The 72089-nt window shown below is 35.2% G+C and overlaps 3 protein-coding genes across 10 annotated transcripts; 1 reads left to right on the top strand and 2 right to left on the bottom strand.

Annotated features, from left to right (window-relative positions):
• Positions 1–41986: 41986 nt before the first annotated feature.
• Positions 41987–45158, bottom strand: LOC148572248 (uncharacterized). The gene is made up of 5 exons (XM_088507418.1): positions 44759–45158; positions 44241–44662; positions 43745–43982; positions 43339–43373; positions 41987–43249 (listed from the first exon to the last, which is right to left on the bottom strand). The coding sequence occupies exons 1-5, from the start codon at positions 45156–45158 to the stop codon at positions 41987–41989; spliced, it is 2358 nt and encodes a 785-aa protein (XP_088363544.1).
• A 17075-nt stretch (positions 45159–62233) lies between these two features.
• LOC107630847 (protein BASIC PENTACYSTEINE4-like) lies at positions 62234–65257 on the top strand. Of its 8 annotated transcripts, none has more exons than XM_016334107.3 (4): positions 62250–62369; positions 63548–63691; positions 63776–64602; positions 65067–65257. In XM_016334107.3, the coding sequence occupies exons 2-4, from the start codon at positions 63626–63628 to the stop codon at positions 65119–65121; spliced, it is 948 nt and encodes a 315-aa protein (XP_016189593.1). In that variant the 5' UTR covers positions 62250–62369; positions 63548–63625; the 3' UTR covers positions 65122–65257. The 8 variants fall into 8 exon arrangements, with proteins under 8 accessions (XP_020974880.1, XP_016189593.1, XP_016189596.2 ...); XM_088509327.1 differs by having other exon boundaries at positions 62267–62420; positions 63794–64602; XM_016334106.3 differs by having other exon boundaries at positions 62267–62420.
• Positions 65013–66187, bottom strand: LOC107630848 (CASP-like protein 1F2). Its single transcript, XM_016334113.3, has 3 exons — positions 65831–66187; positions 65621–65750; positions 65013–65506 (listed from the first exon to the last, which is right to left on the bottom strand). Exons 1-3 carry the CDS (start codon positions 66145–66147, stop codon positions 65285–65287), a joined length of 669 nt encoding a protein of 222 aa, XP_016189599.1. The 5' UTR covers positions 66148–66187; the 3' UTR covers positions 65013–65284.
• Positions 66188–72089: the final 5902 nt, after the last annotated feature.

The following is a 72089-nucleotide window of genomic DNA, read 5'->3' as shown; positions in this document are numbered from 1 at the left end:
AATTATAGAGTTTGGATAAAAACCTTCATTTATTTCAAATCCAATTAATCAAAATTGTCTTTAATTATTTTCAATAAAATAAGTTCTGAAATTAAGACTATAAATAAATATATATTTGTGATTAATTCAAAATAGGACTTTTCAAAAGTTTTGGCTCTTACAGAACTGATGTCAGGAGAAGTACCAATCTCGATTACGCCTTATCGAAGGAACTTAAGGTTCAGGTGGAAGAGCTAATGGATAAGAATTTTATCCGTCCAAGTGTTTCTCCGTGGGGAGCACCGATTTTGTTGGTGAAGAAGAAGGATGGTAGCATGCGCTTATGTGTGGACTACAGACAATTAAATATGGTGACGGTTAAAAACAAATATCCTTTGTCGAGAATTGATGACCAGATGGATCAGTTGCAAGGAACTGGAGATTTCTCAAAAATTGACTTGAGGTCTTGTTACTGCTAGATAAGGGTGAAAGAGGAGGATATCCCTAAGATTACTTTCAGAAATTGTTATGGTCATTACAAGTACACTGTGATGTCTTTTGGGTTGACAAATGCCCCTGTTGTGTTTATGGATTATATGAACAGAGTGTTCCGTCCTTTCTTAGATAAGTTTATCGTGGTATTCATTGATGATATTCTGATATACTCTACGACTGTTGAAGAGCACGCAGAGCACTTGCGAACAGTATTATAGATTCTGAAGGAAAGGAAGCTTTATGCAAAGCTTTCCAAGTGTGAATTCTGAAAGGAAGAGGTGACGTTCTTGGGGCATGTGCTGAGCCAAAATGGAATAGCTGTAGATCCTACTAAGATTGAGGCAGTGATAGAATGGGGGATGGTCTATGTCTATGACAAAAGTGAGGAGTTTCTTGGGATTAGCTGTTTATTATCAGAGGTTCATTAAAGGATTCTCATAAATTACATTGCTTATGACCAAGCTAACTCATAAGGATGCACCGTTTGTATAGACGTTAGACTGTGAGGAAATTTTCGAAACTCTGAAGGAGAGGATGACTACAGCACCTATACTTGTGTTGCTTGAACCCCATGAGCCATTTGAGGTTTATTGTGATACTTCGTTAAAGGGTTTAAGGTGTGTGCTAATGTAATACCGGAATGTTGTGACTTATGCTTCACGACAGTTGAGGGCGCACAAAGTAAATTATCTGACTCACGACCTGGAACTTACTACGGTTGTATTTGTGTTGAAGGTGTGGAGACACTACCTGTTTGGAGTAAAATTCTAAGTCTTCTCTGTTCATAAGAATTTGAAATACCTCTTTGATTAGAATAAACTTAATATGTGTCAAAGAGGTGGATGGAGTTGCTGAAAGATTATACTTCGAGCTGAGTTATCACACGGGGAAGGCTAATGTGGTGGCAGATGCGTTGAGCCAAAAATATCTAAGTATCGCTTGGATGATGATTAAAGAAGAATAGTTGTTTAGTAGGTTTGTGAATTTGAATTTGGGTGTTAGAGAGGTGGCTGGGAGTGTATGCTTGAATCAACTGCATAATCTAGCAACTTCAAGGGTGAGATTTAGAAAGGTCAGTAGGATGACCAGGAGTTAAGAAGATGCTACAAGTCATTGGACAGAAGAAGCAAGGAGAGGTTACCCAGAAAGAGTTTGGAGACACAAGGAAAGAATCTGTGTGCCAAATGTGGGAGATCTGAGACAGAAAGTGTTAACAGAAGCTCATAAGAGCAGGTTCTCGATTCATCCTTGAATAACCAAAATGCATCATGACTTGAAGGCGATATTCTGGTGGCCCGGAATGAAAAATGATGTAGCGGAACACGTATCTATGTGTTTGACATGTTAGAAGGTGAAGATTGAACACCAAAGGTCATCTCGGACGTTGCAACCTCTTGAAATTCCACAATGGAAGTGGGAATGTATCACCATGGACTTTATGTCAGGTTTACCGAGGACTAGAGTAGGACTTGATGCGGTATGGATGATTGTTGATCGACTGACGAAGTCTATTCATTTCTTGCCTATCTGTATGACTTATTCTTTGGAGGAATTGGCGAGGTTATACATTAAGGAGATTGTAAAGTTGCCTAGTGTGCCTATGAGCATAGTGTCGGATAGAGATCCCCGATTCACTTCAAGGTTTTAGGGAGCTTTCCAGAAGGCGTTCGGGACTCAATTGTGCCTAAGCACGTCATCCTCAAACCCATGGTCAATCGGAGAGAACAATACAAACTCTAGAAGATATGTTGAGAGCTTGTGTGCTAGACCAACCAATGAGTTGGGATCGCTATATTCCACTAGTGGAATTTACATACAACAACATTTACCATGCGAGACGGCTGAATAGATTAAGAGGATCTGAGCCAGAATTCTTACCGCTCAGAGTCATAAAAAAAGCTATGCTGATCAAAGGCGGAAGTCTTTAGAGTTTGAAGAGGGTGACCACGTGTTCTTGAAGGTTACTTAGACTCTGGGGGTGGGTAGAGTGATAAAGATGAAGAAGCTGAGTTCCCATTACATTGGTCCGTTTCAAATTCTGAAGAGGAATGGGCCGGTGGCGTATCAGATCGCTTTACTGCCACATCTTTTCGAACCTGCGCGATGTATTACACATTTCACAGCTTTAGAAGTACACTTCTGATGCAACTCATGTGATAGAGCTTGAATCAGTTCAGCTGAAGGAAGATCTAACATTTCAAGTGGCTCCGGTTAGAATTGATGATGTTAGAGGAGCATACGTGGGAGCTTGAATCTGATATGAGGGCGGACTATCCGTAACTTTTTACAGGTAATTAAATTTTAAGGGAAAATTCTTAATTAGGTGGGTAGGATGTAAAAAAATCCGGTTAAATTATAACTAATAAATTAGTTATGAGTGAAGAAGATTAAGAAATTATAATTTATATTTTGGGGAAGTAAAAATAATTAGGATACAAATTAAAACACTTATGTTAAAGGTTTTGGTCTAAAGTTGGGTCAAACGAGCCAAAAATATCAAACGGGTCCATGTTAGACCCAAGGCCCAAACCCAAGGCATTAAACTCTCTCTCAAACACCACACTTCAGCAACTCAACCCTTTTCTCCTTCATCAAAGTGAAGCTCCTTGCCCTAAGAGTGAAAGAGAGAACCAAAAACACTATCCACCTCGTGACAAAAATCCTCATAACTTTCAAATCGTAGCTCCGATTGATGAGCCGTTCGTGGCCACGCGTTCATATCAGAATTCTCTTAAATTCTATTTAAATATTGTGGTAAGAAACTTTGAATTTCTTGCCTAATTTTCTATCCTCTTCAATTTTGCATTTTTGATTTGAGTATTAAGAAAATTTCGAATTTTTTATGTTCAGGGGAGGTTCAACCTTGAGTTCTAATGGAGTCTCAACCTAAGATTGTGTAAGACAAGGTAAGTGATGATGGATAGATACTGGTTTAGAATTTTACAAGTTATAAAACTCGAATTTTGTTGCAATTATAGTCCTAAACCGACAAATAGCCCTATCTAAGTTTAAAAAGATATGTCACAATACAAATCAATAAAACCAGGAGTTTTAAATCGCGGGTCGTTCTCCCAAAGAATTGTAGTGAGTTGTGTATATCATTGGCTATGAGGGAAAAATGAGTTGTGATAGCAATAGACAAAAAATAATTGACAAGAAATTAAAGTGCAAACAAGGAATATAAATGCTAAAGGACCTCTTGGCAAGGGTTGAAAGTTAAGGTTTCCTATCCTAGTCATTGAACACGAACATGGCAATTATGAAGAGTTAATCCCACTTAGTCAACCTCTATACATTGAGAAAAGTCAAATAGGCATAATTGATCTCAATCCACAAATCCTAGCCAACTCACTAATTAGCTTAGTGAAAGACTGGCGTTAGTGAAAACCAAATCAACTAACAATTTTAAATCACCAATCAATATTGGACATCAATGACTCAAGGTTACCTAAGTCCTCAATCCCAAGCCAAGAGTATAAAATTCTACTCTATGATTAAAAGAGGTATTTTATCAAATACTTGGAAGACATAAAATAAAAATATGGTAATTTGCAATAATTAATAAAATCTATATCTACCAAATTCAAGAAAGCAATAATAACAACTAAAGCAAGTATCAATAAACATCAGAACATAAAATTGCATTAAAGAAAAAATAGAATTCAACAAGAGAGTTCATAACTAAAATTAACTAAAATAAAGGAACTAACAAGAAGAACTAAGGGAATTAAGACAACAGAACAAGGAAAAGTAAAGAAAACTAAATTAAAATAAGAATTAAAACCTAAAACTAAGAGGTAAACTAATCTGAAATCCTAAATTATAGAGAGAACAGGGAGATTCTCTCTCTAGAATTCTAACCTAAAAACATGATAAAAAAATTAAACTAAAACTATTCTAACACTACTTCTACACTACTTGCTTGATCCTCCCTTGGTCCATGCTTCCAATGCTTCAGAAATGAATTGGATTGGGCCCAAAATTAGCCTGAAATCATGACCCACGTGTTCTTAAGTGAATCAAATGATTGGGATCATGCGTATGCATCTACCATGCGTACGCGTGAATCGCGAATGATGCGTACACATGACCTATGCATACGCGCAACCATGAAACCTCCAATATTCCATGCATACGCATCTGCCATGCGTACGCACAACAGGGCAGATTTCCAAAACTTTATTTCTTCATGATTCTTCCACTTTTGCATGCTTTTCCTCCATTTCTTCAAGCCATTATTGCCTTCTAAATCTTAAATCACTCAAACAAACATATCAAGGCATCGAATGGGAGAAAAGTGAATTAAAATTGGTAATTCTAAGTATAAAAAGCATGTTTTCCACAATTAAGCACAATTATGAAGATATTGACAAAAACATGCAATTTCAAGGAATGAATGCAAGGTAAGTTGATAAAATTCACTATTTTCAAGCAAAAAATAATCGTAAAATATGGATTTATAAAATTTTCACACTTAAACAAAAGCATGTCCTCATGCTAAGCATTAAGAAAGATAAGATCAAGGGATGTCGCACTTATTAAAAGTAAACTATATATGTCTATTCTATCTATTTCTATCTATCTATCTACTTGTATCTATTTATATCTACTTGGTCAAAATAAATCAATTTTCAAGAAAATATACAAACATAGAGGGCTAAATTAATATAGCAAACAATGTAGTCCCATGAATTAATTTGAGTTCTAAAAGATATACTAACTTGCAAGATAATAAATGATAAAATGTGAAAACATAGAATTGAGCAATCGAACCCCTTACTGGATGTGTATGCTCTCTAATCGCTCAAGTGTATAGGGTTGATTCACTCAATTCTCTTCTAATCTTGTTTTCTAAGATTTGTTCTTCTTCTAACAATCAACAAATATTTAATGTATGCATGGAAGTATCGTGAAGACTTTTCAAGGTTGTAGACTTGTAATAGGGTTAAGGTCAAGGCAAGGATGTATATCGTCAAGTGGACTTCAAATTTGAACCTTTCATTAGCTTAAACATCCACCTAACCTACAACAACTTATTCAACTATAATACAACCTAATTTCCCATTATTCACTTTTCACACACTCATGCATTCTTTTCAATTCACATCACATATGTATTTATTTTTCATACTTTTCTTTTGGGTAACCTTTGTCCCTTTTTATTGTTTTCTTTTTCTTTTTTTATTTTATTTTTTTCTTTTCTTTTCATTTGAAACATAATATATACACAATTTTTTTTCAAAAAATAAATGCATATAGTTTAAGTATTTAATGCATGAATATGTATCCAATTTCCAAAATTGCCAATGAATACCCAAAATACACTTTTATTTTCTACCGATGTTACCAAACTCTCCCACACTTAGATGATATATACTCTCACTAGTCTAAGCTAATCAAAGATCCAAATGAAGGACATTTATTATTTTTCACTTAAAGTTAGTGATGTGCTAAATTGAGAACAAAGCGAGATTAATAAGGTTCAAAATTGGCTGACAAAAGTAGATAAGAAGGTGAGGTTATATGGGTAAGTGAGCTTAATGAAATAACAGCCTCAATTATATAAATACATTCATACACAGAATAATGAACATAAAGAACCAAACAAGTCAAAGATTACAATCATAGAAAGAGAATAACACACAAGAATAAAGATAGTGGTTAATATGATATAACCACACATTAAATCTCAAAACTTACAAGATTGTGTTCTAGCTCTAAAACTATGTTCCACAATATAGTTCAAGCAAGTTCAATAAAAAAAATTAACTCAAATCAATTGGGATGCCAATGTCCTATATAAAAAGAAATTGTCTTGAAAATTTTATTATCTGACTAAGTTTATTCTATATATATGTGTGTGTGTGTGTGTGTGTGTGTGTGTGTGTGTAATTGTGTGTGTGTGTGAATGTGTGTGTGTGTGTGAGCTTAATGAAGGCATATACAAGCCAAAATAAAAGTGTAGTAAACTATAAAGATACTAGTTATGTACAAACCGAACTAATAGAAGTGTAGTAAACTAAAATGTATCCAAAATATCAAAATGACAACAAAATATCTAAAAATCATAATAAAAACTAAAACTGAAGTGTTTGAAATAGAATAAATATCACCGAAATTTGCCAATACGGTTGGACGACCTCCCCACACTTAAAATCAAGTACCGTCCTTGGTGCTCACATGGAATGGAAGGAGTCATCGTCATCTCCACCTTCAGCTGGTGGATCTTGCTCCTCCTCCCCGTTATGCTCAGATGGGGTGCCAACTCTTTAATCATCACATCCCACTCCCGGTTCTGGCGCTTAATGCTCTCGTAGTGTCGCTTGGAGTGCCGCTTGAAGCGAGCTATCTCCTCGAGAAGCCAGTGGACTAGATAGTAGATTGGCTCTAATGATGATGGTGGTGATACTGGTGCTGCTGATGCTGAGGGACCTACATCCCCTATGGATGCTGGCTGACGAAGGCCTCTGCGTCTGGCGGTCGGCTGAAATCTGTACCAGTCGCAATGTGGTATCACTTTCTTGCTCCCAGTGACTGTCGGTCTCTCATCAGTGGTCAGCCAGACAACCTCAGCCTTCATAGCTAACTGGGTGATCAAACATGAGAAGGCCAGGTTGCCAATGCAGTAAGCTCGACCCATATGCTTTCTGATGAGCCTTGGAAGGTACAACTATTTACCCTCCAAGACTCACCAGATCAAGATTGTCATGTCTGCAGTAATCTTTGTCTCATGGGTGTTCGGCATTATGTAATTGGACAGGATCTGCTGCCATATCCTAGCTTCCACTGTCAGGGTGTGAACTGAAATAGCCTTGGGAGCTCATTTGTTAGATCCATATATCTACTGACTCCCAGGCTTCGCAATGATGTCCATCACTTTATCCCAGTTGAAGTTCAACATTTTTCTCTCACTTTCTGCCTCTTCTTAAGCATCCTTGTCAATTGTCTTAGGCAGAAAGTGGAGGATTCTCTTGATTAACTCCTTAGTAACTAAGATCTTCTTGCCCCTCAGGTGAACTGTATTGAGGGACCCCGTGTAGTAATTGGCATAGAACTCACAGACCCACGATGCATTCACAGCCACCAATTTTTGGTCTAAGAATACCCATTCCCGTTGAGAAATTCGATCCTCAGTATATTGGTTCCACTCATTGGGGATTTGCAGCTTCTGCTCAATGTGCATATTATGCTTCCAAAAGTCTAGGAACTTTAGCTCTGAGTATAGGTTAGAGAACTTGAACTCATTAGTAGGAGGTAAACTCTGATTCTCTTTATCTCTCCTACTGATGGTTTTTTCTGTTTGAGCCTCATTTGCTTATTCAACGGCATGTTGGGTTCTCTTTATTATAGCTAACTTTGTGGCCTTATCCTTTCCTTTTCTATCAGACATATTGAAAAAGAACAAAGAAAACGGGCATATGAAATGCATTCTAAAGACACACAAAGAAAAATGATATAACAAGCAGGAACGAATTAAGAAACTAAGGTAAATGACAACATAATTGTGAAGTCAATAGAGAAAATAGAATTGATTGGAAGTGTATGTAATATTTAAAACAAAACCAAGCAGAAATCACACTCCCATCAATCAAAGTCAATTAAAGTTTGTTAACTTGCCTGTTTAACAAAAAAAAAGTAAGAAAACATTGTTTCTATGCACTTAGAGAAAGAAAAAGATTTAGCTGAAAAAGAGAAGTTAGTTATTAAAGAAAAATTAGGGTTACGTGCATAGCAAACATAGTCCTTAACTCGGAAACGTTTTCAACAAGTTGCAAAATAGACAAGTTCATGTTCAACTTCGCAAACAATGTATTATGCTAAAAATGACTGATTTAAGATATGTGTAGCACACATATTCAGCAGTGAAAACTTAACATGTCATTAGAGCATAACCATAGCACTTGATGATGAAACAAGTAAGAAAAAGTTGAAAACGAGGCATATTCATACATCAATGTATTTAACCACTAAGATTGCAAGATTGATGTGAAAAAGAGTAAGATTGATGCCTAATGTAATACAAAAAAATCATTTTATGAACAAATAGAGTGAATGAGTGGTTACATAGGTCAAAATGCACCAACTTTGCAAGCATAGTCAAAAGGAACCTCAAATATGCATAGTTCACAAGTTTTGGCCATGTAGAAACTTAAAAATATTACTTCAATGTAATTAGGTAGAATGAATCAAAAACAAACATTTAGTGAGTCACGGTAAGTGGTGATTGCCATGTGTGAATTGATTATTAAATTAATGAGTTTTGGATGAATTGAGAAGTGTTGTGTGTTGTTGTTGTCAATGGGAGTGTTTGACAGAATGTGCTAAATGAATTAGAATTGAGTTGAATAGGCTTGGAATAGTTGAAAATTGATAATTGAGTGTTGAGAAGGCTTATAAATGGTTTGGAATGTTTGAAATTGAACTGGATTTGGAAATTGGTCAAAATGAGCATTGTGTGAAATTTGGTAAAAACATATTTTTGACCAACTTCAATGGGCCATAACTTAGTATTCAGAGCATGAAATTGAGTGAAACCTATCTTGAATTAAAGCTAGTTAAAAGATCTTCAAAACAGTTTAAGAATGGGTGAAAAATGAATTGTGTACCAAAAGTTACGAGTTTTGTAAAAATTGGGGTTTAGAACTGAATTCTGCAAAAGTTGCAAAAAGTTGGGGTCCTGCGTACGCATGACATGCTTTACAGAACTGAAATTTTTTGTGCGTGTATGCATGCATACGTGATGAACGGATTTTTGCTAGTAAAGAATTCACAATAAATTCTCGTTGCTAGTATAGTTTCTAAACCAATAAAGAATCCTTTCATACAAAAATTTGTTTCTCACTAAAGTAAACCCAATAAATATAAACCAAAGTATTTAAACCTCGGATCATCTCTCAAGGAATTGCAGGGAGGTGTAGTTATTATTGGTTATGGAAAAGTATCTTTTTGGGGTTTTGAATAAGGAACAAGAAAAGTAAATTGCAAGAAAGTAAACTAATAGCTAAGAAAAGCTCTTGGCAAGGTATGAGAACTAGAAGTCCTATCCTACTTATCCTTATCAATTGTGATGAGAATTGTCCATTGCTCCCACTTAGTTAACCTCTAACTATGAAAGAAAGTCAAGTGGATAAATCAATTTAATTCCTCAAGTCCTAGTTAACTCCTAAGGAAAGACTAGCTTTAGAGGGATTTAAATCAACTAGCAACTTTCAATTATCAATCATCAAAGGAATTTGATAACTCAAGAGTCTCTAATTACTCAACCAAAGCCAAAAGGAGAGAAATCTACACTAAAATCTAACCAAGCATTTTATCAAACACTTGGAAGACACAATATAAAAGTATAGAAAAGCAATAAGAGACAATAAAATCTAAACAACCAATTGTAAGCATCAATAGCAAAAATAGAAGAAAGCAATCATAAATATGAAATACCTCAAATTGCATTAAATAGAGAATCAAATCTAACATGAGAATTCATAAACTAAAGTAGCAACACAAAGTAATCAATAAGGTAAATAAATAAACTAGAAAGCTAAGACAAATAAAAGTAGAAGAGAAACTAGATTAAACCTAAGAATCCTAAAACCTAGAGAGAGGAGAGAGCCTCTCTCTCTAGAAAACTACATCTAAAACCTAAAATTATGTGTATGAAAGTTGTGTGAATGAATGAATGATTGATTTCCCCACTCTGCAGCTTCTATTATGTGTTTTTGGGCTTGGAACTGGGCCTAAAACAGTCCAGAAATTGCCTCCAGTGATTTCTGATACGTCCAGCATGTGGCTCTGTCACGCGTACGCGTTGCCCACGCATACGCGTCGATTGAACTTTCGCAAGGTCACGCGTACGCGTGATCCACGCGTGCGCATTGCCTAACAGCATGGAAACTCTGGCAAATTATATATCATTTCGAAGCCCCGAATGTTAGCTTTCCACGCAACTGGAATCGCCTCATTTGGACCTCTGTAGCTCAAGTTATGGTCAATTAAGTACGAAGAGGTCAGGGTTGACAGCTTAACAATTCCTTCAATTTCTTGTATTTCTTCCAATTTTGCATGCTTTCTTTCCATCCTCTAAGCTATTCCTGCCCTATAAACCATGGAAACACTTAACACACATGTCACGGTATCGAATGGTAATAAGAGAGAATTAAAATTAGCAATTTAAGGCCAAAGAAGCATGTTTTCAATCATAGCACAGAATTAGGAAGGAATATGTAAAATATGCGATTTATATGCATAAGTGTGAGAATAATGGATAAAATCCACTCAATTAAGTACAAAATGTACCACGAAATAGTGGTGCATCAAATCTCCCCACACTTAAACATTAGCATGTCCTCATGCTAAGCTCAGGAGAAGCTATAAAGGAGTGAAGAGGAATGGTAAAACTTGTGAAATGAAACCTATCTATACGAATGCAACTAAATGCAAAAATACTTCTACCTACTTAGTTAAAAATAAACAAATTCTCCAAGACAAACATAAATCAGAGTCCACTAATTCAAATCACACAATAAGAGACAAGTAAACTTGTAAGAAGACAACTCATAAAAGCCAGAAACATAGAATCAAGCATTGAACCCTCACTAGAAGTGTATATGCGCTCTAATCGCTCAAGTGTCTAGGGTTAATCCACTCTACTCTTCTCTAGTCATGCTTTCTAAAACTTTGTTCTTCATCTAACCAATCAACAAATATTTAGTGTACAAATGCAAACATCATGAGGTCTTTTCAAGGTTGTAATGGGGCTAAGGTAAGGGTGAAGATATATGTATGGCCAAGTGAGCTATAACATATCAATGCATATGGTTTTTCTGGTTTCACATGAGTATGTACCCCAAATTCCCAATATTCAAGTAAAGTAGAAGCATAACACATTTCCATTAACCCAGGTTCCCACAGTTCCCCACACTTAATTTATACACAATCTCTATCTTAAGCTAACTAAAGATTCAATTGGGTAGTTAATTGTTTTTCACTTAAGGCTAGTGATGTAGTAAAATATAGAACAAATGGGGAATAAAAGGCTCAAAGTGGTAAACAAAGGTAATTGAAATGGTAGGCTATTTGGGATAAGTGATAATGACCTCAATTATATGTATGCATGCAAATACACTAAACAATGGACATATAGAATGGAACAAACCATAGATTGCAATCATAGGGAAGAAAACACACAAGAATAAAAATCATGGTTAAATAATGTAACCATATAATTAAGCTCAAAATCTCACAGGTTGTGTGTTCTTAGCTATAAACCATGTTCCAAATTACAATCTTCAAACAAGTTTAACAAAAAAAATTTTAATTTAAATTAGTGTAATGCTATAAAAAGGGTCTTGAAAAAAGAATTTATCACTCCAACCAGGTAGTGGTAGAAGAACATGCACAAAATCAAACAAACATGCAATCAAACATGCAAATGCAACAACTAATTTAACAAAGAAAATTAAACATTGGTGTTGAAATAGGAAGTAACTAACCCACGGAAGTTGGTATCGACCTCCCCACACTTAAAGATTGCACCGTCCTCGGTGCATGATAAGATGTGCAAGTGGACGGGCTGCTACAACTGATGCTTTTCTCCAAAGATTGTGCAGATGGACTTGTTTGTCGCCTCATTGAAACGTCTTCCGGTTCCCTTCCTGGTGGCCATCCTGAAAGAAGAGAAAATAGAAGAAAAGTAATCCAAAAACAAAGATAGAAAACAAATAAAATATGGTTGGGTTAATACCAAATAATGAGGGTCTCAATTACATGGTAGCTACAACATGCAAGTGAAAAAATAGTAGAAGAAAATGGGATATCAACAGTGCAAAAATTGTAACAATGGGGAAGAGATAGTAGGTAATGAAAGACAATATAGATTCATGTCAATGCAAAAGGAACACAGATATCATAAAAGATTAGCTTTGACAGATAAATAAGATCACCCAACAGTGGAGAATAAGTCACTAAGCACCAAAATAATACCAAAAAAGATACAACAGTTGAATAAGAACATTTAACACCAACGGAGAAAATAATAAACGTAGAAAAGAAAATAAAAACATGAACAAAATTAAAATGCAATGAAGGAAAGTACGCAAATGCAATATGTAAAAGAGAATAACAGAGAATAAGGATGAGAAGTTAAAGAAATGAAGAAGAAGAAAATAAGAAAGGAGGGAGAAAGAAGGAGAAAGGATAGAAGAAAGGGGAAGGGAATGAAAAACGGAATGCGACGCGTACGCATGCATTACGCGTAAGCGTGAAAACTGAATCAGCCATGCGACGCGTACGCGTGGGTGGCCAAACATGAACACTGACGCGTGAGCGTCGGTCACGCGATTCCAGCGCCATGGCATCACAACTCTCTGTTCAAGCACCCTTTTACGCTGATTGGCAAGCCCATGCATATGCGTCGCTGATGCTTACGCGTGGATCGGCGAATACGTAGAGGACGCGTACGCGTGGTGTGTCTTGTGCGCCACGCACCCCTCCCGTGCGTCTCTGATAAACCACTATTTCATGGTTTATCTTGTGCTTAATTGAGTGGATTTTATCAACACTTTACCCACTTATTCATACTATTTGCATGGTTTTACATTTGCCTTCCTAATTATGTGCTTTGATTGAAAACATGTTTTCTATGGTTTTAAATTACCTATTAATCCTCTCTTATTACCATTAGATGCCTTGATATGTGTGTTAAGTGATTTCAGAGATTACAGGGCAGGAATGGCTCAGAGGATAGAAAGGAAGCATGCAAAAGTGGAAGGAACACAAGAAGTTGGAGAAATTGCTAAGCTGTCCAGCCTGACCTCTTCGCACTCAAACGGCTATAACTTTAGCTACAGAGGTCCAAACGACGTGGTTTTAATTGCATTGGAAAGCTAACGTCCGGGGCTTCAATTTGGTATATAATATGTCATAGTTTCCCTGACTCTAGATGACGCGACCGCGTGCTCCATGCGGCCGCATTACAATGACGAAAAATCAGCGTGACAAATTTCTTCTCCAGCGATTTCTGGGCTATTTCTGACCCAGTTCGCGGCCCAGAAAATACAGATTAGAGCCTATAAAGTGGGAGAATGCATCCATTTATAAAGAGGCTCATATAATTCACTTCTCATGATTTAGATTAGTTTTGAGAGAGGTTCTCTCCTCTCTCTCTCTTAGGATTTAGGACTTCTCTTAGTTTTAGGAGTGACTCTCAATCCCAGGTTCTTTATTTTTATTTAATTTATGAACTCTTCCATGTTACATATAATTTTCTTAATTAATGTTATTTGAGGTATTTCAATTCATGATTGCTTTCTTTTATTTACATGATTACTGCTTCCCATCTGAAGACATTTTTATTCCAGTAGATTTACTCTTTTCTTTTTGGTTTTGGTTAAGAAATCAGTAACTCAGGAGTTATCCAATTCAACAGCATAATTGTTAATTGTTATCTTGCTAATTGAGTTAAACTTCAATAATTCCAATCTTTTCTTAGGAAATAAATAGGATTCGAAGATCAAACCAAATTGTCCCTTGACTTTCCTTTGCTTTAGTAAAGGTTAACTAAGTGGAATTAAGATTCAACTTTCATTGTTGTTGATAAGAATAACTAAGTTTGGACTTCCAAATTCTCATACCTTGCCAAAAGTTTGCCTTGCATCTATTTATTTATTTTTAATTACCATTTAAATTATTTGTCATATAACATATTCCCACCTTACTTCCAAAACCCCAATTTACAAACTCATAACCAATAATAAGAACATACCTCCCTGCAATTCCTTGAGAAGACGATCCGAGGTTTGAATACTCGGTTATCAATTTCAAAGGGGTTTGTTACTTGTGACAACCAAAACGTTTGTACGAAGGGATTTCTGTCGGTTTAGAGACTATATCTACAACGCGAATGTTTTTATGAAATTCTTTACTGGCAAAAATCCTATTCGTCAAAATGGCGCCGTTGCCGGGGAATTGCAAATGTGTGCCTTATTATTGGTTATTGTAAATATTTTATTTTTGCTTGTTTATTTGTTTTTATTTTTGTTTTTTCTTAAGTTGAGAGGTTATTGGTTTTTATTTTAAAATTTTTATTTTATCTTATCTTATTTCAAAAATCAAATTTCAAATTTTCAAAATTTAAATAACCTTTTAATTTAAATTTGTTTTTATTTTTTATTTGCTACTATGAACTCTCACCCCTTTGGCTATGAGTCTGGTTACAATTATGTTGCAGGAAGAAGAAATTACAATGAGAACAGGCATCAAGGTTGGAACAATCAAAGATGGGAGGAGTCACAAGGATTTGATCAACCCTCATGGCAACAACCACCTCCAATGGACTATCAACAACCACCACCATGTGCCTATAAACCCTCTCCTCAACATGACTTTGGACCACCATACTCACAAGCCCCTCACCACCAAACACCACCATATGACCCCAACCCACATCCACCATACCAACCACCCTATGAACCAAATGAACCATACATAGAACCACCCCAACCTCCATTGGATAACAATACACTCATCTCTAACATCATTGGTCTCACCTCTACACTCCAAAATCTTATATCCCGCATGAACCAACCCTCTACCTCTAAAATCCAACCCTCAAGCTCTAGTGTACTTCTTTTTCAACCGCATAATGATCTTTTCATCCCATCACCACCCTCCATGGAAGAGCACCCACATCCATCAATCCAAGAGCAAGATGATCCCAATTATGCTATTGATATGGAACAGGAAAGAAGGAATCATCTTCGCGAATCCATACTTCATAAAGAGCTAGAGGAGGCCCTACGGGTAAAGGTAGGAAAGACCCTTGAAGATGCAGGAGTAGTTAAAGGGAGTTGTCATGGAAAGAAAAATATCGAGGATGAGTATGATTTTATACTTAAACAACTGGACAAAGCAGCAATTATTAAAAAGGAAGAAGTGGTTGCAAACTTAAGAGATGCTGTACCTCCATTGGAAAGTCCAGTCACAGAGCCTCCTTCCATGGTGTTTGATGTTGATGTTGATGTTGAGAAGAGTGTACAACCCCCAAGGCATATCACAGTTGAATACTTGGAAGAGGTTGATCAAGAGATGGAGATTCAAGAAGAAGAAGCACAACCTCCCATGCCCTTGGAAAGCAATGAAGAGGAGATTAAAATGGAAGAAAGCTACTAAGAGGAAGAGGTTGAAATTGAAGAAGCTTGCAAAGAGGTGGTAATTATCAGAGAAGAGCACAAGGGAGTGGAGCTTGCAATTTCATTAAAAACACCTCCCCCTAAGTTGCCATCATCCTTCACAACATTCAAGTGGGTAAAATTCATATCCCTTAGCTTTCTAATCCCACTTGAATATGGGCTACTGGAGACGGATGGTCAACTTAGAGCTCTTTGTAGCATTAAGAGTAAGAGGAAGATGGCCAGTGGTAAGAATTATCCTGCAAGGTTCATTATGGTTGGAAGCTTTAAGTTTAAACACAAAGGTTGGTATAAAGCTCAACTGAATGGGTCTAAGAAGCTGTTTGGATGTCTCAGTGAGAATTCCGACTGTTCACCACCCAAGTGGAAAAATGATGATGATCAACAAGAAGATGGGTGCAAAGGCAAGGTCTGGGACCCCGGAATTCAATCTAGAAATCAGCACTCTTGGGGCCTTGTCACTTGCTTTAACTTACTTGAAGGCTTTCTGCGCCTAGTTTGGGACCCCGGAGGCCATTGGAATCACAAACATTGGTGGAGATTCCTAGATGAGTTCAAGCATAAGCCGCCATGACAAGGAGCTCGCCAAATGTCCAACTTAAGGACTTTAACTAAAAGTGCTAGGTGGGAGACAACCCACCATGGTATGATTGTTCCTTTTTCATTTTTATTTAGTTTTATTTGTTTTTGAGTTTCATTTTATTTTATTATATTGAACCTGGAGTTTTGCATCACATTCATATTAACACTGCATTCTGCATTTTTTTAGATTATCAAAAAAAAAAAAACGCACGCAACGCGGCAGCGTCGCTGACGCGTCCGCGTCACCAGTGCAATGGGAAGAAAAGAAAATGAACAGAAAGTTACGCAGGAGCAGGGCTGGAGGCGTGCCAATGGCACAAATTACCCCACGCGACCACGTCGCTGATGCGACCACGTCATATGGGAATAATGGCCTCCCACGCGGCCGCGTGACCAGGATTTCGACGTCAAAAGGGTGCATAGCCGAAAGTTGAGCTGGAATTGGGCTGGACCCGTGCTAGTAGCACAAGCCCTGCCACGCGAACGCGTCACCCACGCGTCCGCGTCATATTGGAAATAAGGCCACCCGCGCGATCGCGTCGACCACGCGACCGCGTCACCCTGGATTTTGGCAATACTGAGTTTTGAACAGAGAGTTGTGCGACCGCGAGGCTACACTCGCGCCACTAGCACAAATCAAGTCACGCAATCGCGTGCCCCATGCGTCCGCGTCACCCAACCTTATCGCGCACCACGCGATCGCGTCGCCAGCGTCGCACAACCTATCCAGATTAGTACCAATTTTCTTATCTTTTCTTTTCTAATCCTAATTTCTTCCTTCTCTCTCCTTTCTCACTTTCTTTTTCTTCTTCTCATCCTTTTTCCCTCTCATTCTATTTTATTTAATTTATTTGCATACTTTCATTCATTGCATTATTTTCATTGGTGTTAGAAATTTATTTGGGTCATTATTTTTATATATTTTTGGATTATTAAAATGATTTGACAGTTATATATTACTTTTTAAAGGGTTGCTTGCATGTTCAATTTAATACTTTCAAATAGCTTATTTATCATGCACGCTATGTGTTTGTGAAAACGTCCGTATGGCATTGTGCACTATTTTTAAGATTTCTTTTAATCTACTATTATAAATGCTTGTTTTTCACAAAACCCTTTCATGTCTTATTGATTAAATATAATTGTTATTACAAACATGTTGATAGTTTGAAAGACTTGGTAATCTAATTTGGACATTGAATGCTTCATCTATGCTACTCATGCCTTTGCCAGCATGCCAATAAACACCTTGCATTCACTTGTCATCATATGTACTAGCTATTTTCCATTGATGACTTTTCACATGTACTCATGAGCGTGTGTTAACGTCATTCTTCTTTATTATGCATTGATTACCACCTTTCCCGCTCTCTTCCTTGCTCTAACCCTTAGCTTTAAAAAGTCACTTTCTTTTTTCCTTTTCAGGATGGCCACCAAGAAGGGTAAAGAGAAAGCTACTCCCAAATTACCGGCAAGGAAAGGAACAAAAAGAGCCCCAGCTGAGGAACCACAACCCCCGTCCACTTGCAAATCTCAGCATGCACCGAGGACGGTGCAATCTTTAAGTGTGGGGAGGTCGATACCGATCTCCATGGGTTAGTATTTCCTTCTCAAACACTAATGTTTTATTTTCCTTGTTAGTTGTTGCATTTGCATGTTTGATTGCATATTTATTTGATTTTGTGCATATTTTACCACTTGGTTGAAGTAATATTTTCTTTTTCAAGAAACCTTTTAAGAGCATTTCACTAATTTGAATAAAATTTAATGTTACACTTGTTTGAAGAAATATTATACTGGAACATGGTTTAGAGCTCGAACACACAAAACCCGTGAGATTGTTGAGCCTATTTGAATTGGTTGCATTTTATCAACCAAAATTTTGTTTTAGTGTGTATTTTTCTCTCTAAAATTTTAATCTTTGTCTTGCTTAATTCTATATTTCTATTATTTGATGTATGCATGCACTTATATGATTGAGGCCTTTGTTTCACTGAGCTTACATACCCATATGGCCTTACCTTTTATTATCCTTTGCAAACTAATGTTGAGCCTATTATACCCCTTGTTCTTTACTTTAGCACATCATTAACTCTAAGCGAAAAACAATAAAGTCCTTAATTTGAATCCTTGGTTAGCTTAGACTAGTGAGAGTGCTTATGATTTAAGTGTGGAGAATTTGGCTTTGGAAACATTTGGTTTGAGAATTGAGTATGTTAGAATTTTCTGAAAATGTGAAAGAAATGTTTAGGACATGTTCATGCATTCAATAAATTAATCATATGCATTGAGAAAAAAAACAATAATATATAAATAAAAAAATGAATGAGAAAAAGAAAAAAAAAGAGCAAATAAGTGAAAGGGGACAAAATGCCCCAAAGTAAGTGGTGAAAGCAATGCATATGAGTTGTACTTGAAATTAGAATGCATGAATATGTGGAAAACATGGTTAATGGACAGTTAGCTTCTGTATTATGATTACATGGATTGTCTAAAGTTAGGTGGAAAGTTTAAGTTAATTAAGGATTCATATTTTAGTCCACTTGGCCAAATACAATCCTACCTTGACCCTAACCCCATTACAATCCTTAAAAGACCTCTTGATATGTGTATATGTGCATTAAATTTTTGTTGATTGTTAGATGAAGAGCAAGCCTTAGAAAGCAAGGTTAGTAGAGAATTGAGAGAATCAAACCTTAAACACTTGAGTGATTAGAGAGTATACACTACCAGTGAGGGTTCGATGCTCAATTCCTTGTTCCCTGCTTTTATGAGCTATTTTCTTCTTGCAAGTCTATTTGTGCTTAATTTTCATGGTTTGAATTAATGAAATCCAGTTCATATTTCTTCTTGAAAGATTTGTTTACTTTCAACTAAGTAGGTAGAAACATTCTGCATATAGTTGCATTCATCTAGATAGGTTGCATTTCATACATTCTATCATTCCTTTTCACTCCTTTATAGCTTCTCTTGAGCTTAGCATGAGGACATGCTAATGTTTAAGTGTGGGAAGGTTGATAAACCACTATTTCATGGTTTATCTTGTGCTTAATTGAGTGGATTTTATCAACTCTTTACCCACTTATTCATACTATTTGCATAGTTTTACATTTGCCTTCCTAATTATGTGCTTTGATTGAAAACATGTTTTCTATGGTTTTAAATTACCTATTAATCCTCTCTTATTACCATTAGATACCTTGATATGTGTGTTAAGTGATTTCAGAGATTACAGGGCAGGAATGACTCAGAGGATAGAAAGGAAGCATGCAAAAGTGGAAGGAACACAAGAAGTTGGAGAAATTGCTAAGCTGTTCAGCCTGACCTCTTCGCACTCAAACGGCTATAACTTTAGCTACAGAGGTCCAAACGACGCGGTTCCAGTTGCGTTGGAAAGCTAACGTCCGGGGCTTCGATTTGATATATAATATGCCATAGTTTCGCTGACACTAGGTGACGCGACCGTGTGCTCCATGCGGCCGCGTCACAATGACGAAAAATCAGCGTGGCAAATTTCTTCTCTAGCGATTTCTGGGCTATTTCTGACCCAGTTCGTGGCCCAGAAAACACAGATTAGAGGCTATAAAGTGGGGGAATGCATCCATTTATAAAGAGGCTGATATAATTCACTTCTTATGATTTAGATTAGTTTTGAGAGAGGTTCTCTCCTCTCTCTCTTAGGATTTAGGACTTCTCTTAGTTTTAGGAGTGACTCTCAATCCCAGGTTCTTTATTTTTATTTAATTTATAAACTCTTCCATGTTACATATAATTTTCTTAATTAATGTTATTTGAGTTATTTCAATTCATGGTTGCTTTCTTTTATTTACATGATTACTGCTTCCCATCTGAAGACATTTTTATTCCAGTAGATTTACTCTTTTCCTTTTAGTTTTGGTTAAGAAATCAGTAACTCAGGAGTTATCCAATTCAACAGCATAATTGTTAATTGTTATCTTGCCAATTGAGTTGAACTTCAATAATCCCAATATTTTCTTAGGAAATAAATAGGATTCGAAGATCAAACCAAATTGTCCCTTGACTTTCCTTTGCTTTAGTAAAGGTTAACTAAGTGGAATTAAGATTCAACTTTCATTGTTGTTGATAAGAATAACTAAGTCTGGACTTCCAAATTCTCATACCTTGCCAAAAGTTTGCCTTGCAGCTATTTATTTATTTTTAATTACCATTTAAATTATTTGTCATATAACATATTCCCACCTTACTTCCAAAACCCCAATTTACAAACTCATAACCAATAATAAGAACATACCTCCCTGCAATTCCTTGAGAAGACGACCCGAGGTTTGAATACTCGGTTATCAATTTCAAAGGGGTTTGTTACTTGTGACAACCAAAACGTTTGTACAAAGGAATTTCTGTCGGTTTAGAGACTATATCTACAACGCGAATGTTTTTATGAAATTCTTTACTGGCAAAAATCCTGTTCATCAGTCTCCATCGCAACTCTCTCTTTATTTGCGCATACACATACGACGCGTGTGCGTCATAGACGCTTGCGCGTCGAATGCTCTTTTTTTTATGCAGAATGCAAGTGATTATGTAGAATTTTATAAATGAACACTGAGAAAATAAAATAAAATAAAAATAATAATAAAAATGAAAGATCGTACCATGGTGGGTTGTCTCCCACCTAGCACTTTTAGTTAAAGTCCTTAAGTTGGACATTTGGTGAGTTCCTTGTCATGGTAGCTTGTGCTTGAACTCATCTTGAAACTTCCACCAATGCTTGAACTTCCAATAAGCTTTAACATCTCCAAATAAATTCACCAAGCCTGGATGAAGTTCTCCACAAGCTTTGAGCTCCCAAAGTTAATCCTCTTGTATGCCCGGATCCCAAATCTTGTTCCTACACCCGTCTTCAAGTTGATCATCATGATTTCATCTGGGTGGTTTAGCCTTAGAATTCTCATTTAAGCACCCAAACATCCTCCTAGACGTAATCAATTGAGAATTATACCGACCCTTGCAATTAGGCCTTGAGCTTCCCACCATAACGAACCTGGGATGGTGTTGCCAACCGCTAACCATCTCCCTTCTACTCTTAAAACCGCAGATAGCTCTAAGTTGTCCGTCCGTTTCAAACAGACCATATTCAAGTGGGAAGGTAGAGTTTAAGGATAAGAATTTTACCCACTTGAATGTTGTGTTGGATGGTAATGGCTTGGGAGAAGGTATCTCCAGTGGCGGCCTTGCCAATGTATGCTTCACTCTCTTGGGATCCTCTTTGATGATCTCCACCTCTTGACAAGCTTTTGCAACATTAACCTCTTTCTCTAGTTCAATGGGAAAGATTTCAATTGTAGGTAAGAACTCATTAATTATTGGACCCATCTCATGATCGACCTCCTCAAAGTCTTTAACCATGATATGCCTTGGAGGTTGAACACCCTCCTCAACATCAAATTCAAATATTTTGGAAGGAGGCTCTATGACTTGAGATTCCCATGGAGGTTTCGCATCTCCTAAGTCCTCAACCACCTCTTCCTCTTCAACTATTATGGCTTCCTCCACTTGTTCCAATACAAAGTCATGTCCCTTATTGTCCATCGAATTTTCTAGTGTCTCCTTCATGCTACGCTCTTCTAATGATTCTCCGCATGTAGCCATGGGAGTGCTTTGAGTATCAAGGCACAGAGAGGCTAAATTATCTACTACTTCGGTCAAGGTAGCTATGAACTCTTATGTCGTCCTTTGCATCTCTCTTTGCCCTTGAAAAAGAACACTTAGAGTATCATTCATTGAAGATTTGGGTGGATATGAGGGTTCATTATTTGGGAGGAAAGGTTCATGATATGAGGGTGGTTCATCAGAACAAGGATATGGCGGTTCAAAACTCTCCATCTTTTCCATTTGTTGCACAACACACTTCAATCCTTGGTTCTCAAGTTGAGATTCTGTAGCCATGAGAGCTTCGTGTGACTTCTGGCTTTCCACTTGCTCCAATTGATGAAGGATTGCATGAAACCGATCCATTGTTTCCTTGAGACGATCCTTTGATTCTTGTTCTGCTCGAATTGCATGATTAGGATCATATGGCTCTTGGGTTGATAGATATGGACATGGTGTATATGGAGGTGGTGGTTCTTGGAAGTAGTTGGATTGGAATTGAGGTGGTTCTATGTATGGTTCATATGGCTCATAAGGTCGTTGGTATGGTGGATAAGGGTTAGAATTATATGAGGGTGTTTGGTAGTAGGGGGCTCGTGAGTATGGTGGTTCAAAGCTATATTGAGGAGGGGGTTCATAGGCATATGGTGGGGCTTGTTGGTAACCACAAGGGGTCCACCATAGTTATTGAATTGACATGCGTCCTGGAATGGCTCTTGTTCATAGTATGTTGGTGGAGGTTGTTGATTGCCACGAATAGGTCCACCATAACCATTGCCTTGGTATGCATCATAGAGTGGTTGTTGCTCATGGCACATTGGAGGATGTCGTTGTCAAAAGGGTTGATCAAATCCTCGTAGCTCCTCCCATCTTTGATTGTTCCAACCTTGATGTATATTCTCATTATGACTTCCATTCTCTACAACATAATTTGAACTAAACCCGTAGCCAGAAGGGTGAGAATTCATAGTAGCAAGTAAAAACAAAACTAATAATAATTAATAAAAATAAACTCCTAAAACTAGAAATAACTAACAAAGAAACGAAAAAGTAAAATTATTTACAATATTCACAATAACCAATAATAAGGCACACGTTTGCAAGTTTCCTGGCGACGACGCCACTTTGATAAGCGGATTTTTGCTAGTAAAGAAATCACAATAAATTCTCGTTGCTAGTATAGTTTCTAAATCAACAAAGAATCCTTTCATACAAAAATTTGTTTGTCACTAAAGCAAATCCAATAAAATTAAACCGAAGTATTTAAACCTCGGGTCATCTCTCAAGGAATTGCAGGGAGGCGTAGTTATTATTGGTTATGGAAAAGTATCTTTTTGGGGTTTTGAATAAGGAACAAGAAAAGTAAATTGCAAGAAAGTAAACTAATAGCTAAGAAAGGCTCTTGGCAAGGTATGAGAACTAGAAGTCCTATCCTAGTTATCCTTATCAATTGTGATGAGAATTGTCCATTTCTCCCACTTAGTTAACCTCTAACTATGAAGGAAAGTCAAGTGGATAAATCAATTTGATTCCTCAAGTCCTAGTCAACTCCTAAGGAAAGACTAGCTTTAGAGGGATCCAAATCAACCAGCAACTTTCAATTATCAGTCAACAAAGGAATTTGATAACTCAAGAGTCTCCAATTACTCAACCAAAGCCAAAAGGAGAGAAATCTATATTAAAATCCAACCAAGCATTTTATCAAACACTTGGAAGGCACAATATAAAAGCATAGAAAAGCGATAAGAGACAATAAAATCCAAACAACCAACTGTAAGCATCAATAGCACAAATAGAAGAAAGCAATCATAAATATGAAATACCTCAAATTGCATTAAATAGAAAATTAAATCTAACATGAGAATTCATAAACTAAAGTAGCAACACAAAGTAATAAATAAGGTAAATAAATAAACTAGAAAGCTAAGACAAATAAAAGTAGAAGAGAAACTAGATTAAACTAAGATAGAAATCTGAAATCGAGAATAGCTAAACCTAAGAATCCTAAAACCTAGAGAGAGGTGAGAACCTCTCTTTCTAGAAAACTACATCTAAAACCTAAAATTATGTGTATGAAAGTTGTGTGAATGAATGAATGATTGATTCTCCCACTCTGCAGCTTCTATTCTGTGTTTTTGGGCTTGGAACTGCGCCAAAAATAGCCCAGAAATTGCCCCCATCAATTTCTGATACGTCCAACACGTGGCTTTGTCACGCGTACGCGTCGCCCACGCGTACGCGTCGATTGAACTTTCACAAGGTCACGCATATGCGTGATCCACGCATGTGCATCGCCTAACAGCATAGTAACTATAACAAATTATATTATTTTGAAGCCCCGGATGTTAGCTTTCCAACGCAACTGGAACCGCCTCATTTGGACCTCCGTAGCTCAAGTTATGGTCAATTAAGTACGAAGAGGTCAGGGTTGACAGCTTAACAATTCCTTCAATTTCTTGTATTCCTTCCACTTTTGCATGCTTTCTTTCCACCCTCTAAGCCATTCTTGTCCTATAAACCCTGGAAACACTTAACACACATATCACGGCATCGAATGGTAATAAGAGAGAATTAAAATTAGTAATTTTAGGCCAAAGAAGCATGTTTTCAATCATAGCATAGAATTAGGAAGGAATATGTAAAACATGCGATTTATATGCATAAGTGTCAGAATAAAATGTACCACAAAATAGTGGTGCATCAATATGCGCAAGGGCAAAATCATGCGTACGCATGACTTGACATTTTCGAAAATCCAGAACTGACTTTTTTTTGTACACGTCCAGCGCGTAGCATACGCACAAGGCATGCATACGCACGACTGTCCTGTTTTTTGGAAATGATGATTTTTAACTCTTTTTGCCTATCCAATATGCTTTTTCACCTTTGTAACCTATGTTTAAGGTCTGATAACTCATTTTTAAGCTCTGAATAAACTGTGGCTAAGTCCAATGATTTAAATTGAATTATACCCGGAATGAACATATAGTTGACTGGAGGAGATGTTGCGAGAATGGTGGTTTTATCCCGCCGTAGTGAGGACAGAGGTTTCATCCCGCTCACGTGTTAATGAAATTGATAAATCGATAATAAAGTGGGGTTAACGGGTTTGATAACTTATGAGATTACTAAAAGACATTGATATTGACTGTTTGTGGCCTAAATGGCTGGATTGGCAAGGTCTGGGTGGTATCCCGCTTGTTCGTGATTGCGGTGTCATTGTGGGATGATGGTTTTGTCTCCCCGACGGTGAGGATGGTGGCGTTGTCCCGCTCACAGATTTGGCAAGTTAAGGATGAATGATTCCCTCTCTTGTCGTGGTATAGATGTGGAGAAGGTGGAAAAAGGCGTTCTCCTTCGTATTGTTTTCTCTCACATTTCTCTCTGGTTGCAAGGTGGAAAGGCACACTCCTTCGATGTGGAAAGGCACACTCCTTCGAAATTCCTCCGAGAGAAGGTTGAAAGGCACACTTCTTCGATGTGAAAAGACACTCACTTTCGTTTGTATTCCTGCTAAGGATGCGTAACCTAGATACCATGTCCGGGTTAGATACCGGATGTGTCGGCTTCTGGCAATTTAACCGACATGTGAGCTCATAGCCAGTAGGACAGACATGCATCATACTGTATTTGTTTGCATTTGCTTTGGTCTGCATAGTTACTTGGCTTGCCTAATTGACATCCTATTAATTGCTAATTATACTACTTATTGTACTTGCTCTTTATGTGTGATTGTCTGCTTCTCTGTTTGATTACTTGTGATTGTGGCCTATTGGATTGGAGTGTGGTGGCATGTAAGTGATGATATTATTTTGGGCTAGAGGCCAAGATTTGATATTATTGTGGTAAGTTGTTAAAGGTTGATATGTACTTTGACTTGTGGTAGATTGTATGTTGATTGATTTTGCTTGGGTCGGAGGCCATAATTGATTATGTGATGGGTCGAAGGCCGCGATTGATTTGTGTTAAAGTTTAGTAAAGTATGAAAAATCAAACTGGTTCAGCATAGACTTAATGAACCTATGCTTGAAACAAGTTGGTCATTCATACAGTTTAAGTAACTTTTAAGATTTTATAATGAAAATATGAATTTGGATTTTGAGTAAGTAACTGTTGGTTTTTGAAAAGATTCATAAGACGAGCGATAATCACTGCGGTTGAAATCCATTATTTTTCTTACACATATCCTCTTATGACAATTCTAAACTTTCTGGTGAGATCGTGTAGTTAGGTTCTTGCCCCCTACAGACTTCTCTTTTCAGGAAGCAGACGAGGAAGCTTATGACGTGACTTCTGCACTTTATGGTTGTATTATCGTAGATGTCTTTTCTATTGCCTTGTTATTGAGATTTATATTTTTGTAAAGAGGGATAGGAGTCATAATTGTAATGATGATTAACTTTTGTAAGTTACTTGTTTAATTTTTGTGTGTGTGAAGTATTGTGATTGGTATTGTATGTATGCATGCTTGTAAAATGAAAGAAAAAGTATTTTCGATTTTTCAAAGAAAAACAATATTACAGTTTCGAGTTAAAGGCTCCTATTTTATTATTATATATGTATAGTAGTCGTCGTAATATCCGCTCTATCAGAGTAGCGCAGCCAAAAGCGTGACATTGGTAGTAAGGATGTTACAATATTAACTAACGAAACAATCTATAAAATTGTGTCTACAAAATAAAAATGAATGCTACCTAGCTCAGATTAGATTTGGCTTGGATTTCCTAAATATTTATTAGTGTCTAAATTAGGAGCTTTGCCCCAACACTCTTGGAATAAGGCGACTACACTCTTCTCAACCTCATGTAAGTCATCAAAGTTGTACTTAATAACTATAGGGTTTTTCTCCCAATACAAGCTAAAAAGAGGTTCATCCTTCTCATCCAGAAAGAAAGGTCAGACACCCTTAACAGATCAAATTTTTAAGAAGTAATTTTTAAAGTCATGAAAAGAGTCATAAAAAAGGGCAAATACCTTCCTCCCTTGAACAGCTCGAGAGGAAACCCAACCCTGTTTCTTAGAGCTAAAGGGTTTAGTAAGAACAAAAAGATAAAAGAAAACTTTAAGAGAAGGAGGACATCTTGTTCACGGTAGAGAAGTTGATAAATTTTCAGAAAACTCCAAGATATAGGGTAGAGTTGGGAAGGAGAGACTCTATAGAGCCTAAGGACCTCGGACTCAAAGTCGATGAAAGGAAGGCTTACCCCAAACTTTGTAAAAAAGCATTCATACACATATGAAATGGCATTCCGACTTATTAAGTTGGTTAAAACAAACCCTCTTTTCAGGATTGGCAAATATGACCTCATATCTACGCTCATCCTTCCGGTTTACACACAAACTATAATGCCTACGAAGGGTCTCAGCATACTCATTATCAATAACGGAAACGACAGAAAGAATAGATACATCTACCCAAGTTAACTCGGACGAGACTTTAGATGACATATTGAGAATTACTGAACGAGACAAAAAAGCTACACCTACAATACAACAAAAGAAGATCATTACAACAAGTCGAAAAGTCGGGTACAACACAAGCATTCAGGCAAATCTGCAAGAGGTCGGGTCGTCTTCAACAACCCCAAAGAACGTTATATTTTTTACAACCTCTTGTACATAAAACAAATACACAACATTACCAAACATGGAAATGGCGCCATCTTCAATAGATAAAATGACACCATTTGGGAGCAACATAGAGAAAAATCCCACACTCAGATTCAAAACAGCAACAACAATTAAAGTTCAAGAAAGAAGCAAATTTTCAAACTTGATTTCCAAACATAACACATCAAATGAACAAAGAATCATCGCTAAAGTGGCAAAATAAATTCAAGGTAAAAGCATATCACAAAGTACGTAAATACAGAAAAGGAATACCAGCCTTGATTAAAAGCGAAACGAAGCGCACACAAGCAGCAAAAACACGAACATTCTTCTCAAAGAAAGCACGAGCAAAGCCTTCAAATTCTCAAGATAAGGAAATCTTGAACGAAAGAATGGTTGCAGTAAAGAAGTTGAAAATATTGAAAAAGGGAGAATGATGAGTGCAAACGTTTCAACAAAGAAGCGAAAAAGAAGAAAGAGAAAGGAGTTTGGGTATTTATAAGATACTAGGGACAAAAGAGTAATTTCATGCATCTCATTTATGGTGCACGGTTACCAATGTAACCATAGAGTAACGTGCGTAGAACTATGAAAAGATGTAATGCCTCAAATTTTAAAACACATCGAGTACCCGATCTAGCACCAACGAAGGCGGTTTGTCCGATCTGATGTTCTAATCCTCAAGAAACGGATCTGATCTACAAATGCTCGAGTCTAACCTCGTAAAGCTCGAACTCAAGTAGGGACACTGTTCATATTCTGGCCCAAAAACATATTCAGATCCAAAATAAATAAAAGTCCACCCAAGAGAGTTAGTCTCATCTACACCTACACCTACCCGAACTCATAGAGGTCGGGCACAACAATGACAACACAATTCTACTTATCTAAATAAGTAACTAACTCTTAAATATCTCTCATTTATCTAGAAGAGAGATCTCAACAACTTTCTTAGAAAAAAGAAACAGTTATCCACCATCAAAGGTGGAGCTACACTAAAAGGTGGGTATCTATTCTATTATAAATACACTGACATCCTTAGGTATATTCCGAGCCGAATCTATTAAAACCTGCTTAAACCATTGCCAACTTAAGTATCGGAGTCCCTTGTAAGTACTATCTCCCACTATTTCATGAGTAACTCGGACGGCAGCACCTTTGTTGAGTTTGGAAAACTTGAAATATGTGATGATCAAACATTTTAAAAATATTATTTACAAAATTGTTAATTTAATTTTAGGTTATTATTAATTTAATCACCAATTGGTTGTTTAACAAGTTTGTTGAAAGTGTGCAGATTTTGTTACTGGGCTGAAAAGAAAGATAAGCCCATTGTGATGACAATATTCATCCTTGTGTAAAATTCTATATGATATGTGGCTGATATATTTAATTGGGTTTCAATATGTTAATTGGGCTAGGAAATTATTGTGCAAGCCCAAATTTAATCTTTGTTGCAAGACCAACAAAGCTTGGTCCGAAATTGAAAAGGAAAAGAAAGGAAATAGAGCATGATGAGTTCGGTTACCTACTCCCACTTTGGAATGGAATTCAAAGTTAATTAAATGGATTTAATTGCATTGGTAATAGGAGAGAGAAACTTTAGAATTGATTTGATAGCATTGATTACTCTCACACGTTACTAAGCATGGGGAGTGGGAAATTAACTCATTTTAATTTCATTCATCAATTACATTGAAAGCTTTTCACTTTTCGCTCTCTTCTCTCTCCTCTTTCTTTCGGTCATGTCTAGCAGGAAAAAAAGATTGAAGCAAGCTATCAGAGGTAGAAGCACAGAAGCTATGAAGAAGAAAGAGGCTAAGGTAATGATGGCCCTTGCAAAAAGAAGATCTATAGTATGGTGTGGCTGAGATCTTTACCACTAAAGGTAAGATGTAGTGAAGAAGTCTCAATATCTCCATACGTATAAATCGAACCAATCTATTTCGGTCAGAGAAGAAGATCCTTGTAGTATGGCTCGTTTCTACTTTTTTTTCATTCATCACAGAAGGTAGCTACTGTAGCTACGTAGAGGAGGAAGCAGAAGTGGAGCAGAAGGAGCTGTCAAAGATAAAGTGTTCATCAAGGGTCAGAAATCCTTCTTGGGGACCAAGTCAAGATGGAAGGCTCAGATTGATGAAGCTTAAAGAAAAAGGATGAGAGAGAGGTAATTGCATGTTGGTTTTGGCTTTTGGTTCCCTCTCTCTTCTCTCTGTCCGAACCGGTTTTGAAGAAGATGGTTGAATCGTTTCAACCTTGGAGGCTTTCCCTTCTATAATAAGGGTGAACAGCCAAGGCTTCAGACAAGGAGAGAAAAGCACAGAGTTCTCATAGCTACCCAAGCTAATAGAAGTTCTTCTCCTTCAATGTGTTTCATTTTGTATTTTCTTTAGTTTTGTATGTCTGAGTCTCATGGTGAAAAAGGCAAACAGTGTGAGGTTTGTTAGAAAAAGCTAGTGAGTGGAAAAAGGCAGAGTGTACAAAATTAAAGAAAAAGCCATAGGTGTCTTAGAGGTCCTCTGTACCATCTATGAGTTGTGTATCATGATTCTGTGGAAATTTCCTTGCAAGTTGGGCTAGCACTTAGCAATTGAAAGCTTGGTAGGTGACCATGTCAAGTTCAGGATTGGGGATAGATTCTGGACTTGTCCCGGATAGGAAGGGTAGTTCCTAGGGAGAATTGGTGTCTGTAATCTGTATGATTATAGTGAAATTCCATCATAGTTGTGATGGAGACTGGATGTAGGCTGCATTGTACTTAGTAGCTGAACCAGGATACTTCTTGGTTTGATTCTCTCTCTCTTCTACTCCATTTCTGATTTTGTTGCATATGAGACAAAATTGAAAAATATCTCCTGACTGGTTACGAGACAAAAAGAAAATTTCTCTTGACTAGTTATGAGACAAAAAGAAGAAAAAACTCCTTAAGTCATTTCAAAGGGCAAAAAGTAACACTCAGCGAAAAGGGGCTAAGATTCAACCCCCCTTTCTCTTAGCCACTAATTACCATCAATTGGTATCAGAGCTTGGTCTCAAAGAGATCAAGCTTTGCAACTTGGAGAAAAGATCCTGATGGCAGATAACAATGGCTCAAACCTGGTGGCCTACACTTTGACAGAAGGACAGTCAAGCAACAGACCTCCTCTTTTTAATGGAAAGAACTACACGTACTGAAAGGAAAGAATGAAGAATTTTGTCCAATCAGTAGATTACAGACTGTGGAAGATAATTCTAGAAGGTCCTCAATTTCCAACCACTACAAGAGTTGATGGTGTGGTCTATCTTAAGAATGAAGCCAGTTGGACTAAAGAAGACCGAAAAAAGGTGGAGCTCAACGCCAAAGCTATCAACTTGCTCAACTGTGCAATCAGTTTCGAGGAATACCGATGGGTATCAAGATGCACAATGGTAAAGAAAATCTGGGACAAACTTCAAATCACTCATGAAGGTACAACCCTAGTAAAGAAGACCAGAATAGACATGCTGAATAGAGAATATAAAATATTCTCAATGAAGGAAGGAGAATCGACAGATGAACTGTTTGAAAGATTCAACATCATCATTAATGGCTTGGATGCTATGGGAATCACGTATCCTGAATCTGTGCTTGTGAGAAAAATTTTGAGAAGTCTCATAAAAGAGTGGAAAACTAAGGCAATAGTAATTTCTGAGAGTAGTGGCCTTGATTCTATGACTTATGATGATTTGAGAGGAAATTTACTTGTTTTTGAAAACACATATTTGAAAAAAGATTCAAAAAGGAAAGGAATAGTCCTCAAATCTGTTACTAACCCTCTGGATGAGGAATCCAATGATAACTCATCTGAAAATGATTTTATTTTGTTTGCTAAGAAATTCAGGAAAATGGTGAAGCTAAAGGAGAAAAACAGAGGAAGCAGCTCAAGGAAAAAGGATCTCAGCAAAGTGATCTGCTGCAACTGCAAAGAGGCTGGGCACTTCAAATCTGATTGTCCAAAACTAAAGAAGGAGGAGAAGCCGAAAAGGGGAAAGAAGAAGGGACTCATGGCTTCTTTGGAAGACTTGGAAAATGACTTTGAGGAAGATGATTAATCAGAAACCAAGTCTCAAACCTACCTCATGGCCGATCATATAGAGCAGGTTTGCTTAGCATCCAAGCGAAAGGACAATATGTGGTATATGGATAGTGGATGATCTAGGCATATGACCGAAAAGGCAACCTTCTTCATTAAGCTTGATGAATATGATGGAGGGTTTGTCACTTTCGGTGATAATAGAAAAGGAAAAATAGTGGCCATTGAAAAAGTTGGTAAAAGTTTCTCTTATTTCATAAATGATGTTCTACTTGTTGATGGTTTGAAACGCAACTTACTAAGCATTAGTCAATTATGTGATCTTGGTTATGAAGTTAATTTTAGAAATTGGATTGCTTAGTTATTTATGAAAAATCTGGTAAAATATTGTTTGAAGCCAAAAGATGTAATAATGTGTATGGATTGACTCTTGAGGATTTAAAAGATAAAAAGGTGACATGCTTTACATCACTTGAATCTGAAAAATGGCTTTGGCATAAGAAATTGGGTCATACAAGCATGTACCGAATTTCTAAGCTTGTTAAAAAAAACTTGGTAAGAGGAATTCCAAACATTAAATTTGATAAAGATATTACTTGTGATACTTGTCAATTAGGAAAACAAGTAAAATGTTCTTTTAAACTAAAATATGGAATTTCTACCAAGAGGCCATTGGAAATGTTGCATATTGATCTTTTTGGTCTAACTAGAACTCAAAGTTTAGGAGGTAAACATTATGGTTTGGTAGTGATGGATGACTACTCTAGATTCGGTTGGGTACTCTTCCTAACTCATAAGAATGATGCTTTCCATGCTTTTTCAACTCTTTGAAAAAGAATTCAAAATGAAAAAGATTTAAAAATTGCCCACTGGAAAAGTGATCACGGAAAAGAATTTGAAAATCAAAATTTTGAAAAATTCTGTGATGATTTTGGAATGCTCATAATTTTTCATGTCCTATAACTTCTCAACAAAATGGGGTAGTTGAAAGAAGGAATAGAAGCCTTCAAGAAATGACTAGGGCTATGCTTTGTGAAAATGAGGTTCTAAAATTTCTATGGGCTGAAGCTGTAAATACAGCTTGTTATATTTTGAATAGGACTATCATTAGAAAAGGGTTAACGAAAACTCCTTATGAGCTATGAAAAGGAACCCCTCCTAATCTTAAGTATTTCCACATTTTTGGATGCAAATGCTTTGTGCTTAACAATAAAGAAAATCTTGGAAAATTTGATCCAAAATCCTATAAAGGAATATTTGTTGGATACTCCATCACTAGCAAAGCATATAGAATTTACCTCAAGGAACATAGAACTATAGAGGAATCTATACACGTGTCCTTTTATGATACTAATTCAATTTCCAGTGTTGTAGTAGAAGATGATGTAGGTTGTGAAGATATTATCAACCAAGAAGCCAGTGAAGAAAATCCTAAAACTGTCTCAAGTGAAGAACCTGTTCGTCTAGAAATGTCTCATCAGGATGGTGGAGACATTTTAATTTTGTCTTCTGAACCAGTCAGAGAATCCGGAACAGACCAGATTGCTGAAGCTCATCAAGGCAGATCCTTACCTCAAAGGCCAAGAGAATGGAAGTTTTTGAAGGGTTATCCCCATGATTTTATCATTGGTGATCCTTCCAAAGGTGTGACGACTAGATCCTCAAGCAAAAAGCAAGTTGAACAAAGCAATGTTGCTTTCTTGTCCCAATTAGAGCCTCTAAATGTTAAGCAAGCCCTTGAAGACCCCTCATGGGTTAAAGCCATGGAAGAGGAGCTTACTCAATTTGAAAAGAATGAGGTTTGGACACTTGTACCCAATCCTAATGGTAAGAAGGTAACCGGTACAAAGTGGATCTTTAAAAATAAATTGGGTGAGAATGGTAATGTTGTTCGTAACAAGGCTAGATTACTGGCCCAAGGTTACGATCAAGAGGAAGGTATCGATTTTGATGAGTCTTTTGCTCCGGTAGCAAGAATGGAAGCAATTAGGTTACTTTTTGCCTATGCTGCCCATAAGGGATTTAGAATGTTCCAAATGGATGTTAAATGTGCTTTCCTTAATGGCTTTATAGATAGAGAAGTATTTATGGCACAATCCCCTGGTTTTGAAAATAAAGAATTTCCAAATTATGTTTTTAAACTTTCAAAAGCTCTTTATGGGCTTAGGCAAGCTCCAAGAGCTTGGTATGAAAGGCTTAGTGCCTTCTTGTTGGAAAATCACTTTCAAAGGGGTACCACCGATATAACTTTATTTATCAAAGAATCTAATGATGATATTCTACTTGTTCAAGTTTATGTGGATGACATAGTGTTTGGTTCGGCCAATGAAACCTTGTGTGAAGAGTTTGGAAAATTTATGACTAATGAGTTTGAAATGAGTTTGATGGGAGAACTAACATTCCTTCTTGGTCTCCAAATTAAACAAACTCCTAGTGGCATTTTTATTCACCAAGAAAAATATGCAAAAGAATTAATCAATAAATTTGGCCTTGAAAATTCCACACCAATGGAAACCCCTATGCATCCAAATACTAAACTTGAAAAGGATGAGAATAGCAAAGATGTGGATAAAACTCGGTATAGAGGAATGATAAGCTCACTTATGTATTTTACTTCCTCTAGGCCGGATATTATTCAAAGTGTAGGTGTATGTTCAAGGTTTCAATCTCACCCAAAAGAATCCCATCTTTCAACCGTCAAATGAATCATTAGATATATTAAGGGAACATGTGATTATGGTTTATGGTATCCTAGATCTAATGAGTTTTGTGCAGTAGGGTTTTGTGATGTAGATTATGCGGGAGATCAGGTGGATAAACGAAGCACATCCAGAATGTGTTGCTTCCTTGGAAGCTCACTAAACATGTGGTCAAGCCATTGTTGCTCTATCTACGGCTGAAGCCGAATACATATCTGCCTCTGCTTGTTGTTCTCAATTAATTTGGTTGAAAACTCAGTTAGAGGATTATAAATTGAAAATCAATAGTATACCTTTGTTCTGTGATAATATGAGTGCAATAAACATCTCTAAAAATCCTGTTCTGTACTCTAGAACTAAGCACATTGAGGTTTGATATCATTTTATTAGAGAACATATGCAAAAAGGTACTATTGATATTCAATTTGTGAAATTCGAAGAGCAACTCGCTGATATATTCACTAAACCTCTGTGTGAAGATAAGTTCTGTTCATTGAGGAACAGCTTGGGTATGCTGGATTTAAGTTCTATTGAAAAATTGTGATTTTATTGATTCTGTTTGTTTTTGTCTCGTAGGTTGGAAGGAAACAAATCTGGGAAGGTAGTGAACAAGCAAGGAAGCAAGGGGAGACTGATCACAAGCATAAAGCCTGCCAAACCCTTTTGACCCATTCCATGACTCTGGCCCGTTTGATTTCTTTATCATTTTTTAAAATTATTTTTTGGAGGTTATCACATCATATCTTTTGGGGGAGTTAATGTCAAATCAAAATCTTTTCCCTTACTCTCTCCCTTGATTCAAGGAAAAGATCTTTTAGTTACTTTTTAAATTTTAAAAGATTTATTTGATGATAACCGCTCCATTAAATGCCCATTATTCTATTAACCATCTCTCCACACAGCATTAAATACAGTTATAACCTCTCTCCACTCTCCAATCCATTTGGCCATCTCTTCACCTTCTCACTATCTTCTTTGTTCTCTATCATGAAAAAGAAGTTGGCACCTAAAAGAAGTAACTGAACCCCATCTTCCAAAAATCCTTCTTCTGCTCTTCAAACCCACACCCATATCCATATACATTCTACTTCATCTTCTTCCCCTTCTTCACAATCAACCAAAGCCATGAGGAGAAAAGTAATTGCTCAGAGAACCTCTTCTCGTAAAAAGGTTGGAAAAGAGAAAGAGCCAATGGTCGAAGAAGAAGAAGCCTCACAATCTTCTCCACCTCCGTCATCCCCAAGGCGATCAACTCCTCATCCATCTGGCCGAAGCTCTCAGCGTTCCAAAGGTTATGTTCTGTACAATACTAGAGAACCACTAAACCTGGATTCTCTAGACTTCAAGAATAAGTTCAATAAGAATCACTCCCATTTTGATCCGGCTAGGTTCAACTCGTGTGCTGCCTACGAGTTCCATGGTCAAGTTCTGGTCAACCGTCAACTATGTGCCTCTCACATAGTGAATCTGGAAACTCTGAGTACAAAAGGAATTGATTTCTCTACTCTGTTTGATAATCTCAAGTGGTCTCCACTGTTCAAAATTCAAAAGCCGGTTTATCCAAACCTAGTTCGCGAGTTCTACGCGAACATGATGTACCACGATGGAGCGATTCATTCTTATGTCAAGAAAGTCCATTTGACTCTGAACAGGGAGACTATCGGCGCTGTCTTAGGGTATACTGATGAAGGAGCCACAACATATATGTCAGGAAAGTGGGAGTCTCAAGTTGGGATTTCTTATCAGATTGCTCTGACTTAAGTCAGTGAAAATTTTTCTGCATTGGATGGGACTGTGTTGACTCACAAAGCTCTCGGGCCTATGAGAGCTCTGCTTCACCGAATTATCAACCACATTCTAATGCCACAAAGCAGTTCTTATCAGAGAGTAATAGTTTGTGATACCCTAGCTCTCTTTGCTATTCTTACTTCTTAATTTATTTCATTTGCTTATTTAATGGTGCGTCACATGTGGGACTGTGTGCGTAGTGACAAGAAGGCAAATCTGCCTTATGGTATTTTTCTCACATGTATCTTTGAACATTTTCATGTTGATTTAATAAATGAGCCGGTAAAAAATAGGGTGTCTACCATCAAAGGAGGCGGAGTTTCTGGAACCGGGAAAGGAAACAAAGGAAAAAGCTCGATGCCAGCCATGTCATTTGATAGTGATCTTAGAAGTTGTCCTTTTAAGCCATCTAAGCTTGCTGAGTCACTCAAGGATGTTGTAAATGAGCTTTCACATATGTCCAAACTGATGGCACGTTCCTACAAAGAAGCTCGTAAGCAGGCTTACCAAAATGAAAAAGCTTGGAACAAATGTAATGAAAGGATTAATCTGCTTCTCCAAAGCTTTGAAAAGGATCTGGCTCCCTCTGACAAAGACAATGAATTTTCTCACTCTTATGTGAATCTGTCTGATGCCTAATTGTTAGGCTCACTGCTGCCCATTTATGTTCGAACAATTTCTAGTTTACTGCTCTTTTGAGTACTGTTTTTTTTGTGTGTTGTTAGTTGATTGTACTTGGATACTCTGGACTCTTTTGTTTTGATTTAAACAAATATTCTACATTTTGGCATGTTATTTTTCATTTGTTTTGCAGGACCCCCATTGATGACAAAAGGGGGAGGAATTAAAAAGAGAAGAGAAACAGGGCTAAAATTTGAATGATTTATTACTAACAGGGCAGAAATCTGAATGATTTATTACTCTTGTGCTCTAATCTTTTCTGATTTTTATGATTTATGCTCTAATTTCTACATTATCATGTTCTGAATTTTTTATGATTTATGCTCTGATTTTTGCATTATCATGTTTTGAATTTTTTGGTGCTCTGATACTTTTTGTAAATTTCTGATCAGATATGTTGAATGAACTTTATGTTACTGGATATTTTTTTATTGAATGTTTTGACAGCAAATAATTTTTAATCGGAATTATTTGTTTTGAGCATGTTGAGTTAAAGTATGCTGAGTCTTGGTTGCAATGTACTCTGTACTCAGGCATACTTTATGTTTATTAGTTGAGCAGAAAAATTGGTTAGAAGATAACAAATCAGGTTTTGTTTATCTTAATACATATGCTCAAAAATCAAAATGTTCAACATTCGTGTGTATCATATGTTGAATACATATTGGAATGAATAAAAAGCTTGTTACAGGTAATGCTTCCACTGATAAAAATGGCACATATCAAGGGGGAGCTATGTGACAAATAGAAAGGGGGAGGATCCCAAAATCTTTAAGGGAGTACTCTTAATCCTTACCCTTTTTCAATTTAATTTTTAAATAATGTTTGTCATCAGGGGAGAGATTGTTGAGTTTGGAAAACTTGAAATATGTGATGATCAAACATTGTTAAAAATATTATTTACAAAATTGTTAATTTAATTTTAGTTTATTATTAATTTAATCACCAATTGGTTGTTTAACAAGTTTGTTAAAAGTGTGCAGATTTTGTTGCTGGGCTGAAAAGAAAGATAAGCCCATTGTGATGACAATATTCAGCCTTGTGCAAAATTCTATATGATATGTGGCTAATATATTTAATTGGGTTTCAATATGTTAATTGGGCCAGAAAATTATTGTGCAAGCTCAAATTTAATCTTTGTTGCAAGACCAACAAAGCTTGGTCCGAAATTGAAAAGGAAAAGAAAGGAAATAGAGCATGATGAGTTCGGTTACCTACTCCCACTTTGGAATGGAATTCAAAGTTAATTAAATAGATTTAATTGTATTGATAATAGGAGAGAGAAACTTTAGAATTGATTTGATAGCATTGATTACTCTCACACGTTACTAAGCATGGGGAGTGGGAAATTAACTCATTTTAATTTCATTCATCAATTACATTAAAAGCTTTTCACTTTTCTCTCTCCTCTTTCTTTCGGTCATGTCTAGCAGGAAAAGAGGATTGAAGCAAGCTATCAAAGGTAGAAGCACAGAAGCTATGAAGAAGAAAGAGGCTAAGGTAATGATGGCACTTGCAAAAAGAAGATCTACAGTATGGTGTGGCTGAGATCTTTACCACTAAAGGTAAGATGTGGTGAAGAAGCCTCAAGATCTCCATACCTAAAAATAGAAGCAATCCATTTCGGTTAGAGAAGAAGATCCCTATAGTATGGCTCGTTTCTACTTTACAGAAGGTAGCTACTGTAGCTACGTGGAAGAGGAAGCAGAAGTGGAGCAGAAGGAGCTGTCAAGGATCAAGTGTTCATCAAGGGTTAGAAATTCTTCTTGGGGACCAAGTCAAGATTGAAGGCTCATATTGATGAAGTTTGAAGAAAAAGGATGAGAAAGAGGTAATTGCATGTTGGTTTTGGCTTTCGGTTCTCTCTCTCTTCTCTCTGTTCAAACCGATTTTGAAGAAGAAGAAGTTGGCTCGGTTGAACTGTTTCAACCTTGGAGGCTTCCCCTTCTATAATAAGGGTGAACAGTCAAGACTTGAGACAAGGAAAAAAAAGCACAGTATTCTCATAGCTACCCAAGCTAACAGAAGTCCTTCTCCTTTAATGTGTTTTATTTTGTATTTTCTTTAGTTTTGTCTGTCTGAGTCTCATGATGAAAAAGGCAAACAGTGTGAGGTTTGTAAGAAAAAGCAGTGAGTGAAAAAAGGCAGAGTGTACAAAATTAAAGAAAAAGCCATAGGTGTCTTAGAGGTCCTCTGTACATCTATGAGTTGTGTATCATGATTCTGTGGGAATCCCCTTGCAAGTTGGGCTAGCACTTAGCAGTTGAAAGCTTGGTAGGTGACCAAGTCAAGTTCAGGATTGGGGATAGATTCTGGACTTGTCCCAGATAGGAAGGGTAGTTCCTAGGGAGAATTGGTGTCTGTAATCTGTATGATTATAGTGAAATTCCATCATAGTTGTGATGGAGAATGGATGTAGGCTGCATCGCACTTAGCAGCTGAACTAGGATACTTCTTGGTGTGATTCTCTCTCTCTCTTCTACTCCATTTCTGATTCTGTTGCTTAGGAGACAAAATTAAAAAAATATCTCCTGACTGGTTACGAGACAAAAAGAAAATATCTCTTGACTAGTTACGAGACAAAAATAAGAAAAATCTCTTGAAATTATTTCAAAGGGCAGAAAGTAACACTCAGCGAAAAGGGGCTAAGATTCAACCCCCTCTCCCCCCCCCCCTTCTCTTAGCCACTGAGTACCATCAACCTTGATACCAATAGAAGTCGGACGCTGTCCTAGAAAGAATTTGAACCTCACATTCAAGTCTAAAAATAGTCCTATTTCAGGTAACTTTCGGAATAATTATGATTATGATAATAATTTTTGATATATTAACCATACGCTTATTCTCAACTAGGTGCTATAAATTTTATTTTTTAGTGTCTGATAAAAGAGGGAACAAAGAGCAACTAAGATGGAGATATCATCTCCTTCCTAATGATCTAATCAATAACACTATAAGGAATTAAAAATTCAGTGTAAGGACGAGAATGACTAGCCGCTGTCTTAGCTAAACAGTCAGCTACCGAGTTCGCTGTTCGTTGAATCAATTGAACTTGAACCACCCAATTTCACTGCAGCATCTCATAAATCTTCAAAAGAAGGTCTGTGTATTCTCTCCGCATCTGGGATGAATCCTTTTTAATCAAGAGATAAGCTTTTAGACAATCTGTTTCGCAAATTACCTCCCTGTGACCACTTTCCCAAGCCAAACAAAGAACCCTCCAAGTTGCGAATATCTCACACCAAATAATAGTTCCTATTGGAATGCTTGCCGAACAACCCAATAACCATTTACCCGTATTGTCCCAAATAGCACACCCAAAACCAGCCAGATGATCTTGTTCCAAAAGACTAGCATCACAATTTAATTTAACAACATTGATTGGGGGAGGACACCACGAATCACATAAAGAGGGATGATGTGTCACTTGATTAGAACGCTTGATTGCAGCATACTCGGCTGTAGAGTGCTCGATAAGCTTGAGAACTTTTTCCTTGCTCCAAATGTCATTTTGATTAAAAATATCATTGTTCCTATCCCTCCAAATCCACCAAAGACCTGCTGCAAATATCCCTTCATTGGTCCGAAGTTTTAGACGAAGCCAACTTTAAAAATCCAAGGCGACATCCCAAGTTTGCATTCCCACCATCAAGCTCTCCCAAATCGAACATATTTTATTACAAAGTCTGATGCACTATTCTACAGATTCTAGTGCTTCATTACATCTAGGGTAAAGATCCGTTACTGTTAAGCGTCTTCGGTAACGAAAGCTGGCAATGGGAATGGCCCCATGCAAGATGAGCCAAATCAATCCCTTGTCCTTCTCAGGTATTCCTAAACGCCAAAACCACAACCAATTCTCATTTGTATCCCATGCAGCCTTTCTATCAAGGAGCCATTCATAACCATCCCTTGTTGAGTAAGTCTTTGAGGCATTAGATCCCCAACACCAGTTCGGATCATAACCTGTCTGCATTATAGGGTTGTAAGTTGTAATATCTAGTTTTAGGGTCTCAGGCAACACAGTATAAAGATGATCAAAATTCCAAATTCCCCCAAACCATATATCACCTAAAGAGAGATCAGTGTCTGAAATATGCACAAAAGGGATCTCTAGAGCTAAAGGCCCCGACGGTCTCCAAGGATGATACCAGAATGATTGAGTTAAAGAACCAATGCACCAAACATAGCCATTTTTAAGCTTACTAGCTGTCTTTGTGATGTTGCGCCATATGCTCGAGGATTGCGTAGGACATTGAAGATCCAGCCCCAAGCTTCCTTGAACATATTTAGCTAGCATAATGCGCACCCATAATTTGTTCCTACCATGGAAGAGTTGCCAAACTAGTTTACCAAGGAGGGCAGTATTAACACATTGAGTGTCGCGAATACCAAGGCCCCCATGCCTCTTGGGCGTGATCACAGTACTCCAATTCAACAAATTTAAGCTCCGCTCATCTGTCTTTCCTTTCCACAAGAAATTACGAATAACAGAATCAATCTTAGAACACGCTTTGTTGGAGAAGAGGGAGACCTGCATTTGATATATAGGTAGAGACGTTGCCACAGATTTTATAAGACATAATCTGCCGGTCCTATTAAGTAGCCGACCCTTCCAGCTAGACAATTTGCTTTTTATTTTCTCCACCGCCTCCAGGCAAGCCGCTCGAGATGCCCGCGGATGGTTGATGTTAACCCCCAAGTACTTGCCTAACTCATTAGCAAATCTGATAGAAGATATACCAGCCAGTACATTTCTATGAGTATTGGACACGCTCTTCGAACAAATAGCTTTGGACTTATCTATGTTCACCTTCATTCCCCATGGTTTACAGAATAAGTTTAGAGAATGCATTACCTAGTGGACTTGTGTCTTGCTTGCTTTACAAAAAAGAAGAAGGTCATCTACGAATATGAGATGGGAGATTCGTGGACCTCCCCGAGAAACAACAACCGGGTCCCAAGCCCCCAACTCCACCTGATTAGATATAAAGCAAGCTAGCATTTTCATACAGAGTACAAACAAATACGATGACATGGGGTCTCCTTGTCGCAACCCTCTATTGGGCTGAAAACTATCCAACCTATTCCCATTCCACAATATCAAAAGATATGACGCCTGAATACAATTCATAATAGGACTTCTAGTAGAGGTAGGAAAGCCGAAACTACTCAAGGTGTAGTTTAAAAAACTCCAATCGACCCGGTCATATGCCTTCTCTAGATCTATCTTAAAAGCAATAGCACCCTTTCTTGATTTCGTTCTCTTCAAGAAATGAAGGACCTCTTACGCCACTATGATGTTGTCAGGAGCTCCTCTACCAGGAATGAAGACTCCCTGATTTGGACATATAATATCAGCCAAGTAGGGTCTTAAACGGGTTACCAACACCTTAGTTACTATCTTGTACACGACGTTGCAGAGACTGATTGGTCGAAAGTCCTTCATTCTGCTTAGGGAGTCAACCTTAGGAATAAGCACAACAAGGGTTTCAAACATAGAAGGATTAATTGTGTCTCCCTGAAACACCCTACGCCCCAGACTCCACACATCTTGACCCACTACATCCCAATATTCTTTAAAAAAGAATGCTTGGAACCCGTCCGATCCTGGAGCTTTGAAAGGACTCATGCTATCCACTGCAGATTTAACCTCCAACATCGACACTGGATTAGTAAAGCTCTCACAAGCTTCACTACTGAGAGAAGGTCTCGGAAAATCACCCATACAATTTACCTCCACCGGGTCGGTTGAGCAAAAAAGATCTTTATAAAAGTTTAGTGCCTCTTGCTGAAGAAGATCCGGATCAGAAGACCAAGATCCATCGCTCACAAAAAGGCCATGAATTTTGTTTGCTTTCCTTCTAATGATGGTCTGCATGTGGAAAAACTTTATATTTTTATCACCATACCTAACCCATTGCTCCCTAGATTTCTGGAACCAGAGCATCTCTTCTTGAAGAAGGACCGAATTAAAATCATCCATGCACTTTTGTTCCTCTTCTTTGACAACTGCATCATCACAAAATTTTAATCTTTTTTGGAGGCCATTAAGCTTGCTTTCTAGAGCTCTTTTCTTGATAAAAATGTTCCCAAAGACACGAGAATTGAAGTTCAGAGAAGCCTCTTGCACCTTTTTAAGCTTGCTATGTATGTGGCTGATGTTGCCATTCCAGGCTTTATAGATGACACTTTTATAAGATGGATGAGTAGCCCACGCAGCTTGGAACCTGAACAGTCTGCTGCCCTTCCTGACTAGCAGTCCAAGGCATCTGATGAGTAAAGGGCAGTGATAAGAATGCAAACGACTAAGTACCTCTATGACCACTTCAGGAAACATAACTCTCCAACTACTATTGCTGCAAGCTCTGTCCAGCTTCTTAGCTACCTCCTTGTTCCCCCGAACCTTTCTGAACCAAGTAAAACTCCTACCCACTGTTGTCAGATCAAACAAGTTACACAAATCCAAAATGTGAGAGAAATAATTACTTCGATTAACATTGAAGTGGCCCCGTTTCACTTCCCAAGAATGCAAGATTTCATCAAAGTCCTATGTTATCAACCACGGGTCCTGTATAGAAGTTTCAAGTGCCAACAGATGTTCCCACAAATCCTCATGAATCGCCAGCTGGGGGATACCGTAAACTGCACTGCACACCCAATTCCTTCCACCCCTTTCAATAGCAGCAGATAAACATTATTCCATGGTAGCAATTACTCTACACTTAGCTTTATCATCAGAGGATAAAAACCATATACCCCTCTGTGTCCACTGGCTTCCACAATTCCCACAGAAGTAAAACCCAAATGTTCCCAAAAAAATTTCATAAAGCCAAAAGCAACATGTGTTTCAACAAGAATAACAAAAGCTGGATTAAATTTTTTTACCAGTTTTTTACAGTGTACTCGAGCCATCTTGTTAGAGGCTCCTCTCACGTTCCAACTAATCAAGTTTATAGAATCACTATCCATAAAAAACCAGACTTGATGATGGAGCCACCCCTAATGTCTCACGTTGAGGGTCCTCTGTCTCCCATCTTGGTACCTCCCTCCATCTGTTCGTTGCCATGCTTGACCCTTCCAACCGGTTCATTCGGTGAGTTCTGAAGTGAAGGAGGTCTTCTCCTCTTGTAATTAATATTGACCAGCGGGGTAGAAGCATGTGAGACAGGGCCCCTTTTCCTTACTCCCGTAGTACCGCTAGAGGAAGAAGTAGTTCCTGTAAAAACTTCTTTGGGCTTTGGAGCATTTTTCTTGGCTTCACACTCACCCAAAGATGGCCCCTTATTAGCCACAAATGTTTTTTTTATCAAGACTAGGCCTTTTGAGATTAAAACCTACTTGTGGACATTTATTGGCTTTACTCTTGTTGAACTTAGTCCAACCCCATTATTAGATGCATGATTTTGTTCCAAAGATGCATGCAACGTCCCACCCACAAAATTCTCACTTGCCATATTTAGTGAATCTTTAGTTTCACTATTTTGAAATTTGAATTCTTGATTTTTTGCCTTCGCTGGAGACCTTTTCGTGGTGCTTACTGGCTGCTCTCCGACTCCTGCTGCTCTGTCTTCTTCTTCTGGTTCATTCAAGCTTTCTAGTGTTGCCCAAACCACCTTCTTTTCTATCTTTCCACAATCTCGAGTCACATCCCCAAAGCAATTGCATTTATCACAAATGAGATGTAAATTCTCATACTCGATGTTGTACTCAAAACCATCTACCATGATTTTTCGTTTCACCGGCTGTCCCATATCAATATGAATACACGCACGTGCATATTTTCCGCGCTCAGCCGATTTGGTGGCTAAGTCAACTTTGATCGGCTTTCCCAATGTTCTAGCTATCTTCAAGATAGCCTTCTCACTATAGTACCATATGTTAAGACCTGTGACTCTGATCCAGATTAAAGTGGAACCAAAAGTGTCCTCACATGGGCGGAACGACGAACACCACGGCTTAACTGCCACATAATTACCAGCGATTATCTATGGCCCTCCAAGTAGCACGCGCTCTCTATCCTCCCGTAAATCAAATTTGATGAAAAAATATCCAAAACCAACATCTAACACCTCATATCCTCCTCTGGTTCTCCAAACTCCTCTTAACTTATGTGTAGTGGCGGAATAGCTAAAGGTTTTATGGAGGACTTTAATGATAATGGCATTTTTGTATGGAGTAGATAGGATCATTCTGGCTTCTTCCGAAAAAACTACACTAGGTATCTCTCCATCAATAATGGTTGCCATTTTGTCCTCATCAAGAGAGTCCACTCCGTGAGAGAACCTAGTCGGGGATTCTCCTACTACTTTGTCTCGAAAAGAAACCTTGAAAGGTTCTTTACCCTTTACCTTCTTTCCCCCATCTTCTATGCCATGAGCTGCTTCTTGCCCTTCAAACTCCATGGCGCCTCCTGACACTTTGCTTTGGTCCAAACCAGATTCTCTACTAGCCTCCATAACACTTTTGCCCTTTGAAGCCTCATTTATAAAACCTGGATCAAGGTTCCCACTAACCTTTCCTTCAACAAGAACGATTCCTTCTAAATCCTACTACCGTCTCCACCACCACGCTCTCTCCCACTCTCTCCACTCTTCAAATATAATTACTTTTTTAGTTTACACTTCCATGTTTGATTTAGGTGCTATAATTAGTTTCTTAAAACATATATTGTTAAAAAGATTTGATATCAACAATAAATAATAAATTTAACAAAAAGTGTTTTTTTACCGACCAAAAAGTGTGTTTAAATTTAAAAATTGTCATATATTTAATAGAACAATGTGACGTTATGACTTTAGTTATAATTTAGAAGTATGTTAAAATTTTATAACTATGATAAATACGTAGAAATAACAAAATAAACATATATTTTTTTCCTATTTGTTTTAATGAGATTGGATAAATGAAAAAAGATAAAATTATATATATTTTAGGGTAATTTATATAAATAAATTGTTTGTCCTTTAAATTTATGCAATTGCATTCTTTCAAATATGAAGACGCAAATACATTATTTCATATATTTATAGAAACTGCTACTGGCAGTAGTGGTTTACATAAACACATAATCCGCTATAGCCAGTTGCGGATTGCATGCAAATGGATGAATACATAAATCGCAGACCGTCGCGGTTTTTGTTTATTGATGTTTGGCTATAAACCACTACTGGCAGTAGCGGTTTATGTGTATTAGGAGACGTGCGTAAACCGCTGGAGGCAACAACGGTTTAATACAATTTTAGTTAATATTACGATATAGTATAATGATACAAGAAACATGTAGGATAAAAACAAATGTAATGATTTTAAATAAGATAAAAAATTAAAAAAGATAATTAAAAATGATGAATTATGATTTTAAATAAAACAAAAAATAATTAAAAATTATAAGTCATAATTTAAATCTTTTAATTTAAAAGAATTATAATTTATAAAATCATAAATTATAAATTCTTTCGCCATATAAATTGGTACTCGCAATTTATATTGTATATTACACTTGTGGAATACACCAATTTAAATTTATATTAATGTATTACACAGTTTCATCTATGATATAAAAAATAATTAGCAGTCTAAACATGTTATATTGTTTGAAGAGTAAAGTATTGTTTTTGTCCCCAATGTTTGGGGTAAATCCTATTTGTATCCCTAACGTTTAAATCGTCCTATTTGTATCCCTAACGTTTGTAAAAGTGATTCAATGTTATCCTGCCATCAATTACACATCATGAACACTTTAGTTTGAGTTTTAAAAATCTCTTCTCGAAGTTAGAATATAAATATCTGGGATAGAATCGATGATCCACTCCGAAAAATAGCTCATCAAAAGTTGAAACTAATTCCTACAACATTTATATAATTCACTTTTCTAAGAACATAATTGAATCTAAACACAAATAGTAGATATAATATTAAAATCGAACACATCCAAGTGAGGCCTAATTGAGAATGAATACATCTAAGTGAGAATAATTGAAAAATATAATCTGATTTGTTAGTATAATTGATAGTAGGATAACATTGAATCACTTTTATAAACGTTAGGGATACAAATAGGACGATTTAAACGTTAGGAACACAAATATGACTTACCCCAAACGTTGGGGACAAAAACGATACTTTACTCTTGTTTGAATATTGTAAACAAAATAATAAACAAATGTTATAAATAAAATATTTTCAACTCAAAATTAATCAATTGTCCTAGTCTAAAGTTTGATATTCATATCTTGATTTATTTTTATATAATTCGTTGCAAGTTGGTACGAAATGAATTTTTAAAAGTAATTCGGTGAATCTTATATCATATTATTTAAATCAACAAATCACAAATAATTTTTTAAAGCTAAAAATAATTTAGTAGGGTTAGAATTACCAACTACATCAAGTCACAAATTAGTATAGAAGGGAAAGAGTAGTTTGTGACAGGCTCCTACTACTTATGTGAAGCTATAATTTCTTTCTATTTTTAGCTAACTAATTTGAGAAGGGATTACATTAAGTCACCTAACCTTTTATTGAACTAATAGGAGGAGAGAACTTTAAGTTTGTATCTTTTCTTTCGAAAAATTTTAAAAGAACTTATACCATTATCTTGTGAAGGTAGAATCTTAAACAAAATAGATGTTTTTATTGACTAAACGATTTCATCTATTTTAATAGACACATTAATAAGGAGGTTAGTTCATTAATTTTTACTTAATTTAAAAATTTTCATGTTAGATTAGAAATGAAAGAATTATTGTTGTTTATTATTAGATTTTGAATAGTAATATTATTTGTTAGAAATAAACTTTAAATGGTAATAATATTCTTAATTAATATTAATGAATATAATTTAAAATAAAATGATAGGAATAATAATTATTAGAATTAGATAAAGATAGATTAAATATAATTTATATAGGCATTCACTCTCTACATAAACCACTACAGCCTCCAGCGGTTTACGCACGTCTCTCAATACACATAAACCGCTACTGCCAATAGCGATTTATAGCCAAGCATCAATAAACAGCGATAGCCTCTAGCGGTTGTGTTCCCCATTTGCATGTAATTCGCGACTAGCTATAGCGGATTATGTGTTTATGTAAACCGCTATTACTAGTAGCAGTCTCTATAGATATTACGTCTTCATATTTAAAAGAATGCAATTGCGTAAATTTAAAGGGCAAACAATTTATCCTATATTTTAGGATCATAAAAAACATTTAATTTTATCTATTTTAATATATATTTGTTATGTTAATAGACGGATAAATGATAAATATATTATAATAATATATTATAAATTTTAAATTTTAAATTTTAAATTTTAAATCTTAAATTTATATATTTATTATTTATCCATAAATGATAGGTATATTATAACAATAATATATCTATGATCCATCCATATGCTACCATGGCACATGCATGTCAAAGTAGGTAGAATTATCTTTTTTATTTTTTATAAAATTTGGATCTTCTAAATTTTGAATTTTCATTTTAGAAAATAAAGTGTGATCTCTTATTCTTAAATAGTTTCTTTCTCATATTTTCTCCTGGTTCCACCTATAAAATAAATAATAAAAAATTATATTTTACCCTCTAAAATAAAATTTAAAATTTAGAAGATTCAAATCCTTTTTCGTAATCCCAAAACGTGTAGAAGTCTCATGTTTTTTATTCATGTATCTCATTGAAAAACAATTCATGTAGAAATATTCTCAATTCAAATAAATTAACTATTGAAAATATTTACTGTGTTATCATTTTTTTTTACAAGTCGTCTTAAGTTGATAAATTTTATTTATTACACATAAATAGTTCTAATTTGATGTGTTTTAAATATTGCACATAAATAGTTACAGAGATTATTGTATTTTAGCTTTTGTGAATAAATCGTCTTAATCTAGAATGATTTATATTTTTTTTCCTAAATGTAAGTATTTGAAGTTTGATTTAACGTTTAAATTACTAAAAACATAATTTAATTGTCTGAAAAGTCTCAATTTTTACGTAAATATGATTCTATATTTTAACTCTAGTTTATATTTTAATTTTTGCGTTCAATAATTACAGTTTGATAAATAATTAAATTTTTTTTATTTATCAACTTTGTTCTTTATTTTTATGTGATGTATACCGTTGTCTTTTCTTTATATATATAGAATTTTTAATACTCATCATCCATATAAAAATTTTAATCATTTTTACTAATACAATTTTTTATGGAACTTTCTTTTATTATTTTTTTATTTTGTATAATTTTTATTATGAATTCTTGAATTAAAATGTACTTTATTCATTGTTGTTAATTTTTTATAATATGAATTATTAATCCTATTAGAAAAACCAAATTAAATAAAAAAAATACTCAAAAAGAGTACCTAAAAGAATATTAAATTTTAATACAAAAATTTAAATTTAAGTTCTTTTCAAAAAAAATTATAGCAAAAAATAGTAAAAAATATAATTTTAAATAATATAAATTCATGTATTTTTTTAATAATTTTTGTTTAAATATAATTTTAAATAAAACGATCTAAATAATATTTATTTTATTATAATTCATTTTTATATAAAAATAAAAAAATTTATTTAATATAAACTCCTTCTTATAAACTTTAATCCAAAATATACACTAACTCACATGTGATAATGTAATCATTTTAGATTATGAAATTTATATTTAAACTTAAAGTTAGGTTTGCTAGGATAACTTATATAAATAATAATAATAAAAATTTCATATCTTCGAATTTGATTTTGAAAACATGTAATTTTGAGGTATTTTTAATTTATTTACGTAACAAAAGATTGCACTCTAATTGTCAAATGTTAAATTTAGGTGAAAATTTAAGTGCAGTAGTTAATAGTTGAAAGTGATTAAATAATTTGACTGATTTAATTAAATTTTTATCTAATGACTCTTAATTATCAATTTTACGTGAAGTTGACTACACTTGAATTTCTATCTAAATTTAAATAATCACCAAACAAAATTGTTAAATTTAAATAATCTATCTATCTATTCTATTATATAAAAATCGAGTTTTTGCACTTAATGATAAAACTGACATGGTATACTTCTGAGAGTGTTTCCTAATTTATTTCTTTTAACTCATTAAATATAATTCATTATGATGGTCTAATTATATCAACTAATTAATTTGATTAGATATTTAAATATCACACAATTTAATATCATGTATATCAATTAATTGAATATAACTGTTAGAGTATAATTAGAATCAATTAGATCAATTAGCATTATTTAATATATCTGAATATTTATTATAGGATATTATGTCTTTATTATTTCGATTCTCCTATCACCTATAAATACACTTCTATATTGTATCATTCTACACAACTTGAATACTCACAAACATTCTTCCTATTGCTCCCTCTCTCCTTTCTAACATGGTATTAGATCTATAGTATCCTCCTCAAGAATAAGTTATTTTCTTCGGGTGAAATCACCATATTTTTCATAGTTTTTTTCTGTGCCATTTTTTTTCTTCTCTTTTGTCAATGCTTTGATACTTTTCTGACCTCACCGATGAGCTAATCCACTACTTACTTATTCTCATTGAAAAACCATATGTTTTCTGTCACCTTCGGATAGTTTGTCATCTCTTTGCACTTTGTCACTTTTCAACAGTTTTCTGGCAGTTCACCATCTTTTCAGCAGTTTTTAGGCAATTGACCATTCTTGCAACAGTTTCATCTGTGTTCTCTTTTGGCAGTTCTGTCTGTGTTCCCTTCCGGTAGTTTTAATTCGTCTGCACTTTCTTCCGGTAGTTTCATCTGCGTTTCCTTGTGGCAGTTCCGTCTGCAGTTCCTTGTGGCAGTTCTATCTGCACCCGTTCTATCAGTTTATGCATTTTTTTATTTAGTTGCTTCAAATAAGTTTCAAACTCTAGTGATGAGGAGGGATGTTAGAGTATAATTAGAATCAATTATATCAATTAGCATTATTTAATATATCTGAATATTTATTATAGGATACTACGTTTTTATTATTTCAATTCTCTTAGTACCTATAAATCCCCTTTTATATTGTATCATTCTAGTATTCTACACAACTTGAATACACACAAACCTTTTCTCTACTGTTCTCTCTTACCATTCCTAATAATAATAAATACAATTTAATTTAGTTAAAAGTTCATTATTTTATAGTCTTCTATATATATAAACATGAAAGAATAAAATTGTAAAAATAATCTTTTTATTACTTTGGATATTTTAACTCTTTTTTTTTTCTCTTTACGTATAATTTTGTTGTGCGTTAACTTTGTTTATTTAATGATGAAATATACTCATATTAATTCTATCATATAATAGTTTATTTTTCTCCTATGTATTTTGATTTGTATAGTTACTATTGATCTTACTGTTTTCATTTTCTTGAATTGTTCTTTATTTTTTTATGACTTGATAATTTAAATAAAAAGCAAAGAAAGAAAAAAAATGATGGCCAAAGATGGAAGCTAGAAGCCTAAAGCAGCAACATCATTTCTCAGCATTATTATTATTAATACGAATTTTATTATTTTTTTCTAACATTCTTTAATATGAGCTTCATTTCTTTTTCTTTAATATTATTAATACTTTTATTATTTTCTTCTCTAATTATAAACCTCTTTATAATAATTCTTTGATAAAATATTGGTCTAATAGATCTTTTTTATTTTTTGTCAAAAATAATTTATATTAAGAAAAAAAGAAGATACAAATTAAATTTTAAAATTCAAATTTAAATAAGATGTGCAAAGGGTAACTATTGAATTCATTTAGTAGATTTAAGCTCTTTGTATTATCGTCATTGAAAATTTCAAATACTATTATAAAATTCGAGATATTTTTTATCTTATTGTTCTTAAATTATACATTATATCGAGTATTTGAAGAGTTTCATCTTTTTTGAAGTAAGTGTGACATTATATACTTTTTTGGATACAAAGGGATAATGAAGTTGAAGTGAATAACAAAATTGATTATATAATAAGATACAATTTTTTAGAATTTCTAGCACAATTGACAAATTTTTAGTTTCAAAATAAAATTTTCCACTATTTTTTATCTTTTATTTGATTTTTTTAATAATTTTTTCTTGATTTTCTTAATTAATTATGATTGTAATAATTCATCACAAATTTGTATTTTGTAGAGAAAATTTATCAATCATAAAATGCAGAAGACTTAACCAAAAAATTTTAAAAATATTGATTAATCACAAAATAAAAAAAATATGAATTGTGCTTTAATTATGTTGTAAAATACAAATGAGTGCTATTTAAAATTAGTTTTTTAACTTTAATGTTAACTTAAATTATAATAAGGTAAAAAATAAAAATTATATATAATAATTTAATTTAATTATTTATACTACCAAAATTATTCTTTATTATATCACATTCATTTTTATTCATTGGTGATCTTTAATTGTCTATTTTAAATAAAAATTTGAATGGATTGAATTGATTTTTTTTAAATTAGTAATATAATTATTGTGACATTTGCTTTGCTCAGTAATATTTTTTAATTTATTTAATCTGATTAATCATCTCTTTCTTATTTTATGCTAATTTAACTAATTAAAGTTAATAAATTTCAATTATTTTAATTCTTACAACTTTTCAGTCTAATAATATATTTCAATTAATGCATTAATATAATTTTAATATTTATATGTCATTTGTAACATCTTCACTATAAGAATGTCACGCTTCCAGCAGCGCCACTCTGATAGCTTGGATATTACGACAATTCTAAACATATTTAATAGTAAAATAGGAGCCTGTTCAAACACACGCAAGGAAAAATAATAACTAAGATAATAGAAAAATATCGAATAAAAAAAATGAAATAACTCTTCTGAAACTTCATTGCCCATATCCTGAAAAGAAAAAACTTGTAGAAGAGTGAGAACATCGTCCTCGCTGATTCTCGCTATAGGGTTACAGAATTGCTATAATAAGATACGTAAATAAAATTATTTTTAAAGTACATTGATCATTGCTCGTCTTACGTGTCCTTTTATAAACAAAGAGTTAACATTCAAAAATCCGTTTTAAAAGAGAAATCAACTAATTATCCAAAATTTAGAAAACTTTTTTCTCTGTTGTAAAAATCTTAAAATCTTTCTTAGATAGTATGAATGACCAACATGTCCCAAGTATAGGTTTAATTAAGTCTATGCTGTAAGAGTTTGATTTTTCATACTTTACTAGACCATAAATATAAAAGAAGTTACCTACGCAGTATAAATGATCATCCTATTCCAAGCATAGGTTCATTAAGTCTATGCTGAACTAGTCAAATACTTTATACAGAACTAGACCTCAAACATACCAGTCACGGCCTCAAACCCAAACAACTCAATCAGCATCCAAAACACCACAATCCAAACAATTTCAAACACAAACACAAGTAAAGAGGTTCAAACACAATCAAAGCAGTTACATCAAGTATGGCAATTAGAAATTAAACAAAATTATTCACATATACAAACTAATTATAATATGCACACCCAAACAATGTCACATAGATGCATATGATGAATGTCTGTCCTACTGGATGTGATATCACATTGTCGGTTCACACTACCCATGGGAATGTCGCCTTTCGGTCACGAATATAAGTGGGATCCCCATGGATATAGTGCCAGGCACACTACCCACGGATATAGTGCCGGAGACACTCTTGTGATCCGAAAGGATGTGAGCGGGATTATCTACCTCCGACTTTACATAACCCACGGATATAGTGTCGGGCATACTCTTGTAGCAGAATATCTGCCACGCCAGGGATATAGCGTCCTGCACACTCTCACCCACGGATATAGTGCCGAATACACTCTTACAGTAGAAGATCTGCCATGCCAGGGATATAGTACCCTGCACACTCTTTCAATAACCAACAGTCTCTCATTCATCTCCAAGTTCCAAAACTTATCATCAATTTCTAATTTCTCAAATCAATTTCCTTCAAAATCAAAACCCATTTCTTTGATAATATTTTTCGAAAATTCCAAACATTTCAAAATCATGTCAATTGTGATTCTCTTCTAAAAGTCATAAAAAATCATTCATTCTAAATCAGGATTTGGTCATAAAATTTTTTAGCAGAATCTCAAGACTTTAGGGAAGAATAATCTAACTCATTTTCTTAAATTCATTGAAAACCTCTAAAATCTTAGCTTTTTTATTTGAATAAATAAAATAGAATTTAAAATAAAATTAAGTCATGTAGCCAAATATTCCGAACCAATTTCAAAGCCCACTTACTTAAACCAACACCAAATCATTTAAACCAAAAACTAATTTCAATTTCATTCTTAAATCTATTTCTAAAGGCTCGAAATTGTTTCAGTTTTGCTAAGTCAAAGTTTTAGAGAATACTTCAAACTTTTTCTAAAACGGCGTCAAGTGAAATTAGTCAATCAAAACTCAAGTTTCTTTTAAATCCACTAAACTCCTCCAAATCTATTTACTTAAATCAAATTCCAAAACATAAGAATTTTCATCTTTAAATCGACTTTAAAACCTAATTCTTTTCTTAAATAAATTACATTCAAAATATAATAATTTTCTTAATAAAATAAGTTCAAACATAATTTATTTATCAATAATTCAATTCAAAGCATAATTATTATTTTTAAAATAACGTTCAAACAAAGTCTCGAATTTTATATAAGTTTCAATAGCATCTCCCCTAAAACTTGGACTTTGCCACCCTTTTTGAGTCCCAACCAAACCAATCCTCAACCCTTTCTAACGGGTTCAAGACCAAATCAGTTTTCAATAAAACAAAATTTAGACTTTCAGACTATCAAAATTATTTCAAATCAACCAATCCAGAAATCTCCAATTTAATAAAATCAGTCAATAGTAAAATCAAACAGACACCCATATTCATTCAAGACAAACCAAACAATTCATAAGACTTACATAATCACTAGAAAGGCATTTCACACATCATATCTATTTATAACAATTCAAATTTTAAATAAATAAGCATTTAGAAAAGTCACTGCCTCGACAAGTCAAAACCATAACCCAAACGCATCAACAGAACTCTTTTCTCTCAGCCAGAAGCCAACAGAACCGCAAACTCAGCCCCTGATCACTTTTGCAGTAATCACAACAACTCAAAAGTTATATGCAACGCTTAGAACATGACCCTACGTTACTAGAACTTCAAAGTTTATAACCAAACATAATAGAATACTAATGCAGGAGTTTTCGAAACATAAATACTTACTATAATGACAAAAAGAAAGGACCAAAACTCTGAATCTGCTGCCTGCAGTAGCTCTGACAATAACCTCAAGCGACAGCAGTAAGCAAAAACCCTGGTGACGGCAACTGTAACAAACATGCAGTGACGATAAAGCTTTCGAAAACTCAAAAGGGATGAAAACCAACGTAAAACTCTTACCGGCAGTGGATCTCAGTGGCGGCAGTAACGTTTCTCGGCGGCAGAGGCTCGGTCACAGCGAGGAACAGTGGATCTGATGAGAAGGCAGCGCGAGCTCCCTCTCTTTCCCTCTTCGCGAACGGCGACGGCGTCTGGCAGAAGGGCGGACGCATGGCAGCGTCACATGCAGCAGAACGCGGTGATGACAAAGGCGGCGACGAGCATGGACGACAGCGACTGGACGGCGTGGTTCCCTCTTCCTTCGTGGCCTTCTCTCTCGCCTTAGATCTGACCCGCGACGGCAATGGCTTCACGGGCAGCAGTGGCGGCGACAGGGACCCGCAAAGACGACAACGGACGTGAAGGCACGGCGGTTCGCGAGGATGGTGCGAGCTCCTCCCTCCTCTACCGGCGCTCTCCTCTCTCGGATCTCCTCTATCCTTTTCCAACAACGGTGGCGGCAGTGGCAGTGAAACCCACCGCACCGCTTCCCTCTCCTTCCCCCTTCTCCCTTACCCGCACTCTCCTCTCCTCTCTTCCCTTTCTTTCTTTCGTTCTTTCTTTCTGCCGTTGGGTAAGGGTTAGTGGTGGCTAGAGTTTGGGTTGGGGGAATGTGTGTGTGAGAGTGTTGTGTTGTGGTAGGGTTAGGGTTTCAATTTGGGAATTTTAGGTTTAATTAGATTAGGGTAATTTTAATAAAATTGAGGTCTAGAGTATCAATTTTGAAATCTAATTAAATCTTTAAAAATTATTTTAAAATATTATTTATTGTATCAAAATAGTAATTTAACTCTCAATCAAATACTCTAATTAAAAATATAAGATAATATAATTAATTTTATTTATTCCCAAAACATAAGTTTTAAATGGTAAAAATATTAATTATTTAGCCAAAATTATATAAAATTCTTATTAGTTTATAAATACCAAATTTATAATTTAAATATAGAAAATAATTCAATAATTATAAAATTAGATAAAATTCTAATTTAAATAGCCAAATCTCGTTATTTTTGAATTTCTAAAACTTTAAATTGTAAATAGAAAAATAATCCATAATTATAGAGTTTGAATAAAAATTCTTAATTTATTTCAAATCCAATTAATCAAAACTTCCTTTAATTATTTTCAATAAAATAATTTTTGAAATTAAAACTGTAGATAAATATATGATTTGAAATTAGTTAAAAATAGAATTTTTCAAAAGTTTTGGGTCTTACATCGTTAATAATAATAATAATCTCATTTTAAGGTGACGTTTTATCCCTAATATATATATATATATATATATATATATATATATATATATATAATATGTCTAATGGTAAAAAATCTACTATTTTTTTATACAATTAGATTAGACATATTTATATTCAATTTATTTGATTACTTAATTAAAATTAATTATATTAATCTGCCACGCTAGGGATATAGCGTCCTGCACACTCACCCACGGATATAGTGTCGCGTACACTCTTGTAGTAGAAGATCTGCCATGCCAGGAATATAGTGCCATGCACACTCTTTCAATAACCAACAATCTCTCATTCATCTCCAAGTTCCAAAACTTATCATCAATTTCTAATTTCTCAAATCAATTTCCTTCAAAATCAAAACCCATTTCTTTGGTAACATTTTCCGAAAATTCCAAACATTTCAAAATCATGTCAATTGTGATTCTCTTCTAAAAGTCATAAAAAATCGTTCATTCTAAATCAGGATTTGGTCATAAAATTTCTCAGCAGAATCTCAAGACTTTAGGGGAGAATAACCTAACTCATTTTCTTAAATTCATTGAAAACCTCTAAAATCTTAGCTTTTTTATTTGAATAAATAAAATAGAATTTAAAATAAAACTAAGTCATGTAATCAAATATTCCGAACCAATTTCAAAGCCCACTTACTTAAACCAACACCAAATCATTTAAACCAAAAACTCATTTCAATTTCATTCTTAAATCTATTTCTAAAGGCTCGAAAATTATTTTAGTTTTGCTAAGTCAAAGTTTTAGAGAATACTTCAAACTTTTTCTAAAACGGCGTCAAGTGAAATTAGTTAATCAAAATTTTAAGTTTCTTTTAAATCCACTAAAACTCCTCCAAATCTGTTTACTTAAATCAAATTTCAAAACATAAGAATTTTCATCTTTAAATCGACTTTAAAACCTAATTCTTTTCTTAAATAAATTACATTCAAAATATAATAATTTTCTTAATAAAATAAGTTCAAACATAATTCATTTATCAATAATTTAATTCAAAGCCTAATTCATTATTTTTAAAATAACGTTCAAACAAAGTCTCGGATTTTATATAAGTTTCAATAGCATTTTCCCTAAAACTTGGACTTTGCCACCCTTTTTGAGTCCCAACCAAACCAATCCTCAATCCTTTCTAACGGGTTCAAGACAAAATCAGTTTTCAATAAAATAAAATTTAGACTTTCAGACTATCAAAATTATTTCAAATCAACCAATCCAGGATTCTCCAATTTAATAAAATCAGTCAATAGTGAAATCAAACAGACACCTATATTCATTCAAGACAAACCAAACAATTCATAAGACTTACATAATCACTAGAAAGGCATTCCACACATCATATCTATTTATAACAATTCAAATTTTAAATAAATAAGCATTTAGAAAAGTCCCTGCCTCGACAAGTCGAAACCATAACCCAAACGCGTCAACAGAACTCTTTTCTTTTAGCCAGAAGCCAACAGAACCGCAAACACAGCCCCTGATCACTTTTGCAGTAATCACAACAACTCAAAAGCGACATGCAACGCTTAGAACACGACCCTACGTTACTAGAACTTCAAAGTTTATAACCAAATATAACAGAATACTAACGCAGGAGTTTTCGAAACATAAATACTTACTGTAATGACAAAACGAAAGGACCGAAACTCTGAATCGACCCGGTAGCAGCTCTGACAATAACCTCAAGCGACAGCAGCAAGCAAAAACCCTGGTGACGGCGACTGTAACAAACATGCGGTGACGATAAAGCTTTTGAAAACTCAAAAGGGACGAAAACCAACTTAAAACCCTTACCGGCAGTGGATCTCAGTGGCGGCAATGACGTTTCTCGGTAGCAGAGGCTCGGTCACGGCGAGAAACGGTGGATCTGATGAGAAGGCAGCGCGAGATCCCTCTCTTTCCCTCTTCGCGAATGGCGACGGCGTCTGAAAGAGGGGCGGACGAACGGCGGTGGTGCATGCAACAGAACGCGGTGATGACAAAGGCGACGACGAGCATGGACGACGGCGACTGGGCGGCGCGGTTTCCTCCTCCTTCACTGCCTTCTATCTCGCCTCAGATCTGACCCGCGATGGTGATGGCTTCACAGGCAGCAGTGGCGGCGACAGGGATCCGCGAAGACGACAACGGATGCGAAGGCACGGCGGTTTGCGAGGATGGCGCGAGCTCCTCCCTCCTCTACCGGCACTCTCCTCTCTCGGATCTCCTCTATCCTTCTCCAACAACGGCGACAGCGGTGGCAGTGACACCCACCGCGCCGCCTCCCTCTCCTTCCCCCTTCTCCCTTACCCGCCCTCTCCTCTCCTCTCTTCCCTTTCTTTCTTTCGTTCTTTCTTTTTGCCGTTGGGTAAGGGGTAGTGGTGGCTAGGGTTTGGGTTGGGGGAGTGTGTGAGAGAGTGTTGTGTTGTGGTAGGGTTAGGGTTTCAATTTGAGAATTTTAGGTTTAATTAGAGTAGGATAATTTTAATAAAACTGGGATCTAGAGTATCAATGTTGAAATTTAATTAAATCTTTAAAAATTACTTTAAAATATTATTTATTGTATCAAAATAGTAATTTGACTCTCAATCAAATACTCTAATTAAAAATATAAGATAATATAATTAATTTTATTTATTCCCAAAACATAAGTTTTAAATGGTAAAAATATTAATTATTTAGCCAAAATTATATAAAATTCTTATTAGTTTATAACTACTAAATTTATAATTTAAATATAGAAAATAATTCAATAATTATAAAATTAGATAAAATTCTAATTTAAATAGCCAAACCTCGTTATTTTTGAATTTCTAAAACTTTAAATTGTAAATTGAAAAATAATCCATAATTATAGAGTTTGAATAAAAATCCTTAATTTATTTTAAATCCAATTAATCAAAACTTCTTTTAATTATTTTCAATAAAATAATTTTTGAAATTAAAACTGTAAATAAATATATAATTTGAAATTAGTTAAAAATAAAATTTTTCAAAAGTTTTGGGTTTAACATCATTAATAATAATAATCTCATTTTAAGATCACGTTTTATCCCCAATATATATATATATATATATAATGGTAAAAATTCTACTATTTTTTTATACTATTAGATTAGACATACTTATATTCAATTTATTTGATTACTTAATTAGAATTAATTATATTAAAAGGTTAGATTAAAATTATGGTAGACTAATTATATTATTATTAATTAATTATATTAAAAGATTAATATTATGATAGATTATTATTATTATTTGATTATTTTTTAATTTGATATTAATTCAGATATTTAGTTTCTTTTTACTATTATTTTTATTCTCTTATTTTATTATATATGTTTATTCCCATAAATCTTGCTAAATTAAACAAGGTATTGTATATCTTCTTTTTATTCCTCTTTTATATACATATAAAATTTATTAAATTATTTCTCTTCTGTCTAATAATTTTGTTTCTCTTCTATTTATATTTCTTTCCTTTAATATTTTATCGGTTCTTATTTTTCTAAATTTTACTTTAATTTATGTATTTGTTCTTATTACACCTAACATTTTTTTATTTATGTGTAATATACATTCTTATATATGTTATAGAAATACGATTTAATTCCATTAACTTGCCAATTTTTTTTTGAAAAATCTAAAGTTAAAAAAAATATTTATAAATATTTTACTTTTTTAATTAAAAAATGTAATATTTTTTTGTCATATTTGTTGAAATTTTAAGTTAAATATGAATATTGATTTTTGAAATAGAATAAATATATTTTAATTTTTTTGCATCGAAAAATAATATTCTATCAATGTTAAAATTATTTAAATAGATGAGTAATAGTGAATATAAAATTATTTAGGATGGATAGAACTAAGCACATCTTTTTATTAAAAATATGAATTTAAAAATATTATATTCAATTCTCAATAGTTAATCTCTCATTGAACCATTGTATGTTTAAAAGATTTTTGAAGAAATGAAATCATTTTAGGTATATAATTTTTTGTAAAAATTTAATTAATTCAAGATATTTATTGTCGTTGATTAAAAAAGTAAATTGAAATGATAATTTAATATTTTTATACTCTTAAATATTATTTATTTATTTTTCTAGTATTTTTTTATCATCCAATGATCATATTAATCTAATTTAATTCAATAAAATTATTTATCATCATTTGATTTGATTGAATAAAAATTCTATTTTATTTGAAAATTTTAGGATTTCTCAACCTCAAAATCATCCATGTTAAATCATTAAAAAATATAACTGAGAGCGCGGAAGCGTCCCTTCATTCGAGAGCATGATTAAGATCAGAGAGTTTGGCTCTTACGGTTCTTTCATCTTTGTCAACCAAAACCTTCTGTATGAGCTATTCCTGATGGGGTTGAATCACAACTCCACCGTGGAAAAAGAGCTACTACGGAGACGAGTTTGATGTGTTGGAGACCAAAATCCTGAAGTCATTATTTATATTTGAGTGTGATACTCATTAAACTCTAAAACCCAAATAAAATAGTATCTATGGTTTTAATCTCATTTATCCAAATCAAAATTAATAATGACGTATTTAATTCAACATTTATGACAATAAATGAGATCCCAATTATATAAGTAGTTTAATTTGAAATTACTTAATTTGCAATTATAATTAATATATATATTTTCCATAAATATATTAAAGAATAATAATTTCCTAAAAATCTTTCACTTGGGCTATACATATATATTTTCCTGATATAATCACATCTTATAAATTTTATACGCACATCTGAATATTATTTCACTGATTACTTTAATAATCTGGTCTGTCTCATACATTAATTATGAAATTACCGCAACTTTAATCACATTAGTGTTGAGGAAACCATGATGATCGCCATACTAAAATACTCAATCACATAGATCAAATTTAGATGAGAAAATTCAGAAATTACATACAAAAATGATCTCATGCATGCCTATTTTTAACTGGTGCAACTTGAATAAAAAATTTATTTTATTCGGTGACAGACTCAGATGAAACTGTGCAACGGCAACACCCGAGCTCATAGTGACGACGACTAAGTGATGAGTCTGTGGAAGAAGAAGAGGAGAAATTAACAGACTCACAATGAGAGAGAGAAATTTACCTAGAGAAAAAGGACACGACACGAGAAAACTGGCGACGGCTCAACAACGACGGGATAAGCAGCAATGGTGACATGAGCTATGAAGGGGTAGGAGGCGATGGGCTCAGCAACAACGACAGGAGCTACGAGGTTTTTTGTGAAGAAGCCGAGAAGAAGAAGACTTTGGGTGAAGATGACTGGATTTCTCTTGCATGGCTATAGAGTATGGACTAAAGTTGTAAATCATGTGAGGCAAATCTTAATTTCTAAAAGTGTTTATATGTATATATCCAGGACAGGTACACCATAAATCTGATCATTTTTTGTCCTAAGCAAGATTCTTGCTGACTCGGTTAAGTTATTACTCTTCCCAATCGGGTATGGACGGGTCAAGTACTCGCGTATTCGGGTACTCCTGCCAAATTTAATCACGTATTGATACTTTATTTATTAAAAATTTACCGTTAGTCAATAAATTACTACATATATAAGATAAAATTTTAACTACTAATAATTATTTAAACAGACAAATAAAATTATCCCTCAATAAACTTAAATTAATTAAAACAGATATTAATTATTTTTAATATTTTAATATTAAAAAATTAAAAATTTGATTTTAATTATAACTTTTAAAAATATTTATAATAATAATTACTATATATATTTTTTATGCATAAGGTACTGCAACATATACTAAGTTATTTAGTTTTATAGATTTACATTTACTACCTAAATCCCGGAATGAAACGACGTTGTTTTGGTGGTGAGAAAGTGGGAGAGTAAGTGAGTGAGTGCATTTGAAGAGGAAGGCGAAGGGGTGTGATTGTGACGATTGACGAGTGAAACACTGAGGCATAGACCAGAGTTGAACGACGTTGTTCTCTACGCCTTAGGTATCTTCACCCTCTCGGTCTTTGCCATCTTTCTCTGTTCATCGATTCAATGTGAGTAGCTGCCCTGTAATTTAAGTTTGTTTTCTCTCTCCATTCACCCTTCTCTTTTCTTTCCCTAATCTTCATTACCAATTCGTTAAAACCTTTCACTATTCTTCTATAACCTTTTACTGTACCTTTACCCTTTCTTTTTGTCTCTTTTTGTCCTTTTTTTTCCTCTGCTCTTCGGCATCTCCTTTTTCCTTTGATTGTCTGGTCTTGCATTGTATGCTTTGTTTTAAGCATATGCAAAATTGGGAAACTGGAAGGCTTTTCTTCTTCTTCTTCTTCATGTGCTCAAGGGTTGAAGGGTTTTAGTTCCAAAAAGATTAGCTTCAAGATTACTCGGCAAAATGGTTTGATCACAAGTTGATGAAAACATTTATTTAACTTTCACAACTGTAGTTTTGTACTGTAATTAGGAGAGTTACTTTTTTTTTTTTGTTCACTTAGCTATTGCAATCTTGATCAAAATATTACATTTGGAGGTTTCTCCTGCATTTTGATTCTGTTCAAGCTTTTATTGTAATCTTTGCTTCATGAACGACTCAGTTGTTAAGAATGGGGTTCTATGTATATGCAGTAATTGTGTTTTCATGACGAGAGCTATTTGTTTCAGGCGTCTTTGGTGGGAAAATGCCCCATTTTACTTATCTGTTTTTGCTTGTTTCTTTTCCTGAGAAAGTTGTGCATCGGGTTTTGATTGTACTGTAAAGACTAAACAGGAAAGTTAATTTTTTTTTTCATTTAGGGTAGAAATACTTGAGCAGTGATACATGCATATAATTCTTTCTACTTTCCATTAGCAACTTCATGCTATTTCAGTTGTTGAAGGAGTTGTTTTATATGGAAGCCATGACACATTGCATGAAGTCTTTCTCATTAGAGCGTTTTAAGAATGTCCCTTAAGTTGATGGCCGTTAACACCTGTTGTACTTTTGGCCAAAAACCAATGGTCTGTCATATTTGCATTATTGCTTTATTTGTATAGTTCTGTTGCCACTTACTGTAAAAATGCTTTGTCATTTTTGTTTTTCCCACAGTTAATAGCTTTCTGCAAAAAGAAGAAATTAACTTAATGCTCATATTTCTGGCTTATTTCTTGATGTCAAACTGTTGCCTTCGTCATTTGATAACAGGATGTATTTTTCATCTGGAAATTATTGATTTATTAAACCCCTTGACTTTCACATTTGCTGCTAAATTATCTGAATGCAATGGATAGCAGCCAACATGAAAATGGTAGGCATAACATGGACTACTACAGAGGAGCACATTCCCTGGTATAGATAAGCATATATGTGGTATTCCTTTTTCAAGCTTGCACACACTACTGGATTTATTTATATTAGATTTTAAATGTGTAGTGGAATATGGATTCACAGCATCGAGTAAAGGAGCCAAATGCATTAGTCATGAATAAAAAAATAAGGTCCATTATGGCTGAAAGGCAGGCTGCCATTCTAGTACTTGAACTAGAGGCTGCTATATCTGAAAAGAATGAAGCCTTGGCTGCTCGTGATTTGGCCCTTCGACAAAGGGATGAAGCACTTGCGCAAAGGGATAATGCCCTAAAGGAACGGGATAATGCCCTTACAGCACTTAAAAGTCAGAACATTTTCAAGTCAGGTGATGGAGTTCAACGTGGATCAAAGCGGATGCGCCAAACTGCATGCAGCCCGAAGGATATATCCAGAAGGGATGTCTCTCCAATGACGGCTAAAGTTTCTGAAGCTGTCAAATCTAATCAAGCTAAAAGAATGCAGGACAAAAATGTAATTAATTCTAAGGTATCAAAACCACATAGCAAGGCAAAGAAAATGGGCGAGGATTTAAATAGGCAGGCAGCTTCTGAAGGGATAAAGTTCAAATCTGAATGGGATATGCAGGATGTTGGCTTGAATTTGGTTGCATTTGATGAAACTATCATGCCGGTCCCAATATGCACCTGCACTGGAGTACCCCGGCAGTGCTACAAATGGGGGAATGGCGGATGGCAGTCTTCTTGTTGTACCACGACATTGTCAGTGTATCCACTGCCACAGCTTCCGAACAAGCGCCACGCCCGCATTGGGGGACGAAAGATGAGCGGGAGTGTCTTTACAAGATTGCTTAGTAGGTTTGCTTTGCAAGGTCATGACTTATCTACACCATTGGATCTTAAGAACTACTGGGCTAGACACGGAACAAATCGGTACATTACTATCAAGTAGCTTGTAGGAATTCATTTGTATGGAGTTATGCTTTTCATTTTGGGCCCGCTTTTGACATTTGAGATCATGCTTTGATGAGTTAGATATGCTTGAATTTTGTGAATTCATCGAGTAAATTTGGTCAGGGGGTTGTTTCCATCTCTTATTTTCAGTTGGTTTGGCCCAACTGAAAATTGGATAGTTGTAAGTTATCATGATATTTGTACATGTGACTTTCTAGCTAATAAGAAGTAGGAGCTGTTTATGTTTCCAACTCTCTATGAGTATGTGGTTATAACGTCAGTTTGGATCTTAAAAATCAAATCACGTGAGAAATATAAAGTATATTATATAATGAGAAATTATGACATTGATTTTTTTAAGCAAATTCAATATCTTCTCTTCTATATGCTATTTAGATAGATTATCTTTAACTTGGCGTGATAAATTTTGTTTATTTTTGTAGCAAGAATACAAGCCAAGGTTGCAGGTTGGGTATGCAAGGTGTAATAACCACTTAGTATGGATTTTGGATTCGGAGTTGTCTCTATTATTTAATGCCTAGTTAAACAGCTACTCATGCTCCCCTTTTCTTTCCATTCCAAACAAATAACACCAAGTAGAAAACAAGTGCCTAAGAGAACTGTTCTACATACATTCGCTTCTTCTGTATCAATCCTTAAATTAAAGAGGATTCTCTTTGAAGTTCATTGAGGATATTACAGTAAGTATGAACAATGAAACAATTGAGACATATGAAAACACGAGCGAAATGGTGACCCTGTCACAGAATTTCCCATAATAACCGCAGATAGAACCCCAACCTGCATGGGAATTTCCATGCAGCCCCACCTCTCCTATAGCTGTTGCAGCTGCACATCCCCCAATCTCCATTGTTAACATCATCTGTCATGTTCACAACATACATAATTTCTTGCTGTTAATCACTTTGAGGAACAAAGATGAGTTGATGATAAGTTGGACAGAATGTTTAATTTAGAACGAAATCATGTATCATACCATGTCATTCAGGAAGAACAAGTAGCTGCATTTATTGGTGGGGCATGCGCCTCGAAGGTAGAAAACGATTGTAGCAAGTAAAGATAGGAATATAAAGAAGCATGCAACAGCATTTGCATAAACAAAGAACCTGCAAGATAGAAGAGATAGATAAGGTCCATGTGTAAGCTAGGGTATGAATTAGCATGATTGATGATGTGATCTTTATACCTGAAAGCAGGAGAGTAGCTATATCGAGCATCGAGTGGCGTGCCCAACATTGTGGTAGATTGGTGGCTGGTTAGCATACAAAGCATTGCAATGAATGTAGTAACAATGGTCACAAGTCTGAGTGTGATCTTGGCTCCCTTCAAAAACCTTGGTGTTTTGAAAAATGGGAATGCTTCAAATTTTGCATGACATGTGAGGAGTTCATTTTCAGAGGAAACACTCATCATGTCCTTCTCCTTTTCAGCTTTGGCTTCTTCTTTGTCCATTATTGAATCTTGAGGCGAAGACATGCTGTTCTTCAGCAACAGATTGAGCATATATATATTGGTGTGTGGTAGTTTAGCTTTGGAAGAGACAAATTTTATGCAAATTGAATGTATGGTAGTTAGCTTTCATAACTGATTTTTATAAGTAATGTTAGAGAAATAAAAAAAAATCTCAAATTTGCCATATTGCTACAATTAATACGGTAATGTTAGCGCTATTTAATTTGCATATGGATGCATGAGTGGTGTTGGACTCTGATATGGGAGAGAGAGGTGTTTCACAATTTTGTGCATGAGTGGTGTTGGACTCTGATATGGGAGAGAGAGGTGTTTCACAATTTTGTGGTGTCAGTGAAACCACAACTGTGCCCTGAAACCAAACAAAGACTCATGCAATCCACTCTCATTATTCGGTTACAATCACTTTCAGATTTCACTTTCAACTTCGCTCCCACCTTCTTCTTCCTTTCTCCGTTTAAATTTTTTAAAAAATTTTTTATATTTCGTAATTATAATTATTATTGTTAGGTGGCTAATTATTATTGTTGTGGTTAGAAATTGAATTTAGGAATTATTATCATTTTTATCAGATATAGGTTTTTTTTTTATTTTTTTAATATTTTATTTTTGTACTCTATCATTTAAAATAATACATTTTCAAAAGTACTTTATTATCCATTTTTCTTACTTTACTAAATAATAACAGAAACCATATTAACAAATATTTGGGTTACATACCATGAAGAAGAAAAATACAAATGCAGAGAACCAGAGGAAGAAGGCGAGCAAGCTTAAAGAAGAACACGGAATCTGATATTTTCAATAAACCTAAATCGGACCTACCGTTTACTATTGGCAGATTCAAATTAATATTTAAAAAAGGGAACTCGGACCCTACGATTTCATTTTCAGCTTGATAAAAATTATATATATACAAAACGCACGGTCCGTTTTGCATTGTTAAAATTCAAATTCCAGCCATCAACAAGTCCTACCCTCCGACTTGTTTGTTTATTTTTGCTTAACAAAGAACTCGGACCCTCCGAGTTCTTTCACCTAAAAATGACATAAAGCTGTCCCACCTTCTTGTCTATTTCTCCCTATTTCTATATTCGGAGAAAGCACACTAACAGGTTTCATAACTAAAAAATTGAGCCTAATATTAGAGAAATAAAAAAAATAACTAAAATATTTTTTATTTAACATTCATTAATTGTTACAATAATTAATAAATGTTAAATAAAAAAAATTTGACTGATTTTGGTTAATTATTTTTTGTTATTAAACATTTTCACAATTAATAAATACTAATATAAGATAAGTTTTGGTTGATTTTTTTTGTCTTTCAAATATTATTGCCTTCCTTACAGGGATCTGGTTGATACGTCACGTTTGGGTAGTTAATAGCCTTTAATTTCCTTATAGATGAGTGCATGCTGTCAAGCAATCTATTTCCCCTAATTAGTAGTGTCCTTTTGTGCTTCCTAATAGTCTAATACAGAAGATAGCATTTAAACTCCTATTAATATGAAGTTTCTTAATCTAGACTGAACCAACCCCCCCCCCCTCCCCCTCTTTCCTCTTTTTTCTCTAACAATTAATATGACTTCGTATTAAATAAGGATCTTATATGGTGCAAGTAAAAACATTGGATGGATTTTTGGTGCTCGTGGACAAGGACGGATACAAGCATTAAATTTTTTTTTGGGGGGGAGGGGGTGTTTATTATTCACTGTATTTAATTATTTATTCATATTAAGTTGAAAAAACGTCTGGTAGCCTTGACATGTACTATGTAGTTTCCTTCATTCATGTGCTCAAATATGTATACTTACATATCTTAAATCTTGGATTTCCTTTTAGCTTCTATTATATTTCCTTAGCCTATATGCATTCAGCCTACCTTTTCAAGATAAAGTTTTATGAGTTGTCTATGATGATGGAAATGCTACCAAGATTACAAACTACTGTAGCATTCTCATAAGGGAGGGTTTCTATAACTATTTGACATTATTTTTGCCAATTTGAATAAACTGTATGTGACTCAGTTAAAAATATATTCGTTACTCTCTTCCTTCATAATGGAAAATAATAATAAAATATACTAGGAGATAGATCGAAGCACAATCATGAATGGGTAACATGCATTCATTTTATGAGAATGAGTAACATTGTAACAAAGTGCCAAACTTCCATTATTGATGCTATATTTGAAATCATATTAACATAACAATGAGCGCGATAGAGAGGCGCCTACTATTAATAGGGTTGGACTTTTAAAAAAAAAGAAGTAAGTAGCAGTTAAATGATAGTTTTAGGAGTTGTTAGTATAGTTTAGTTGGCTGATAAGTTAGTTAGATTCTATTTTTTACTGTCTATAAATAGCTAAGTTATAGTTAGCTTAGTTTATTATGCATTTTTTGTTGTAAATTTTGTAAGAAACTAGAGAGACTTCCTCTCCTGAGTTGGTAGTTCCAACTGTCTAAAATCTTCTAAGGAGTACCAATTGGTAATCCCTGATGCAGTAATAAAATCTACCTATTCTACTAGTGTTTGTCTTATCACTGGTATCTGAGCTTGAGGATCTTGGTGCTGAATGGTGCAATCGAGATCAAGAAAAATGGAGACACGATTTGACACAATCGAGTCGCGTATGGAGGAGATATTCCCTATCAATGCTGGAGACGTTGTAGCGGTTTGATTCCAGAATGGATTTGTTCAAAAGTCACGCGCTTAATTGGAACGATCGTGATTCACTGGGATCGCACTAGGTTGCAGGCTCGTCAGCGAAAAATCGCGACGTGTCGAAGCAATGGCGGAAGCTAGAACTTCTGATCTCCCGTGTAGTGACGCGGTGGTTTGGATTGAATGCATGGAGCAATTTTTCTTGCTGCGTATAGTGCTAGAGGAGAAATGGCTCACGGTTACCACCTTTACGATGGAAGGAAGGGCATTCACGTGGTTCAGGTGGTAGGAGGCAACGACGCTGATGCTTCAGTGGCGATTTCTCAGTGCAACGCTGCTACGACATTTTCAACCGAAATGGCTGTAGAGGCCGTATCAGACGCTGCTGAAGCTAAAATAGACAAACTCGGTTCGGGACAACGTCGACCAGTTTATGTTTAATGTTCGACCTCTCCACGGAATTGCACCGGAATTGATAATGGATCTATTGTTGAACGGGCTGAAATTGGAAGTCAGTGAGGAATGTAAATTGTTTCCATATCGGTCAGTGGATGAGTTGATGGAGTTGGCACTAAAGGTAGAAAATCACAACGCTGCCTTGTGAGGAGTATTAGGACGCAGTAAATGACTGGCTTCCAACTTTGTTATGGCCAATCTCCCTGCCACCAAAGCCGTGCATCCTGAACACCCAATTCTGTAGCAAACAATGGCGCAGAGTCGACGACAGATCCCTTGCGACGTCGTGGATTCAGACATCTCAGCAACAAGGAGTATAGGGCGAAGCGCGCTAGGGGGAATGCTTCCTCTGTGATGAACCGTACACCGCAGATCACATTTGCAAGAATACGGAGTTGAAGCTTTTGATCATGGAGCCCAACTTTAAAGCTGATTAGTTACATCATGAGGCGGTTCCAGAAGCAGGGAAGCAAGAGCAATTGGAACTCAAATTCATGATCTTGAGTGGACATCACAAGTCAATCAAGGCTTGGGTAGAGATTAATGGCCATCGTGTCCGCATTCTCATAGATTGTGGAGCTTCGGACAACTTTGCGACACCAAAGATCGTCATCGAGTTGGGTTTACGGATTGATAACACCCTTAAGTTCTAGGTCAGGGTAGCGGACAGTAGCAATAAGGGGGGACAAGGAACATGTTTGGATATAACTCTACAATTTAAGGAATTGGTTATCAAGGAAGACTTCCTTATTTTCCCAACTGATAAAGCGGAGTGTCTTGGGCTGGCGTGGCTAGATAAGTTAGGAGGCATCATCACAAACTTCAAAAAATCACACCTTCGATTTTAGAATGAGACAACATGGTTACTTTACAGGGGACCCAGAGCTGTGCTATGCAAGCATGCACCTTCAATCTATAGTTTTGTCCATTTAAGAAGGGGGAGAAGGATTTATGCTCTAGCTGTGGCCCATAACTTTACAACCTGCCACCATATTGCAGGTGCTGGAGGTGATACAATCAGTGTTAGCTTCTAATGTTAAGGTGTTTTAGACCTTATTGGGGCTACCACCGCACCATCGCCATGATCATGCCATTCCATTGAAGGAAGGAGCTTCAATCCTAAATATAAGACCCTACCGCTACATGCACCCTCAGAAATCTGTGATTGAAAAAATGGTGATAGAGATGCTGGCCTTAGGGATAATTCAGCCAAGCTCCAGCCCTTATGCTAGCCCAATATTCTTGGTGAAGAAAAAGGGCAGCAATTGGAGATTTTGCATCAATTATAGGGCGTTAAATGGTGTTACGATACCAGATAAATTTCCTATCTCCGTCATTGATGAGCTACTCGATGAATTGGTGGGAGTTGCAGTTTTCTTCAAGATGGATTTAAAATCCGGGTACCACCAAATCCGGATGAGGGATCAAGACATTCACAAGACTGCTTTCCGTACTCATGAGGTCATTACGAGTTTCTAGTCATGCGCTTCGGCGTGACCAATGGCCCTAGCTCTTTCCAAGCCTTGATGAATGACATTCTTAACCCTCTATTATGAAAATTTGTCTTGGTCTTTTTTTATGACATCCTTATCTATAGCTATGATATGGCGAGCCATGTCCTTCACCTCCAACAAGTTTTACATATCTTATTGGAGAACCAGCTGGTATTGAATGAGAAGAAATGCACATTTGCAGTAAGCTTGGTGGAATACTTGGGTCATTGTATCGGCATAAGGGGTTTTGGCTGATCCTAACATAACCACAACAATGCTAGAGTGGTTGGTGCCTACGGACCAGTGGGCTTTACGGGGATTCCTGAGCCTTACTGGATATTATAGGCGTTTTGTGCAAGGATATGGGGTTATGACCAAGTCGCTAATGGAATTGACAAAGACAAATGCATTTGAATGGAATGACAAGGCCCAAGAAACTTTAGAGAGATTGAAGAAGCTGATGATATACTTACCGACTCTAGCAGTTCCAGATTTCAATCAAGACATCGTGTTGGAAACTGACGCATTAAGTGAGGGGTTGGGTGCGGTGCTGTCTTAGCAGGGCAGACCAATAACATTCCTAAGCCAAGAACTATCTCCAAGGACCCAGCAAAAATCTGCGTATGAGTGGGAGTTGATAGCCATTGTCTTTGCTGTCTAAAAGTGGCGTCATTACTTGTTAGGTCACCATTTTATTGTTCTCACAGATCAGCAGAGTCTGAAATTCTTCACGGACCAGCAACTCATGGACCCAGCTTATTTGAAATGGACTACTAAATTGTTGGGCTTGAATTTTGAGATCCAGTACTGGCCATGCCTTGAGAATAAGGCGACAGATGCGCTGTCACGACAAATGATGGCAAGGGCAATCTCAGTAGTGTATATAAACCTTTGGAAAATGATGGATGAAGAGGTAGTTTAAGACCAACATATGCAAAATTTCGTAATTGTAACACCCTAAATTTTTATATTAAAACGGCGTTTTTCGAAATCTTGTTTTTCAGTGACTAGTTTTAGTTTGACGAGCCGGTTCCGAATCTCGAGATAAAATAAATAATAATATGATATTATTACTACATTTTTATTTTATTTTATATGCTATAATCAAAATAGATTTTAGATAATAATATCATTATCGAGTTCGATATCTGCCGATTTAAGTAAATATTAGTACTTTTCGGTAGACTTAGCTTCGCTAATACTTTACCATGGATTTTATATTCTTGCGATCACCAAGTTACTAATGTCATTTATATTAGTAACTCATATATATTTACCTTTATATGTAATATTACTTGTGTTTTAATACATCTAACTTTCATAATTATCCGTTTAAGCTATTTATAACTTGACCCACTA

This window comes from Arachis ipaensis, chromosome B3 (genome assembly GCF_059453495.1).
Source record: "Arachis ipaensis isolate K30076 ecotype BB chromosome B3, ASM5945349v1, whole genome shotgun sequence".
NCBI lineage: Eukaryota > Viridiplantae > Streptophyta > Magnoliopsida > Fabales > Fabaceae > Arachis > Arachis ipaensis.
The sequence above is the reverse complement of the archived record's forward strand: the minus strand, read 5'-3'. Positions and strand labels throughout refer to the sequence as shown.

Excerpts from the sequence above, each read along its gene's own strand:
- LOC148572248 (XM_088507418.1), bottom strand. The coding sequence starts at position 45,158 with ATGGAGGCTAGTAGAGAATCTGGTTTGGACCAAAGCAAAGTGTCAGGA. Across the intron at positions 43,983-44,240 it reads CAGGAGTCGGAGAGCAGCCA|GGGCCATCTTTGGGTGAGTG; the intron begins GTAAGCACCACG and ends GTGGCTAATAAG. Across the intron at positions 43,374-43,744 it reads CAACGAACAGATGGAGGGAG|GGGTGGAAGGAATTGGGTGT; the intron begins GTACCAAGATGG and ends TGCTATTGAAAG.
- LOC107630847 (XM_016334107.3), top strand. The coding sequence starts at position 63,626 with ATGGATAGCAGCCAACATGAAAATGGTAGGCATAACATGGACTACTAC. Across the intron at positions 63,692-63,775 it reads ACAGAGGAGCACATTCCCTG|TGGAATATGGATTCACAGCA; the intron begins GTATAGATAAGC and ends TTAAATGTGTAG. Across the intron at positions 64,603-65,066 it reads GCTAGACACGGAACAAATCG|CAAGAATACAAGCCAAGGTT; the intron begins GTACATTACTAT and ends TTATTTTTGTAG.
- LOC107630848 (XM_016334113.3), bottom strand. The coding sequence starts at position 66,147 with ATGCTCAATCTGTTGCTGAAGAACAGCATGTCTTCGCCTCAAGATTCA. Across the intron at positions 65,751-65,830 it reads AGCTACTCTCCTGCTTTCAG|GTTCTTTGTTTATGCAAATG; the intron begins GTATAAAGATCA and ends TCTATCTTGCAG. Across the intron at positions 65,507-65,620 it reads TGTTCTTCCTGAATGACATG|ATGATGTTAACAATGGAGAT; the intron begins GTATGATACATG and ends TGAACATGACAG.